General features: G+C 37.5%; 2 protein-coding genes across 2 annotated transcripts; both read left to right on the forward strand.

Moving 5' to 3' along the window:
- Positions 1 to 925: 925 nt before the first annotated feature.
- Positions 926 to 15,674, forward strand: LOC140164202 (mixed lineage kinase domain-like protein). The gene is made up of 9 exons (XM_072187445.1): positions 926 to 1,490; positions 1,771 to 1,842; positions 4,803 to 4,962; positions 5,633 to 5,742; positions 6,328 to 6,566; positions 7,165 to 7,298; positions 9,041 to 9,090; positions 9,695 to 9,844; positions 15,556 to 15,674. Exons 1-9 carry the CDS (start codon positions 926 to 928, stop codon positions 15,672 to 15,674), a joined length of 1,599 nt encoding a protein of 532 aa, XP_072043546.1.
- Positions 15,675 to 30,269: 14,595 nt separating this feature from the next.
- Positions 30,270 to 37,688, forward strand: LOC140164211 (ankyrin repeat and protein kinase domain-containing protein 1-like). Its single transcript, XM_072187453.1, has 7 exons — positions 30,270 to 30,427; positions 31,249 to 31,567; positions 33,140 to 33,291; positions 33,655 to 33,707; positions 34,621 to 34,767; positions 37,025 to 37,107; positions 37,557 to 37,688. Exons 1-7 carry the CDS (start codon positions 30,270 to 30,272, stop codon positions 37,686 to 37,688), a joined length of 1,044 nt encoding a protein of 347 aa, XP_072043554.1.
- The last annotated feature ends 18,130 nt before the right edge of the window (positions 37,689 to 55,818 follow it).

Here is a 55,818-nt window from a genome sequence, read left to right on the forward strand (position 1 = left end):
TAGTCAAAAAAGGGTCTCAATTGCAGCAACTAATACGTCCTTGTCTTCATGTTGGATACGATGATGGACCTTTTTTCTACGCAATCCTTGATTATTATATAGTATTCAGTGTTTCGTACAATTTGTTGTATCAAATCAGATCCTAATCATGACTATTGGCATGCTTTTTTAAAGACAATAATTTACTGCAATCATTGAAGTTTGCAAATTAGACGAGTCAATGTACGTTGGAGGTAGACAAAATTGGAACACCAAATGTCGTTGCTTCCTGGTGACTCGAAACACCCCCATGAACAACCTATCCCGAAATGACAAAAAGGGACATAGTGGAAAAATACAAGGCTCAAATATCAAAATTGGGCGAATATGGATAAAAACAACCCCATATAATCATTGTATTCCTTTCATTTTTAGGATTTAGTAAAAGTATAGTTGGAGATATCTTCGACGTACAGCTTTTGTGTTATAGGAATAAAAGTCAAATGTCAAATGTTTAGAGTGTAAAACAAATTATTCCCTTTGGAACAACATTATTTTAATAGTTTGCTATATCTCAGGAGCATTTATTTTAACCCCTGTGGACAATGCTGGAGACCAAAATTTGACATTTAACCTTTACGCCTATAACTCAGGAACTGTACATCACTTTTCTCTGTATTTGCCCAATTTTGAAATTTGAGCCTTGCATTAGCATATATTTTGAATATTTGCTAATTACCATTTTCCCGTACCTCCTTTTTTTTGGATATGTTGTTTCGGTGAATTAGGGGCAGTTTTCACACCTTTGAAATACACAAAGCGTTTTCTCGATCTCTGTTGTGATAGTTTGGTTCTTCTGCTTTGCCTCTCATCGTATAGGCTATAGACAATACAAAGCCCCATAACTCATCCAGGTGATTCTTCATTTTACAGCAGGTATTAAAAAATGGATATCATTGGATTGTCTCTGGAAATAGTTACTTTAACGAAGAGCGTTGTTGATGGAGTTAAAGAAGTCAAATCTTTCCACAGTAAATGTCAAAGACTGTCGGACAGAATCCAATGTCTTATGCCTGCTCTTGAGGTTCTTTCTCGAATGAAAGAAGAAAGGTCTAAGATAATAGAGTTACAAAAGCAAGATTCGTCCTTGAAATGTCCAGTTTTTAGCACAGCGCTGATGCAGCTCAGGAAGGTTGTGGCAGATACAGAGAGCTTCATACAAAAACTGAAGAAACGAGACTTTCTAAGACAGTTTTTGAGAAGAAATAAGATAACCGATCAGTTCAATGCGTTCAGTGAACGACTGGATGTGCTTCAAAACACCGTTCAGTTTGGCGTCTTGGTGGAAATGAAGAAATTGATGGAGAGACTTACAGTTGATCCACACAATAATCCTATGGAAGATATTGGGAAAGCCTTCGAGAAAAGCAGGAACGTTCTTAAAATAAGAATCGATGTAGACATGGAGGATGAAGCCAAAGATAAACGAGAACTACTGGAGAAAGTCAAAGGTCAGTGTTATCGTAATTATAACTTACAGATAATGTACATTAAGAACAAACACAATACTTCGAACGCACACAAATAATAATATATTCTATTGATATATCAGCTCTGAAAGAAAGAAAATAAAATTCACTCCTTTTCCATTGCAAGGAAGTACCTTTATTCGTGATATAATTCCCTTTGAGCCTGGAAAAATTAAGGCCACGACACAAATACAAGTTCTAAAATCACCATTATTTGGATGATTTCAAATCAACAACGTTTATTTTGATTGACTATTTACAGGACATCAAGACAAACAAATGGAGTTGGAAGATGCGCAGAAAGATTTGCAGGAAGCAGCCAAGTGGCTTCCAGGTATATAGCCTGTCTAAAAATAATTGTGCAAATGGAATGCGCCATCTTTGGCAATTAGAAAATACTGTTGTGACATGATACTTTCATCAACGTAAAGGGAGCAGTCCTAGCTTTTAAATACCGATTGTTTCATTCATATTGGTTTCGGTAATCCAGAGATCTGCTTCACCAAACACAAATGTATGAAAACCCTTTTGTGCCACTTTTAAGAAAATTGACTTGAATGTTGTATCCAAATACAGCCTGTCTCAAAAAAAATTGTGCAAGTAAAAAGCGCCCTCTTTGTCAATTAGAAAATACCGTTGTGACATAATGCTTACATCAACGTCACGGGCGCAGTCTTGGCTCTCGAATGCCGTTTGTTCTGTTCAATTTGCTTGTTCCAATTTTGAGATATGTTATTTAACAACAAAAGGGAAGAGAGCTGTACATGTGAATCAATGATAGCAGATGTTGATGCGTCTAATGTACTCTCCCTTTCGGGGCGCATGCATTAGACGCATCAACATCAGCACGCGTGCATTAGTTTGTCTAATATCTCTCCCAACAAGTAATACGCGTTCATTAACCTATAACATGTATAAGTGCACAATATTTGTTTGTCTTTTAACATGTCTTAAGTGACTAAGAGAACAGTATTTACCATGATAAAATCATTGGCATGCACATGTATTTAATTTTTACAGCAGAATGTGAAATATCTATTTATCTTTTAATCTCTTTTAAAAAAAAAAAGAGAATCATCATTCCTGCATCATGATAAAACAGTAAAAACAGTCAAAAACATTTTGTATTGTGTAATTGATGCATTATTTTGATTTTACGAAGGAACTCTTGATAAACTTGATGCTAACACTGTTACATGTAAAGCCATCTTCCCTAGCAAAAGTGGCACAATTGTGATTTTACCCTTTCGTCTTTAACTAAACATATCTCGAGATTAAAACAAGCAAATTGAACAGAACAAACGGCATTTGAGAGCTAAGACTACGCCCTTGACGTTGATGTAAGCATTATGTCATAACGGTATTGTCTAATTGCCAGAGAGGGCGCTTTTCACTTGCACATTTTTTTTTTAGACAGGCTGTACAGTACAGTTAATAAAAGAACATTCATTTGTAGGATAAGAAATGATTATGTACCAATACTTGCTCAGTAAAATTTCGAACGGCGTCACAGTATTTCGTTGACATGATTCTAATTTTACAACAGAGTCTGCAATATTTGTTTGTTTTTTAACATGTCTTGAGTGACAAAAAAGAACAGTATTTACCATTATAAAATCGTTGACATGTGCATGTACTTAATTTTACAGCAGCATGTGAAATATTTATTTATCTTTTAAACTGTTCAAGTGAAAAAGGAGAATCATTAAACCTGTATCATGATGAAACAGTAAAAACAGTAAAAACAATTTTGTATTGTTGTGTAATCGATGCATTCTTTTGCTTTCACGAAGGAACTCTTGAAAAACTTGATGCGCCCTTGATGTTGATAAAGCATCATCTCACAACAATATTTTCTAATTGCCAAAGAGGGCGCTTTTCACATGTAAAACTACGTAATTTTAAAGAAAAGATGAACACTGATGGCGCTATTTATCTTAAACCATGTTTTCATCTTTACAAGGGGTAGACACTGTCTAATGGCATTAAAACATCATAAAAGGAGTAAGAAAGATTATAAACTTTCCAAAACGGCTTTATATCAGAAATATGTGAAATCTATATCCATATTGTTTCATATCAATACAAACAAATTTGTGACCATAACTTATTCCATGGTTGAGTAATTGTCTTTAAAAGACAAGGAGGTCTTAAACAAAATGTGCCAAATCTGCCATTGTCTGCGCCATTTGCATCGGTAAACATGAATAAAGAATATCACACTGTTTCATTAAAAACGGTTTCAAAGTGCTGCCAGTCTAATGAATCGGTCTTCTGCAGCCGTTGCTTTTCTTGGGCGGCCACTTCTGGGTCTGTCTTTGACATTTCCGGTCTGACGAAACTTTTAGCTTGGAGATCATACTGCGTGAAACTCTAAAAGTTGCCACACTTTGATTCAGAGGTATGCCAGCCTCAAGCTGACCAATAGTTCGAACCTTATCCAGATCTGATAATCGAACCATTGTTGATTAAAATTTTCTTGCAATAACCTCTACGAAGAAGTGACCAGCAAGAGATATTGACTTGCGTTGATCTATTTGAATCCACATGTAAAACAATCCTAGCACTTTTTATTCAACATGATGTACGGCAAACAACTTTTCATTCATTCTTTTATTCACTCGTTCGTTCATTCAAAACACTAAGATGAGCGCAGACAATAGTCAGTTTGGCACATTTTCTTTGAGACCTCTCTGTCTTTCAAAGAAAGTTATTCAGCCGTGGAATAAGATATCGTCACAAATGAAGTGTCATTGTTGACAGGAAAGAACAATGGTTTCACTAATATGAAACAATGTGGAGAAAAACAAAATCAGCCGTTTTTGAAAGTTTCCAAACTCTTTTTGAGGAGTTTATATCATTTTATCATGAAATGTTAAGAATAACTTACATTATTTGGTTAAATTTAATTTAAAATATATGTAAATAGCGCCCTCAATTTGCACACAAATATAAAAAAATACCACAAAAGAGCAGAAAAGGATGAATAAATTGGAAAAGAAACAAAAATCTATGTTAAAAAAGTGTTGGAAATATATTAGTATAATGGTTGTTGCTATTGTCCAGGTCTAGAATTGAACATTATATATACGTTTTGTTAGAAAATTTAATAAATGATCACTTCAAACAACCGTGTTACACGGTCCTTGGATTTTGAAATTGCTAAAACAATATTTTATATCAGTTTCCATACCAAATTTGTATATAATATTTATTTTGTACACATGTGTCTCGTTTCTCCCACATTACATTATCTTATGTATTGCTCTCTGTTCATTTTAAAATTCATATAAGCATCCAAATCAGGTTACAGTGTTGACTCTATAAAGATCATCAAAAGAGAAGATCTGAAGTTTAACCGTGAAGACAAGCTGGGAGAAGGCAGTATGGGTGTGGTTTACAAGTCAACTTTTAATCTTCACAAAGTCGCTGTCAAGAAGTTACAACCTCACAGGTTTGTTTTCTTATCTAGTATATATAAGATAAACACATTCCATGTTAACTAGGAATAAACTCAAGAGAGGTTCATCAGTCATGGTATTTACAGGCTAAATCATATTGAACATGCCAACACCAAGCTGCATTAAATAAGGGCGAGCGTCGGGGGAGAGGGTTGTGTTAGGGTTAAGAAGAGATGACGGCGCTTACCAAAATTATCACGTTTATGATACAAGAATTGAGATTGCTGCTAAGTCTTAACATCATAACCATCAGCAAGAGGAGGCGAGGAGGTTTTGAAGAAGGGACGAGGGAGACTACGATCTAAATCACGTGTATGATACAATACTTGAGACTGCTGCTAACTCTAACATGCATACCAGATGTGTCATTTCTTTACACCAGTCAGCTGCTTCAATAAAAGATCAAGTTTTCTTTTGGTTTTACATTTACTAAGCAAGAAATACATTAAGTGGAACTATTTAATACGTGCGTTCTCTGAAGCTACACGTGGTTCTCCAAATGTACTCCAGATGCTTTGCTCTGTGCTAAGTGGTATTGTTACATTTTTGAAATCTTGATGATTGGCCCAATGAAATGTTCAAAAAACATTGTATGTATATATTTCCCGCTAACATATAATTATGTTCACGATTCTTTTGGGTGTGATTTGATTTTTCCATCAGAGGTGTGAATATTCGAGAAGTTAAAAAAGTACTCAGGAAAGAAGCTGAAAACCTAAAGAAATTTGATTCTAATAATATTGTGCGACTCTGGGGTTTATGTGAGGAGAAAGGTAGGAAAGTCTGCATTCATATTTTATATGCGTCATGATACAAAAAAAGCTGGTCACAACAGGACAGTAATTTAAAAATTCACCAAAAATGCTTGACAATGCTGTACTTGGTAAAATATCACATAAAAGCATCATTATCGCCCACATTTTGTCAACAATATTAATTTTGTGAAACTGGTTAATCAAAATTAATAAAAAACTTTTTTCTAGTGTTTGAAAACTAATAAAAAAGAAATATTTATTGAAGAAATATTTTGAGGGTTCCCCGTTAACATTTGGGTCTGTTTTTTGGAATTTTCTCTTAAACTAAGTATGTTTACCAAAATTTAACGTCACAGATGGATTCGTCAAGTAGTTGCCATTGTTTAAAATAAGTATACGTTACAGTAACAATTTAGAAGTTATTAAGCTACGACCAACCTTAAAGCAAAGAATATCCTTTCTGTTGACATTTACAAGGGTATAATTATAATTATGCGCCATTTTTAAAACGTCCTTTAGTGATCATGTTAAACCTACTACAGTACACTACAGATAATCCTCATGTTCTTATAGTATGAAACATATTAATTTTAATTAAAAAAGGTGCAGAGACGTCCAGCTTAATGATTATCATGGAGTATATGGAACGCGGTACGCTGAAAGAAACACTGAATGCACTACACAAGAAGGAAGGCAGGGACAACATCGACTGGTCTCGTCGTGTTCACATGGCTTTGGGAGGGGCTCTAGGTCTCTATCGAATTCACAGTATGCAACCTCCAATGTTGCACTGTTGTATCGGTAGCAAGAAGTTTTTAGTCGATCGTTCTTACGAAGTGAAAGTAAATAATACAATCAATGGAACTTTCCGGCAATCACGACATGATGCCTTATATGTTAGAAAAATAATTATCAAGCACGAATCACATGGTTTTATTTAAAACAAACGCATATTGAACATAAAAACGAATAAACAGTCGTCTCTCAACACACGATATTCAAAATTCCCGCGCCGAAATTGTTGTGATTGCCGGAGACAATCATCATTTACAACATATCGTTGAATGTACGTTTTTGCTAAGATCTGCTCAATCGAAGATGATAATAATGATGGCGATGATTATAATTATGATTATGTTGACGACGACGATGACGACGATGATGATGATGATGATGATGATGATGGTGATGGTGATGGTGATGGTGATGATTACAATGATGATTACGATGATGGTGATAATGATGATGATGATGATGGTGGTGATGATGATATTGATGACGATGAGGATTATGATGATGATGATGATGATGATGATGATGATGATGATGATGATTACAATGATGATTACGATGATGGTGATAATGATGATGATGAAAGCATCTTCCTATAATCATTGCTGCTAGATAAATATTGATCATATTTCCATTTTGGTTTGTCAGATAGCCGATGTTGGTTTCGCTCATACAAGGACCTCAACTGGAAAGGACTATGAAACACGAACGATTTGTTACTCTGCTCCTGAACATCTTATGAATCCACACATGAAGTATGATGAACACAGCGAGATGTACGCGTAAGTAACATATGTGCACACTTGTCTAGTTATACTCTACAAAATCAAGTAAGGTACTTTGACATTTGATTTGAAAAAAAAGAAGGCAATATACATGCACATACTTGAGAGTTTGCGATTTCGGCATCTATCAATTGTGCTGTTGGGGAATGGATAGACCTTTTCAAACCACATTCGGAAATGAGATCACATGGACCTTGAGCAACCAATCACGTACGAGCACGTCCGATGTCGCGGTCACCTCAAAATATGTAAACATGTAGTCTAGGAGCAAGTGGTTTTGAAAAATGGTTGAGTTCAACACCCATGTCTACCAATATTTGTTACCTTACCCTCTAGATCACTGCTAGATGGGGTAATGGACTCCAATTTTAGGGTACGTTTTACGTTAGAGGTCACGAAAGGTCACATAGGGGTAAAAAATTGAAAATACTTCGGTCTTGTTGAGAGCTTATCTGGTGACAAGGATTAAGAAAATGTATAGTTTATGCCATCTACGACCTATCGTTATCGAGTTGTCCTACAAAAACCTAATTTTTGGGCTAAATGACACAGTTTTTGGTTGTACATGGATCAAAATTTCAACTTACTCTGATTTGGGCAAAAATGGTAGCTGAGTAGAACCGGAAAAAGAAATGTTTTGCCTTTCTACTGTGTTCACTTACTGAGATAGAGTTCAAACAAGGTCAAAGCCCATTGGGTGGCCATAGTTGATGTTTGACTTCCATTCACGTAACAAGGAAAGTGAACAGTTAAGAAGGTAAGTTCTATAACAATAGATCGAAGATAGCACAAACTATACATTTTCTTAATCCTTGTCATCAGACGAGTAATTTGATATATCTCTCAGCAAGATCGAAGCATTTTCAATGATTACCTATGTGTGACCTTTCGTGACCTCTGCTTTTAGACTGCCTCCAGGAATGAGTGCAGCTAGCCTGCGCTGCGCTATAGTTCGACACATATAAAATCAGAATTTTTGTCAGTACGCACGGCACTTTCTAAAGACGCAAGCTAACGACTGTCATATCCGTTCAACACATCTATTCAAGTGCAAGGAACAAAATCTGGCTTCTTTAGAATAAATCAATTACGGGAGATATTCATCATTTTCTACCCCGGTATCCAAAGATTTATCGTCTGAATATCAAATCGTGCATACCACATTCACGTGTATCGATCCCGGGTATTGATTTTAGTATCTCTGCTGTACCATGTAATTATTAGCCAGGCGATGTCGGTGTGCGCTGTTGCTTGAGAAATGTTGATAATAAATTAACATGATATCGTTGAGAAAAATATGAAAAACATTATTTGGGAGATCGATTTATTTATTTATTTATGAAAGTACTGATCCACAACTGCCCGTGCGAAAATTCATCGTGGTTATGATACCTGTTACACATTAGAACTTCTTACTGTTAGCTACTGCACATGGTACTGAAGAGGTTTTTTTTTCTGCGCGCGCGTTTTGGGAAATTATTGCATGCCCAAAAGGTCCAATTAAAACTCGCGCCCAATCAGATATAGGCCATTGAACCTATTGAAAACAATAACATAACGATAGATGTAAAGTTCCACTGACCTAAAAAAGATACATTTTTTAATCAATTGCAATTATAATGTAATTTAACGTTAAGAGATCGCGATTAAGTAAAGAGAAGTGTTTGTCGGAGTGGCTAACTAACACGAAACAAAATCACTTGTCTTCCTAATATTAATTTTATGATTTTATTCCGCAGTTTTGGGGTCGTCATGTGGGAAATAGCTACATGCCAGGAGCCATATACAGGTGAGTAAACACGCGATATTGATACAATGAAATGTCTGCCATTGCAACTACGAGCCGCATAGTCCGGCTGCCAATTAAAAATTCAAATTCAAGCTGGCACTACTTTTTATTACAGTGCAATTCGGGATTGGAACATGCTTCCAAATGGCATCAAAAATATCCCCAATCTTAATCATTTCAAGAGTGCAATTAGGAAACTTTTCAGTAATGGCTAATTTCCAGTGGGGTCTGTTGTCCATTGTGTGCTTTCTTTCTTCTTTTGTTTATACTCTTGCTTTTTTTGCCAAAATCTTTCTTTCAAGGACCCCATTGGAAATAAGCCTGAAACATTGGCTTTATGGGTTATCCCGGAAAAAGAAAAAATGCCACTAGACTAGCATTGTTTATACTGAATTGAAGGAATACGCGTCACTGTTCTAAATGCATTTTGTGAAGAAATACACCAAATTAATAGAATATTGTTTTAGTACATTTTTTTATCTAATACTTAGGCCCATGATTTTGCCAAATTGAAATTGTCATATCTATTTATCCTTTAACAAATGAACGAAAAAGTGATCCCTACAGTGATTTTATAACTGTTAGAGTTTTCATTTATTTGCAGACTACAAAAGCGACAATGAGGTGGCAAAATACCTGGTTGAGAGAGAAGCAGCAGAACAAGTTCCTGATTTACCAAATTTTCCAGCAAAGTTCAAGGTCTTGATCAACAGGTGTCGAGACAACGAAAGGGACATGCGTCCAACGGCAGCAGGTAATTAAGTTAATACTATAGAGGCCCTGCATGCTTTTATCGATTGGCTCGGTTTCGGTTTCCCCGTAGTCATGGCGCAGTGTAGTCCATTCAAGCAAATGTTGTTATCAACCTATGTTATGTGTGTGTGAGACGAACTGTCGCGGTAGATGCAATCATGCTTTTGTTTAATGCATTTGAGTAGTCCACCATATTTACGAGATGATACATCATATGCACAACCTCTATTGTTGTTATCTTTAGGGTTGTGATGTAACCTACTCGTGAATAATGTGTGTAATGCGATATAAATAATAGACTTTTCATTACTAATATCATTTTGTTTATTAACAGCAACGATCTAAAAGTGTTACCTTCCAAAAGAAAGTGATTTTGAAATACACTTCCTCGGGTTGGGTCAAGCAATAAAAAGCGGAGATATACATGAGGCGAATAAGAAACGTAAAAGAAAGAGGGCCGATTAAAATGTAGCGTTATATAACCAATACCTTATTTTAACATTTTAGGCTGATATGCTATGCATAGATAACGTATTTACTCCACCACCACCACCACCACCACCACCACCACCACCACCACCACCACCACCACAACCACCACCACCACCACCACCACCACCACCACCACCATCACCACCACCACCACCACCACCACCACCACCACCACCACCACCACCACCACCACCACCACCACCACCACCACCACCACCAACAGCAACAAAAACATTAACAAAATCACCAACAGCACAACTCAAGCTGTATGAAAGAAACTGGTTTGAAACATATCTCACCAAACGTACCCAATATGTCTCTATTAATAATTCCATTTCTGTGCCCCATGTTATATCATCAGGAGTTCCACAAGGCTCTATCATTGGGCCACTTTTATTTCTTTTATTTATTAACCGCATGCCAAATGATCTAAAACATTCAGTTGTTGACATGTATGCCGACGATACCTTGATTTATGTTTGTCGTAAAGATGTTAAGGAAATAGAGAATAACCTAAATGAAGATTTTAATACACTCTGTAAATGGTTTGATAATAATCTTATGAAAGCAAATGTTTAGAAAACAAAAGTTATGTTACTTGGTACACCTGTTAAAACTAGTAAAATTGATCATGTTAAAGTGTATATGAATAATGTTGAGATTGAAAATGTCACATGTTTTAAATATCTTGGTGTTCAAATTGATGTTAACTTGAAATGGAAAGAGCAGATCAACAATATTTGTCGTAAAGTGTGTACAAGTCTTGCAGTCATGAGAAGAGTTAAGCCGTTTGTCCCAAGAAGTTCACTGATTACTATATACAACACTATGGTTTTACCACATTTTGATTTTGCAATTACTATTTGGAGTACTGTTAACATATTTCTTTTTGTACAAATCCAATAAAAATGAAGATGTTAAACTCATATTTTAGTGACGTTTCACCACTACACTAGTGGTTTCATCAGACTGGCAACTCATCACATCTGACTGCTTCCTTTTATAGGCAACAGGAACCGCTATACCCCATTGATCTCACAATTCACATACTCAAAGAAAGACTTAACGAGGACAAAGATCTCAAAAATAGAACCCTCCTCACTACTGATGACATAATAGAACTGACTAAATTTGGTCTCGCTACGGTTGCGTACTTCAGCTATTCAGGTCAAATTTATCGACAATGTTTCGGCATGGCCATGGGTAGCCCCTCAACCCCCTTGCTTGCAATATCTTCATGGAGTGGCTTGAGCAGAAAGCTATCTCTACAGCCCCGGAAAGCTGTCGCCCACGTCTCTGGAAGAGATACGTCGATGACGTGTTAGAGATCATACGCAAAGGACAAGTTGACAATCTAATTGATCATTTAAACACCATTGATCCTACCGGCAGCGTCACATTTACTTATGAGCAAGAGCAAGATGGTTCTATGCCCTTTCTTGACACCCTGATCACAAGAAAGCCTGGGGGGTCAGTGAAACTACAGTAAGAAAACGCACACTGATCAGTACCTTCAGTTCTCCTCCCACCACCCCTCCATCAAAAATTAGGTGTCGTCAGAACCCTACTTGACAGGAGTGAGGCGTTAGTCACTGAGGAAGTGGACAGACAGAAAGAGGAGTCCAATATCCGCGAAGCGTTATCTGGCTGCGGTTATCCAGATTGGTCAATTAAAAAAGTCAAACAAAATAGAGCCACCCAAAAACAAAGTCTAACTCAAAGATGGCATGGTGGTAGTTCCCTATATGAAGAGCTCTGTTTCAAAAGCCCTTACATCCACTTTTGGCTGAAATTGAGTTATTGACATGACATTATAGTGTGGGTAAAAATACACATGTTGGTGGTAGTTTGACCTTCATACCACTTTCCCTTCCGGAGATATCGTATATTTCCCGTTTGGGAAATCTTAGGAATTTCCGGAAATCTGAACTTAAAATGAATATCGAATTGCTTTGTTTTAATTTTTTTGATGTATAATAGTAGCCTGGAATGTTCTTTACCAATTAAAACCAAAAGGAACTGTTTTTGGGTCACTATGTTTGAAAACAATCATTTTAATAAACAAAAGGTGTAGCTTCGGAAATATCCAAAAAATGCCATTTTCCCGAATTAAAAATTCATAATTAAAAAAGTAAATGAGATATTTCAATTTTTCTTTTTGATTTTGATAGCATTGGTCAAGTTACATAAAGTAGTGCAAACAAATGGGCTCAAATTTGATTGCAAAGGTGGTTACTAGAAAAGGGTAAATTCAATTTGTTGCAAAACCCTTACATCCACAAAATGTGCGATATAAAAGAAATAATAAAAAAAAAATAGGAAGGCTTGAAAATTATACCAAACCTATTCTTTTAGTTTCTATTCATTAACACTTTATCTAAATCCAAATTGAATCAAATCGAACAAGTAATACTTGCACAATTAAAAAAAGCTGTTTTTCTCAAAAAGTCAAAAGTGCATGTAAGGGGCTTTGCAACAAAGCTCTTCATATAGAGGGACTATCTGAGCGAGTTTCAAGAGTTTAAAAAAAACATGGTTTTTCTACTGCTATGAAACCCCACCGTACCATCCGCAGTGTGCTTGTTCACCCGAAGCACAAACTCCTCCCGCAACAAAAAGCAGAGGCGATCTATGAAATCCCCTGCGGGGTCTGTGCTGGCACTTACATCGGAGAAACCGGCCGTCCTTTCGGCGTTCGCCTCAAAGAACACCAAAAAGAGGTGGAGAAATTTGAAACTAAGCCCTACCCCGGGGGAGGCACTCCCTATCTGAAATGGCAGGGATGTGCCTCGGCCATGTTAAAAAGTAGGGGGCATTCAGGTCAAATGTACAATTACAAAAATATGGGGTCATTCAGTACACAACCTAGAAAGATGGGGTCATTCGGTATGAAACTTTGAAAAAAGGATGGTCATTGGGGTAACAAATTGTAAAATGGGAGTCATTGGGCACAGGATTACCAAAAGAGTATCATTAAGTACACATAAATAAGTGCCAAACTGCGAAAAAACAACTTGGCCACCTTTGAAATTTGAGAAATCTCATTATTTCTGGAGGAGATCACAAATACCACCTAAATTTGGGAATTAAAAAGGGAGGTCAATGAGTACATGAATTTTTTTTAAAGGGGGTCATTGGGTAATAGGTAGGACCATGACACAAAAAAGGGAGTCATTGGGTACAAGCCGGTTTGAAAAAGGGGGTCTATCCCGAGGCACATGATGCATATCTGTTATGGAAGTGCCCACCCCGGGAGCCCTACACACGAGCCAGCCGCAAGTTATCAATTACAGACATTCACAATTCAGCTATCACCGATCATGTTGCCTCGACAAACCATTCCATCAATTGGGAGGACTCAAAAGTCATCGATAGAGAAGCTGACAAGACCACCAGATGGTTGAAAGAAGCCATCTGGATTCGCCGAAAAGGAAAAGACACTCTAAACAAGGACGAGGGGGCATACTCACTCAACAACATCTCTGACCAACTCATCACGCCCTCTATAGCGGTTCCTGTTGCCTATAAAAGGAAGCAGTCAGATGTGATGAGTTGCCAGTCTGATGAAACCACTAGTGTAGTGGTGGAACGTCACTAAAATGTGAGTTTAACATCTTCATTTTTATTGGATTTATGCAAAAAGAAATATGTTAGCAGTGAAATCTAACAATCCAAATGACCTTGTTCAAAGACTATTTGGAGTAGCTGCAGTGTAATAAACTTAAATAAGCTTCAAAAACTCCAAAACACGGCAATACGAATTATACTAAGTGTACCATACAGAACTCATATAAACGACATGTTACGTACTTTAGGCTTCATGAATATAAGAGACCGTATTATTTTCTTAACTGGATGTATGATGTTTAAAGTTAAAAATGAAATTGCACCCTTCTACCTCAATGATCTGTTTCGTCCAGTTAATATCATTCATTCTGTTAACACTAGAGGTAGTGTAAATGGCGATCTATATATTCCAAAGTGCAATACAAATTATGGTAAAAGCTCTTTCCAATACAAAGGTAGCGTATTATGGAATGTTATTTCGAAAGATATTCGTCAAGTCAACTCACTAATGCAATTCAAAAAGAAACTCAAAGTATTGTAGCACAACTAATTCTGCAGCTCACGTCATGTCAAATGTTTTTAAATACTTCGTGTAGCTCTTTCAATTATTTTTAATTACAAACACTTGGTTTTCATGCTGTATAATATTTATATAAGGTATTTTAAAGCTGTGTAATATTTATGTAAGCTCAATTTTTTATGGTTTTTAATAATGTATAATCTACGTGCATTTAATGCTTTTATATGTTTGTCTCAGGGCTCTACTGAAAATCAACATTGTAATATTTGTTGAGTAGGTTACCCTGCTTAAATATGGTTAATAAATAAATAAATAAATAGTGGGTGAGCCCGGGGTTGGGCGGTACCACTTGGTGGCAAAGCTGTACTTTTACCATAGATAGTTGACATCATGGGCTACACAAAAAAGCTTGTTAGCTATTGAACCAGAGTAGCTTTGGCGGGATAAGGTCATCGAACTTTTACACATTGTCAAATTTCAAACTTGCTCAAGTTAATAACCATTCCAATGTATTTATCTTGTCACAAGGATTCAGAGAGCATTAAAGTGACAAAAAAGTTATTGTCAAAATGTTCGTTCTGATAAAACAATTCAAATAAGGATAGGATTGCACAATCTAGGATGTTTCGTTATCTGGGTTACACAGCAAAATTAGGTCCATTACCAATGAAGCCTATTTACCGTGACCTATTTTGATGCATGAATGGGTAATCCTATCCTTATTTGAATTGTTTGATGAAACAAACATTTTGACACATCTATGGTCAAAACTGGAGCACTTTGACGTTTTTGACCCCCATGGAGCAAAAAACGTGACCTTTGACCTTTTTGGTAATAACTCAAGAACGTTATGTCCTAGATAGGTCAACTATACATTTTTCTAAATCCTTATGAAAGTTTGAAATTTGACCCTATGTAAAGTTTGATGACCTTTTCTCGACAAAAGTTACTCCGGTTCAATTGCTATCGTGCATTTTGTGTAGCACAAGAGGTTAACTACTTATGACAATAGTGCAGCTTTGTCCCCTCGCCCTAATTGGTGCAAACACCCATATGAGGGGGTAAGGCTCATACACTAGTAAAACACGTACCCTATTATAACTATACATTAATATTCTTATTTTTATCTACAGGCGTCCACGGACCAGGTCCATGTGCCTACAACCTACAGCAACCAACTAAGTTTTACAACATCAGAGAAAGTACGCTTCTCCGGGATGCTTCCATTGCTGTATCGTTTCAAACAATTTAAAGAAAAGCTGAAGGATAATTTGTACTACTTAAGTTTAAATATCTTCTTCTAGAATTCAGAAATTTGTCGACAAGATATGTCGCTTTAATTAAGCATTTACATGAGTAGGTTGTTTCGACTATCCATCGTAGCAACTAGCAAACGAAGTGACGGTACACTAAAAATATTAATTTGTCCAAAAATGTGGTCTTATTTGGCAAATTCAAATTGGCCATTGTGGAGATCGTGGAAGAATTTACGATTACAATGAAACTTCTTTTCGAATGTACACTGCGCACAAAGGGATTTACACTAGATTAAATGCAATTCCTTGAAAAATTAGCAATCAAAAAGACCATTTTATCTGCGCATTTTTATGCATCGCGACTAAATTCCTTCAACTGACACAAAGTAGAGCTTAAAAAAGAAATATTGTTCATTGAAGTTTCCCTTAAGCACGCTAATAATGAGCACAGTTATTGTACGTTCGTATGTAACTACCATATCTTCAATCTTGCTTAAAGCAAGTCCTATGGAATATATTCAATTATATTATATTTGGTACCAGTGTATAGCTATGGATCTCCTCTATCTAGTGATACCAAAAAAGTACAAACATTCCATGGCGTCGAATTGGATTGTTTGATGTGATCATTTATTAATTTTTCTAACAAAACATAATTATAATGTCCAATTCTAGAGCTGATTTGCACCAACAGCTATCACACTTGTTAAAGGAAGGTGACCTGATATATTTGGAAAATCAAATTCTCAAAACTTACGTATAACATAAAATGTCATCCCTTTCAAGCACTCATGCAAAAAGAAAATATAAATGTTTTTTTGTAAATGTGACTAATTCCTAATGGAATTACCGACATTTATACAGTGTGATATTTTTAGTCTACATTTTTATTAATGATAATCATCATGATCATGTAATATATTGATTTCAAGTGAACGGCCCTATTTTTCTCATAAACATATTGAAATTAGAAGTTCCAACTCAGTGTATTTCCCAAGATATCATAAAAAAACTGCCGAATTAGTCAAAACTATGGTATAACATAGTTTTGACTAATTCAGCAGTTTTTTGATGATTTCTTCGGAAATACACCGATTTGGAACGCCAAATTTCAATATGTTTATGAGAAAAATATGAGCTTTCTTCTGATACCAAAATCAGCATTTTGATGAGGTAAAGTGGGGGATGAGATTTTCAATCAGGTTATCTACCTTTAACTGTGTACACATATATTTTGTAGCAATTTTAAACACAAATTTTCGTTTCTATATCAAATTATTCATCTTTTTCTGTTTTTTGTGGTAATTTTAATTCTATAAACTGTACATTAGTGTGCCAATTGAGGGCGCCATTTACAAATATATTTTTAATTTACATTCGGCGAATAATATGAGTTATTCCTTACATTTCATGATAAAAAGTTTTTGGAAAATTCCCTTGTCATTTGTTAGTCTATTTGCAGATGTTCTAATAGCATTTTACAAGTGCCTACACCTTGTAAAGATGCAAACAAGATTGTAGGTAAATAGCGCCATCATTGTTCAACTTTTCTTAAAAATGACTCAGTTTTGTATGCCATCAAACAACGCGTCATAATGTGTTTTCGGCTAGAAATTCCACAAAATATTATATCACTTAAATGAGCGCAGAAGATGGATAAACGATAAGCGTGCGTTTTAGGACGGATAAAGAATCTTAGGGGGTTGGTAAAACCCTTCGTAGTTCTAGGGTTAAAGGTAGAAGTATCCTTCTTTTCAATATGTTGTAATAAAGTCACTATTTTGGAATAATATTGTAAACAATAAATAATGAAAACTTACTGAAAACGTAGAAAGCCAATAAATTATATTGTGGATAATATTGAGACAGAAGAAACATAAAAGCAAATTAAAGTATGAAAAATGTTCTATAAACCGTAATTAAGGATACGCTAGTAAATTGTCTATTTATCCACAACACAGACTAGATTAGATCACTGTCCTTGGACTGTATGATATAATCTGAAAAGGGCAATTTTGTGTTCAAAATGATATTAATAATAAAAAGATTATGACTTGTTTGTCTATTGATAAAGTTCACTGTGTTATGTAAATGTTACCTATGATTACGATTATTGTTTTCATTTTATATTAAGATTCTGTACAAAGGTGAGCGTTGCTCCAATTTGTTAATAATACATTTTCCAAAACACTCTGTGTACGTAAAATGGTTTTCATAGGTAAAGGCATGGGTGTCAATCAAGGGGAGACAGGGGACAAGTGGGGATTTCGGGATGGGGGACACAAAATGAAATGCCCCCCACGTTTCGGTAAATCATACCTTGAGTTTTGGCTAAAATAGTATGAAATTATAAATTTTATCGTGCTCCACGCACTTCTTCCTCTATACATTTAAGAAATAAAGGGTAATGCATGATCCTTTACACGAAAATAATGTGTCCGAGGCAGTAAAACGTAAATAATGGGTGAGGCGCAGCCGAACCCATTATTTAAACGTTTTACTGCCGAGGACACATTATTTGTGTGTAAAGGATAATGCTGCACCTTTTATTTCTATTCTATTACCACAAAATAGTGTGATTTAAAGAGAAAATATCAATTTTTTTTCCCCAAATATTCCAAGTTGTTTACCTCAGGGTGGAGCGCATGTATACGCGTAGCCAAAGCGTATGCACATTCCAATAACACAACCTAACATTCCATTCTCCCCTATAAGCAGGTATGCACATACAATAACACACCCCTGACATTCCATTCTCCCCTACATAAGCAGGTGTGCTGTGCGCTGTGATGATAGAAGAACATAAAGTTCGTTGACCTTGACACTTTATCGCTAATTAATGGTCTGTCACGTGACGCGTTTCAACAAATCACAGTGCGCGATTTTGAATAATGGGTCGTGGGGGTGATAGAATTAAGAAATAAAGGGTAATGCATGATCTTTACACGAAAAAAATAATGTGTCGAGGCAGTAAAACGTAAATAATGGGTGAGGCGCAGCCGAACCCATTATTTAAACGTTTTACTGCCGAGGACACATTATTTGCGTGTAAAGGATAATGCTGCACCCTTTATTTCTATTCTATTACCACAAAATAGTGTGATTTATTGCTAATTAATGGTCTGTCACGTGACGCGTTTCAACAAATCACAGTGCGCGATTTTGAATAATGGGTCGTGGGGGTAATAGAATTAAATATACAAATTCATCTTGATTGGGGGGCTAAAATAATAAAACACATTTTGTGTGAAAAAAAACCCGCGCAGTTGTCCCCATTAACAGCTTTGTCTACCCTGCTGATGTCTTACACCTGATATCTGGTACGACAGTGACCAAGAAAATAGAGGGAATTAGAATGATTAAAGAAAGGGAACAAGACGCAGATACACATCACGAAGCCTTTTGACATAATTTTTTTTATTAAATCAGCAGGGACTAAATATTTCCATCTTAAAGTTTTTTCTTTAACACCCCCAACTCAAAGGGAAAAAAACTTGTTCTTAGTTCTGTTTAAATACGTACACATTTGGAATGAGCCCAATGTGAAGCAAATAGTGCAAAACTGTCCTAGAAATTTCTCCTAGAAATGAACTGTACATTGCTGCAATTGGGCCTTTGTATTGACTATTTTTTACATAATAATAGTGTAAAAAGTGTCCACCAAATGCCTTCATTTGGCGCCCATCTTGTAAACTTTTTATTACTCCTGGCTCTATGGGGGAGTTCGTGGCCATCTCTGTTGTACTCAGTCAACCATGATTTTATTGTTGTACAAGTCAAGGGCTTTCAGAAAAACTTGGGTGATCGATCTGAATTTGCCTAACTTTTTCTGTAGAGGGCACTTTTCAAAATGGCCGCCAAATTAACTATTTTTGACTATATCTTAGCTCCAGAGGCTCATAGAGATATGATTTTGGTATCTATACATATGTTTTCAGGATCAAGGAACCCGAAAAAAATAATAGAATTAGAATATGAATAACTTTTCTATTGAGGGCGCTTTTCAAAATGGCCGCCAAATTGACTACTTTTGACTTTATCTCAGCTCTAGAGGTCATAGAGACCGGACGTTGGTGTCTAAACATATGTTTTTAGGGTCAAGGAACCCTAAAACATTACCATATTAGACTTGGACGCAGTAGTGGTGGACAGCCATCTTGAATTTCAAAATAGCCATCAAACAAACAATAAGGGCACGTTTAAGAGATGATGAAGTTCATTGAAAAGAGAGGATCACCGTTCTCTGCAGAGTGCCCCACAGAGCTCCACAACTTCGTCACCAAGAAGGTGATGATATCAGTAATCAGAAACGATGTACTAAATGCGTCTGAAAAAGAGAAGAACAAATATCAGGCTTTCCACAGTGAAAGGATAATCAAGAAATCTGTAAAACTAAGAGACGCTATTCACAGAGGGCCTCAACAATGGCCTCAATCAAAGACAAACCCAAGAGAACAGTCCAGAAAGTCATCGCAGCCATGAATATGACAAATCCATCGAAGTGGCTAGAGATAGAGGTCTCGGCACTGATGATCTTGACATATGATGTCGTACCCACCCCATTGCTTTTTGGTGATGACGGCTTCATGACCAAACCAGAAAAGAGGCAACTTGTTCGGGAATTAGAGGAAACCCTCAAGCCTGATGACTATTGCTACCGGCGTAAAGATGATTCAGCCTTCCTGATTGATGTCATGGCAGCAATCCGCAGAGTGCCTCTATCAGGACTTACAGGTTCCTCTGATCTACTCTCAAAGTTTGCAGAAACAACCTCTCTGTATCATCACCATGGAAGATGTGATTATATCTTTGATATTTACCATGACGACCCATCGGTGAAAGATACAGAGAAGTTCAGGAGATGCAGCACGACTCCAGTGGTACTGAGCTCAATTGAGCTATCTACACCAATGCCAAAGGACATGTCAACATTCTGGCCGTCAAGCCAAAAAAAAACTGCTGCTTGAAACACTATGCATTCTTGCGTGATAAATGGAAGTGCATAAAGATCCATAATGGAACAGAATATAACATGCAGATCTCCGTATACCCATGCAAGTCCTAGATTGTGTCCGAGCTGGTCACAAAACATGCGTTGTTATATCCAACGATACTGATGTAACATTTGCCCTGTTGTTTTATATGGCTACCTTTCTTCACGAGGGTCTTCAGGAACTGTGGGTAAGAGCAGCGAGAGGCAACACTACCCGTTTTGCCCCTCTCCACATTCTGTATACAAGATTGGGCCCTCAGATGTGCACAGTGCTTTCTGCGCTACATAGCCTCACAGGATGTGACATCACCAGTAAAATAGACACAAAGAAAGCAGCCCTCAAGACCAAACCTATGGTTTACTTGCAAGGATTTGGCACAACAACTCCACTAGGTCCATTTCTATCCAGCAGGCAGTGCAAGTCATAGATGCTGGAAACAAGTCTAGTAATTTCCTGCAAGTCAGAGCACATCAGTTTCATTTCTCAAAGTCAGCTTCACACCAGAGTCTGCCAACAACATCTAAAGGTTTGGAACCTCACATCTACCGTGCATTCTTCAATGCATATTCCACCATGCATGCTCAACGTCCAAACAGCGGATCTAGATCCACTAGACTATGGTTTTCAACATGAGAATGGAAACCTTCTTCCTTCGACATCATGGAGATCATTGGAGTCATGTTGGAGTGTGGTGTGTCATTGCGGCAAATGTGCTCGTTTAACTTGTCCTTGCCGTACAGCAATGGTAAAATGCAGTGTATTCTGCAAGTGTCAGAAGACAGATAGGTGTAGAAATCTCCACAACTGACCTGATAGACAATATATAATTATGAAATATTATTACTGGCTATTATTGAAGATAATCAAGTTCCTTAAAAATCAAATGGTAAATTGGTACGGTTTTCTTTCAATCACAACCTAAGCTTAACTGCCTAATGCCTAATAATGACAGTTTTGGAGGCTCTTGAGAAACTGTCATGTTAATAGTCATGTGAGCTTAGGTCTGATTTGAATAGTATTATACCATTATAAAATGCATTTTAAGCATGGACAAAACCATGTAGATGTTAAACTTAATGAATACAAATGTAAGATATTCTTAATGCTCCCATTGGACACTATAAGGCCTTACAAACAAAAGTATAGCCACCAAAACTATGATTTATTGCTTATAAATAACTAAGTTATAAATAACAATGTTAATTTTTGGCGGCCATTTTGATATTCAAGATGGCTGCCTCAAAGAAGGTGCCAGTGACTAAACAACTGGTCTTATTGGATTCCTTGATAGTAAAAACATAGGTATAGACACCAAAATCATGTATCTGCGCACTCCAGAAACTGAGATATTGTCAAAAGTAATAATTTTGGCGGCCATTTTGAAAAAGGCCCTCTATAGAAAAAGTTAGGCAAATTCAGATTATCACCCAAGTTTTTCTGAAAGCCTTGACTTGTACAACAATAAAATCATGGTTGACTGAGTACAACAGAGATGGCCATGAACTCCCACATAGAGCCTAGAGTATATAACAACTGAGGGGGTTCATACCCCATCAAGACAACCCCCTGCGTCCGTAGATCAACTACGGATTGACGCCCTTGGGTTAAGGCATGCGGGTATTTTGCCTCAAACAAATGAGGCACCATAAAAACATTGTTTGTGAAGTTGGGGGATGTGGATCACGAAATGGCCCTTTAAAAATAAATTTAACAAACACTTTCAAGCTGTTTTTTGCACACAGGTGATCGACCAAGGATCCACCAGCTGACGCATGCGCCCTTCTGTGTCGAAATATAGCCCCTGTTATAGCCCCGTTGGTGACAATTTTTAAATTAGGCCGTATTAAATTAAATTTTGGTTCTCGTCTTCTTCTGCCTCAATTTCTGGAATTTGTCAGGACTTGTCAGAAAAATGTAAGACTTTGAAATTACTTTAGCAAAACTTAATATATATAAATATGTTTATCAAAGAAAAAGGGTCACTTTCAAGTCTTGTTGTGGTACTCTAGGGTTTATCCATCAGAATCTCACATTTGAAAAAGAAAAAGAAAAATGGCCTCCTCCTATTCCTGGAACACTGTCGGAAAAGACCAAAAGATACTAACAAGCTAATTTTACATTCAAGAAAAAAATCACATTCCTCACTCCTCAATTCATGAAAATCCTCCAGTCGAGAACCACAAAAACTATTTTCTGTGGCCTTACGTCATTAGGTAAATATGATGAAATTCGTCCCTGGATTGATTTGAGTCATATATATAAAACATGTTCCGACAAAAACCAAAGCGTAGCACCTCAGCTAGGACGCAGGACTGGATCGCACATGTATCTTGTGATCTCATCATCCGCTGTATTTCTCCTATTATAATCACTCACGCATTGTAACAGCAACTTACGCAGCATTTAAGTAGACATACGACAGACTCATACGACCATACAGGAAAAACGTAAGTTTGTAATGTTTTAACGTCGAAAAAAATAGAGACCTTGCGAAATGAAGTTAGAAACCACAAACTTTAACGTCTAGAGGATTATAGAGGATTATGTATTCAAAACCACTCTGCCATTAAAGCCGCTTGAAGTTAAAGTTAACGCGAGAATCTATAGTGTGCCGTAAATTATGATGAAATACGTCATAATTTAGAACAATAGTTTGCCTATTTCCTCATAGACTACATAATTACCACTTAAGTATTATCCAGTTAATAGACCAATTATTGGAAATCTAATTTGGTTGGGTAAAAAACATGCTACATGTTGCTGAAAATTATTGATTGAATTAGATCAAAATAATTTTTGTTCCAAACGTCACACTTGATATATAATTTTGTGTGTGCTCATGGCGTACACCAAATCAGCTTGCGGAACCAAGTTCTTAGCTTGACTTCAACGCTAAGCGGATTAAGTTCCCGTAAAATGGTCTGGTTTTACTTGAGCCAGCAGTATACGATACTTCTGGAAGAGTAAAGCAGGTACATAACATTTTTATATATAACATGTCATAGGTTGTGCCTGGTAAGAGATGGGGTAGGGTGGAGGAGAGTGAGGGCATTGGAAGTGGACAGGGAGGTGCTTTGCTGGTAGCCAAGGGGGGGGGGGCTCCCCCGTGGGACATCTTGTCTTCCTTCTTGACCCTTCCCTTTTGGATGTTGGTCGCCGTGATATTTTACGCTTTTAGGCCTTTTTCTGCCATTTTAAGCCCATTTTTGTAAAAACGTTTCTCTTTGAGAATCGACCCACGCCCTCCTTACAGAAAAACCCTGACAAAATCACTGGGGAGGGGGAAACAGGAGTGCGAGTGTGTAATTATAGGAGGGTCAAGTTTGAGAGAGCGAGTACAGATAGAGGGAGAAGGAGGGGAAAAATAAGGAGAATGTAGGGAAGGGGAAACAGGAGGGGAAGGGGGAGAGAGATTCAGAAGGAGGGGAAAGAAAGAAATAAAATGTATTTCATTAGGCTTTGCGAAGTAAATTGGAATATGAAATTGACAAAGCTGACGAGCCTTTATTAAATAATATTATATACATAGGCCTATAACTATCGTAAGAATAATAATTGAAACGTATAGGGCCTAGCTAGTTTCAAAATAATATGATAAGGAGATTAACGCTGGGTCCCGACATAATCCATGTTGAGTTCATTCATGTTTACTCAAACGAAGCTCTTAAGGTAGAGTCTTTTGTCTTGAAATGGGACTAATAACCACTTGACTAAACAAAAGAGAGACATTTGGATGTAGTCGGTTACAAGCTCTTACACAGGCCCTTCTTTTGAACGCACATTGATACACATGTCCCGAGTTTAAGCGACAAGACGTTGTTGTTGCAGTAACCAACCATACGTTCGCGTTGGAGTAAGTTTGAGCAAGAAATCCAATCGATATTTCTGAAGTTGCCGTTCCAGTTAAAGTAACTTCAGTTAAAGTCTCTAATAATCTAAATACTTTATAGTTGTATTGTACATGTACAGGGTGGGCCATTAAAAAGTTCACACTTTTTCGATGGCTTATTTCTCAGAAATGAAAACACATATTGAAATAAGTTGAACATATTTGTAAACCTCTATGTCTGGACTGTCATTGCTGAAAAGGGCATTAACATCCATGGTCTAATTACAAAATGGCGACCATTTAAAGCAGAGAAGTCAAAAACCACTTTGCACACACGTAAGACTATAGACAATGATCATGCATATTAAGTTTTTAGGCTTAAGCAAGTTTTAAAAAAGTTTGATGACTATGCATTTACTTGAGTGTCATTGCCGGGGTCATCGGACTCATGCGTGTATGAATTGTTTATTGTTTGAAAATCATTCACCTGTGAAATTGACACAAAAGGCTGATTGGACATGCTCATTTACATAACAAATACACTAGTTTTGGAGGGAACTTCAAATTTAAAATGCCTTGCGTGCGTTCTTGTCATTCATGTTAGAGATACCCGTGTAAGTACTTTGAGGTGATTCTTGCTGTTCAAAATGCGGCAGTTTGCAAAGGAGGAACGAATTTTCATCGAGGAGGAAATTTCAAGAACCGGAAAGGTGCGCTCTGTCCTGAATGCATGGCCGAACCAGTTTCCGAATACCAGACTTCCTAGTCGCCGACACATCTATAATATTAAACAAAAGTTTCACTTACATGGAACTGTTCTCAATCGGAACAAATTTAACAGTGGGAGACCACGAACAGGAAGATCAGCCAATCACATTGCCGATGTTAGAAGGATTTGCAAGCTAACCCAAGATTGAGTACTCGACGGAACAATTGTCCCCATATTCCAAGGACAACGTTCAGACGAATCATCACTCATGATATCGAATGGCACCCTTACAAGATCCTTAAGCGTCATGGACTGCAACCAGGAGATCCAAATCGGCGACTTCAGTTTTGTAACTGGTTAGTTAACAGAGCACGTCGCTTTCTTGATACCGCTGTTGTTGTTGACGAGGCAAACTTTCAAATCGACGGGTCTGTCTCTTCTCAAAACGTACGGATGTATGCACCGAAAGGCAATCCTCCGAGAGACTTTGCTTTTAACGTTCCACATGACAAACGCAAAGTTAGTGTTCTCGCAGCCGTCACAGGAAACAACCGGTTGATAGGACCGATATTCGTTGACCAGAACATAAATGGAAACGTTTACCTCGACATAATCAATGATCAACTAGAGCCTCAACTGGTCCAAATATTTGGACAGCAAGCGAACGGGGCCATCCACAGGGCATGGTTCTTTCAAGACGGAGCGCCAGCCCACCGTCTTATCGCTGTTAGAGACAGATTGCAGGAGTTGTTTCCGCATCGTGTTGTCGGCCTTGGACATCATGTGGAGTGGCCTCCGAGGAGTCCTGATCTGACACCTTTGGACTTCTGGCTTTGGGGTGATGTCAAGGCGTCTGTGTATGCCGAAGGTCCGCCAAGGAATTTGCGGGAGCTGAGGAGACGTATTACAGATGCGTTCACAAGGATCCGACGCACCAGGGTTACTTCAAGAGCAGTTCATAGAGCACGTCGCTTTCTTGATACCGCTGTTGTTGTTGACGAGGCAAACTTTCAAATCGACGGGTCTGTCTCTTCTCAAAACGTACGGATGTATGCACCGAAAGGCAATCCTCCGAGAGACTTTGCTTTTAACGTTCCACATGACAAACGCAAAGTTAGTGTTCTCGCAGCCGTCACAGGAAACAACCGGTTGATAGGACCGATATTCGTTGACCAGAACATAAATGAAGTTCCCTCCAAAACTAGTGTATTTGTTATGTAAATGAGCATGTCCAATCAGCCTTTTGTGTCAATTTCACAGGTGAATGATTTTCAAACAATAAACAATTCATACACGCATGAGTCCGATGACCCCGGCAATGACACTCAAGTAAATGCATAGTCATCAAACTTTTTTAAAACTTGCTTAAGCCTAAAAACTTAATATGCATGATCATTGTCTATAGTCTTACGTGTGTGCAAAGTGGTTTTTGACTTCTCTGCTTTAAATGGTCGCCATTTTGTAATTAGACCATGGATGTTAATGCCCTTTTCAGCAATGACAGTCCAGACATAGAGGTTTACAAATATGTTCAACTTATTTCAATATGTGTTTTCATTTCTGAGAAATAAGCCATCGAAAAAGTGTGAACTTTTTAATGGCCCACCCTGTATTTGTGAGACTATTCGCAAGGTACAAAAATCCTTTTCGTCAAATATTAAGAAAACGTCTAGAAAACAATTTTACCAGTTACGCAATGAATCTGTTTTCAAACTTGATTCGCAGAGCAGTAAACCTTTTTTTCTTCTGAATTTCAACTAAACATATCACCAATTAAATATAAGCCAATGCGACTTTCAGCACATTTTGATTGATTTAACCAGATTCTCAATTTCAGAACGTGTCTACACTTTGAAAACAGCTCCAATTTCAATTGTTATGTGTAGAAGACATCGAAAAGTATTACCATTACGTTTAGAAATATGAATTGCAAACAATGCATTCGAAATATAAGAATAATGTTTCACAAGAAAATAGAAGTATCGGTGAGGTAGATAAAAACGTTAGGCGAATTTTGATAAACCTTTTCAGCAAAGACGTATATTTTTAATGGGATGCTTTATTGTTGATGTAAACCATTAACGAACCCAAGCCGAGGGACCTACAGATAGCCATTATCCCTCTTTTTGGGCGAGATGCGGCAACCTGTTTCTTGACCTACTTTTCACAGTGTTGGTAAAATGTAACTAATGTGAAATTCAAGGTCCAACAATGTTGCTCAAATTTAGTTTAAATGCAGGGTTAACCCTAGAAATAGAAACCGCACGCGTTTATGCCCAAACGACCAAAGCTAATCGTAGATCTATCCTTTGAGAGGATAGTTAGCACTATACCACGCGCAGCTAACGACTCAACCACGTGATTAAATTGACGATTTTGATTGGTCAAATAGCTGCACGTAGCTTTAAATAAGCTGCGCGTAGCTACCTGCACGTTACGACCCCCATGGCTTGCCATACACGCTGGCGATCATCAGGTACTAAATGTCTCTACCGACGTAGCTCTATTATTTTTAGTATTCATACTAGATCACTGTTGATTTAAAGATAAAACACGTCTGGTATCTTCACTGGGAGCTCAGCAGGGAAATATTTTATTTTAATGGGTGGCGGCTTTTTTTAGGTCCTTGTCTATGAGAACGGGTGAAGGAATGTTTTGGAGGTATTGGTCTTACAAAACGACGTTATGTGCTCCGGAGCTTAAAATCAGCAATTTACACTTGAAAGGATATTATAGTCAAATAAAAAGGTCTGAAAGCGCTGGGGAAATCATAATCCGGAGGCTAAAAGAGCAGAAGTGTAAGCGTCATATGAATTAATGGTTATTAATGAAAATTACATAATATTAAAACTAAATTTGCTGTTTGAAGAGACAAAGAAATGGTAAACTTCTAGATGATTCCCATTTGGATATCTCAATCCCGATCTCATGTGTCTGCTAAGTGTTATTGAACTTGACTCAGCTGACATTCGTCTAATCGTAGGTCGTCAGGGTTATCTTTCATTCAGTGATTGTGATCGCTTAATCAAATGACGCGCTGAAAATTAAGAATTGTTGTTTAAACAGACGTTGAGACTCGCACGTAAGCACCAGTCGTATGACTGATATTTACTCTCCAGGTAAATGTCCTTTAGAATATTAACTGCCAACGTTATATTTAACCCCATTTATACAAATATAAAACCTGCCAAGTTCTCATATACAGTGGACTTCGGGTATATATATAAATGCGCATATATAAATGGGCACGTGACATCTACAAGTCGCCATACCGTGTTCAACGATGTAAGGTACCCGGATGTGTACAAATTCCACACGCAAAAGTATAGGCGAAAATGACAGGTTACAAGGAAAATTGGCTTTGCAAAATAGTGGCATTGATTGCAAAGGGCAAAATAATTTGACCCGAAACATAAACTCTTTATTTGGATTTTCCATTACGGAAAAAAAAATTATGACGGAAAAGCTAGATATAGCTGATTTAAAAAGTTATATTTCATTATTTCCGTGCTAAATGGGCGTGGCAATTTGCCATATTGATGACGAAATGTGATTCTTACTGGCATTAAGGTCAGAACTGGGTAGCTGCCGATGATGTTATTTGATAATGTTTGCACGTAGGGAACTTAGGGGGCTGTCATTTTCTTCGGAAGGAAGGGGTCATGGATTGATTTATTTGGGAATCAAGATAAGTATTCCCCCCCCCGTAGTGCCGCCAATGAACATAACTCTGACCCTAATTTGAACTCTAATTATAACGTAAATTGAGGAAACTATAACTTTAGCCCTTTTCGGCATAATGACCCTCTCAAACTAATAGGCTAGATGTCCCCGCCCGACCTCCTCAACTCTAACTTACTCATTCGCTCGCAAATGGACAAAAACAAATTCAAAATGTGTTTTAAGCACCTTTTGTGTCCCCCATGCTAAATCGGTCACCCTTTGACGTACAATTTAGAGTATAAACACGTAGATGACTGTACATGATCTAATCATCCCGGCTGGAAGATGTTGAGGAAGACTCGTATACTATACATCACGCTCATACGTTATATGACAACTTGACGTACAATCACGTATGTGATGCACGGTTTGAGATTTATTCAGCTAGTTAGATCCGTCATACACATTATTGTCATGGTATTATATTGTAATATTGTATACGTCAATTTTGTTCAGTTTGATTCAACCGGCTTATAAAGTTTTACTTTACACGGAAAGGAAAAAAAAAAAAAAAACCAATTAATTTATGAGTGTAAAAGGGGGGAGGGGTGGTTTTGGGGGAAGGGGGGGGGGACAAATAATATTTATAAAATTATAAGTAAGGCGAGAAAGAGAGAAACCCTGTTCTACGGGCGAACGGACCTTTCAAGTAGGGTCGGTCGGTCGGTTGGTATCTTTTAAAATTTTTTTGAATAACCCAAAAATCACAAAAATCTGTAAATAAATTTCAATTTGAGAAAATACAAAAAAAAATTGTCTTGAAATTTCCGAAATTTGGGGTCGGCATTCATTTGTACAGGGAAAATTTGTTTCCCAATTTGTTCAAAATAGAACAGGGTTTTCGTTTTTCGTCGCATAAATAAATAAGTAAATAAATAAATAAATAAATAAATAAATAAATAAATAAATAAATAAATAAATAAATAAATAAATAAACATTAGTTATGTTTGTAGATGGGGGGTGCTGTGCAATAATCATGATCCTTTGATATCCATGATTTATCCTTGCAAATTTATAGCATCGAACCTCCAGCCAATGTTCCTTGCCAGTGCTAGCCACGAAACAAGGTCACAACTGTAGCCACTCCTTCAATGGTCGCCATTTCAGTGATTGACAGTGATGTTATGCAAATATGGCGCTGGCCATCTGGTCACGTGCGCATTTATAAAAGCGCATTTATACAACCGAAGTCTACTGATATAACTTCCATGGTGCGTTCTAGTGTCAATATCCCATACATATAAAACAATACAGTAAATGTAAATTGTGTACAATTGACTCCCAATTAAAAATAACAACAGCAAAAATCTTGTCTGTTACTTTTACAGATTAAACATGGCTTCATCTGGATCTGGACAAGACTTTAGAATATTCAAGTCTGAAGATCTTGAAATCAAAAGGTATCTTGGAGGTGGGGGATTTGGCAGCGTGTCGTTGGCAATTGACAGACAGTTAGGATATGAAGTTGCTGTAAAGGAGCTAAAAGACGTCAGGTATTTAACCTTTGTTTGTATCTTGTACTGTATAGGCCAGTGACGGTTTTCTTGTACACTGACCCTAGGTCCGCACACACCTAAAATTACGGGGTCAAAAGAACCCCAAAAGGGTAATTTTTGACCCCGCAGGTGACTGTAGCTGAATGCCAATTATACACAGACTAAAAAAGAGTCAAATTTGACCCCGGTGACCCCTAATATAGTCAGTTGAAACTAACCCTATGAGTGTTAAAAATCACTAAGGGGTCCCGATTAGAGATGTATGGACTGTTTCATGATATTTTTATTTTTTGTACCGAATTAAAAGCTAAACGGTACACTAATGTGGGTGTGGTCATCCTAACTAGAGAAAACCCAAATCTTGGTCATTCGTGCATTTGGCGCTGACATGGTCGGTTTCGATAATCATCATAATATAAATCAAACACCCGAGGTAGGGCTTTATCCACCAGGGTGCACTATACTATTTACAGATAACAATGTTTTCCGAGTTCGATTCTTTTTCTAGTTATGGTGTATATTATTTTGCTGATATTGCTCTTTGGTGGGTACAAGTTTCGGATGGGAATACAATTATCGACCTTGGGAAATTCCAGTAATTCTAGGCCAAACCTTTGACAAGATATAATCAGGGGCAATCAACATCTTTTTGTGTTACCATGGAACTTCTAGTTAGTAGACACTAGTAACATACTTTATAAGTAGATTATAGATAGGAATTATTACACTGCACTAGCACTTCCAGTGTACAAATGATATTTGATTTTAACATTTTTTTTTTGGTTTATCTGTTTCGTTTTCTGCATCTTTCCAAATAGGGTCAACAAGGAAGTGATCATGAAAGAAGCAAGAAAAATGTGGAAAGTAATTACCTGCCCAAACCTTGTCCACATAATGGGCATCACTGAGAATCCAATAGACAAGTCTATAGGAATTGTGATGGAATTCCTCGAGTATGGTGACTTGGTTCATTTCAACCGGAAGTTCATGATGCATGATGATTGCATGGCAAGGAAGATCAAGATGATCCATGAAATAGCTCTTGGGATGAATTTTCTACACAACCAGAATCCTCACGTGATTCATTCGGACCTGAAACTTGAGAACGTGTTCGTAGGACAAGGATTAATGGTTAAGGTGAGAATTGATATAGTTCTGTGCTATTTTTATATTTGTTTATGCGTACATACACTTCTAGTGCCCGTTTCTATTCATCGTTATGTATTCTTCTCCCGTGCATTATTTTCGCGAACTACCCTTCACAGCCCAAATTATATAAACCTGCACGCTAAACAATGCATTATCTAAAACCTGCACGCTAAACAATAGATTCTAGATAATACGTGCACGCTCAAATACTAGAAATACTACTTTCACATAACCATAAAGTAGAGTTAGGTGGCGCTTTAGACACAGAGATCACATAACCAGGCATAACTATATAATTGTCTGTTCGATATATATACCAACAAAAAAGTACGATTATACATTCTGTGGTGTTAAAATGGTATAGTTACAAACGGTGTTCTATAATAGTGTACAATTACCGAATAAGGTGCAACTCGCTAGACTTGAGTCCAGTCCTCGTTTACGGAGTTTAGGATTAGGGTTTAGGGTTGGGATAGGGCAGTCTTGTAATAAGACTAGTAGAGTTGCACCCTTGCAAATATCATTGTCATAAATTATGATTAATGACCTCAAATAAATCAAACATCAAATGAGAATAATCGAGCTTCTATTAATTAAAAAGGGCCAAAAACAGGTGGATCATAATTATACAAGATGACACCATTGCAAAATATTCAGCATTTTACAAATGAAATACATGTAGGCCTATATCTAAAATAACATAGCCGGACCCGGGAAACACACACTAGCGCATAATATCATGATCATGCTTTATAATACCATAGGCCTTCAAACACATGTGTTTGAAGGCCTATGATAATACTGAACAAATTGTTAAATCCCAATGTCGTGTGTTTTAATATAAGTAGTTCAAATTATAGAGCTATAACGTCCAGTTGATATTCACCGTAGTACTAGTCTGACATCTAAATCGATCGTTTCCAACTGGTTCAGTGCTCTCTGTGTTCGAAACCACGATATTAAATGATCACAACATAAAGTCAAGTCAATTAAACCATGCGTGAATAAGTTACCTAAGTATGACGTATGGCGCAATCGATACCATTGATTACAGGGATTGATTTTCTTTACCAGTTAAATGCTACGTAGCTGGTCAATGTCCTGACGGTGTTTTTAAAATGTAAGATATTTTCCCTAATATTAAAACTAATATAATGAATGCAGCAATTAATATTGCCTATTGTTTTAATAGGCCTACACTCAAAGTGTATGACGGATAATGTACTCGTGCAAATGCATTCGTCAAGATAAGCGCACGCGCCGTGGAGTTATTGCATTTAGCTTTCGAGCCTATCGGCTCTCAAGCTAAATGCAATAACTCCACGGCGCGTGCGATTATCTTGACGAATGCATTGCACTCAGTTCATTATCCTTATCATAACCCAAAGTTAATGCGTCTTGAATCCAATTCTAGGTTCATCCAAGTACATTATATAATTTATATTAATAGCCGTTTTATCATTAAATAATGTCAGATGCCAATATGGCATTCTAATAATATTAAATACTATATTATCATTGTCCAATGTTTATTTTGGTTTGTATCCCATATGTTTGTAGATCGGAGATCTTGGATTAGCGTTGAGTGCTCAAACAATGCAAAACATGGAAAAGATGTCCAAAGTTGGTGCTGCTGGTACCTTTTCTCATATTCCCCCAGAAGGATGGTCAAGCAGTAAAGCTATACCTGACAAATTCTGGGATATCTTTACGTGAGTATTTAGCATATTTCACAAGTTTTTTTAAACTGTTTAATATATTTTTAAAGAAAAAAAAAAAAAAAGTGATTATATACTCGGGAATCAAACCCAGGACCTCAGATTTGCGAGACATGTGCTTGACCACTTGGGTAAGGGGGCCTCAAAAGGACATCAATAAAAAAACTATTACTTACATATTACTACAACTTCTGTTTCTACAACCCAACTACTACAACTAAATGTAATACTATGACAATTTGACTTTCAGTATATAATAGTAGCATATTATGTAAGTAATGAAGCTCCGCATTCTACACAAAATACCTCGACTCAACGAGGAACTACTACCATACTTTATTGCTTTATATTTAACAGATTTGCAATCACAGTATTCGAGCTTGTAAGTGGCAAGAATCCTTGGCCAGTACGTAAGTAAAAATGACCAATGAAACAAGTTCACATATAATGTTGATCAGAATAAATTTCCGCACTTACTCCTGGGGCCCCTTGATCACGCTTTTGGCGCTAGTAAGATTCTGAAGATGCACCCAGGTGCAAATCTTATGACGCGTCGTCAATTAAGCCCATCGTTATAGTTCAAACTCAACACCAGAAAGCCATGTGATTTGATTGAAAGAGTTAAGATGTTTTGATTGGTTTATTAATAAGGACGGATTAACCCTTTGCTGGCCCCTAGGCACGGCAACATGATTGGCTCCATGGCTCTTCGGATCGAAATGTTACACCCCAGCCCCTGGCCCCTAGGCACGGCAACATGATTGGCTCTTCGGATCGAAATGTTACACCCCAGCCCCACTACTGTAACCTAGACGTCAAGTTGCTCTAGTATCCGCAAATGGCTTTAGTGGGATAAATATGCGCAAAGAGCGCAAATATTTGCATTTTTAATAAAATTGGGATAAAATCATGACGATTGTGGCCTAAAACCGAGCCAAAGGAAAATGAGCAGTACAACTAATTCAAACTTCCTCTTCCTTTACTGAAACTGAAACCATTATTTTTTCCGCTTAAAGTTTGACGCCCTTGGCCGTGGCTGCTGGGGCCGGGCCCACTGTCACAGTGTCTTGTGGCCGGTAAATCGCGAATGTTAGCGAAATCGACCCAATGATGTTCTGGGATAGGTTCTTAAGATCCTGCTCTTTTCTATCCACGAAAGTGACTCTGCATTAGGAAAGGAACACTGATCTGTCTATGCTTGAATCTTCCAGAAAACAAACAAAAGAGAAAACATCGCAAAACTATTTGGATAAAGTTTCGTTAATTATCAAAATTACCAGCAGCAGTAGCGGCATCATATGATGTTTTTTGTTTCCAATCCAGATGGTGATAGTGTATTAGTGAGTGTGTGGGTGAGGGAAGGTGAACGTCCAGACGTGGAAAAGATTCCAGCAACAGTCCCAATTGCGATTGTAGAATTGGTCAAGAAATGCTGGGCCCAAAAGCCTTCTGATAGGCCACAGTTTCAGGGTAAGTTACATTTAAAAAAATCTTTAACACCAACATCATACCGTTATGAACACGGCAGAGTGCCGAATACGCAAAATTGCTGTTCTGAGTAAACGGCGTTTGAAAATCTTGGTACCATTCCATTGGTCCTTCTTAAAATTTAGAACCTTCGTGAGCAATCGTTTATAATGTATATTATAGAAGTAAATGTACTCGAATTATTGGCAATATTTGCATGTTCTGAAATAATCAATATATCCCTCAAAACGTGTTTTAACAGCTATTCGGCTTTATGCTGTCTCCAAAATGTCTCTACCACTGCGCAGAGAGAGGTCGAATACGCATTCAACTAAGTGAAAAGCGCTCTTTGTGACAATTAGAAAACACCGTTGTGACATAATACTTACATCATCGTCAAGGGCATGGTCTTAGCTCTCAAATGCCGTTTAGTCTGTTCAATTTGCTTGTTGTAATCTTGAGATATGCTTACTTAACAACGAAAGGGTAAAATCACAATTGTGCCACTTTTACTAGGGAAGCGGGCTGTACATGTAAATCAATGATAGCATCAAGTTTATCAAGAGTTCCTTCGTGAAATCAAAAGAATGCATCAATTACACAACAATACATAATTGTTTTTAATGTTTTATCATGATAAAGGTATAATGGTTCTCTTTTTCCACTTACGACAAATTAAACGATAAATAAATATTTCACATTCTGCTGTAAAATTAAATACATCTGCATGTCAATGATTTTACCATGGTATACTGTTCTCATTTGTCGTTCAAGACATGTTAAAAGACAAACAAATATTGCACACTTATACATGTAGGTTAATGAACTTTGACAAGTTCATGAAATTAGACAAAATAATGCACGCCCGCTGGTGTTGATGCGTCTAATGCGAAGGGGGAGTGCATTAGACGCATCAACATCAGCTATCATTGATTTACATGTTCCAGCCCTATTCCCTAGTAAAAGTGGCACAATTGTGATTTTACCCTATCGTTGTTAACTAAACATATCTCGAGATTAAAAAGAGCAAATTGAACAGAACAAACGGTATTTGAGAGCTAAGACTGTGCCCTTGACGTTGATGTAAGCATTATGTCACAACGGTATTTTCTAATTGCCAAAGAGGGCGCTTTTCACTTGCACAATTTTTTGAGACAGGCTGTATAGCACGCATTCTTGATTTGGGGATTTTGTGTAGAAATTACTGGTTGTCCTAAGACTATGTAGACTTAACTTGCTATATAAGTTATAAATAGTCATCCCTGTAATATTTAGCAAAAACTCGAGGATTTAAAAGCAAAAATAAAAATATTGGCCTATATTTTGCGTATGATTTTCCGGGATTTTTCAATTTCACGGGTGCGCACTCACATTATTAAACCACAGCAATATCATGTGGGGAATATTTGTACTTATTTTGGTATCACTGGATAGAAGATACCTACAGCTATACGTTGGTATCAAATATATTAGTATAGGACATGTAATATAGAAAATTCGGGGTTTCCCGCTATACAATACTATAGATTAACATGATTTGAACATTTAAGTATACGATTCGTCTCTCTGCCGAATTCATTTATCGCACTTAGGCGCGATTCGTCCAAATCAAAATTTCCATAACTACGTCGGTGAGTAAGATTTACCATTAATTTTTAGTGGAAATAAAAGATAACTGAAAACGTAATCATAAGCATACAAAAACTCAATTTGCTCAAAATTCTCGATTCGTCAATCTGCCGAATTCATAACGATACGTGGGGTGTCCTTGAAATACTAGTACTCTACCGTCAGCAACATTGTAAGAAAATGTAAAATCACAATATGTTACTAGAATTTCATTCCAGCGCCTATAATTATCGTCAATCTCGCCGATCGTTATTTAGTGGAGTCGTATTTAGTGGGACGTATAAATAAGACGTATAACTAAAGACAAATAGTTTATACACAAAAGATTCAACGATACGCGAACGATTGGTGAACACGGCGAATAAAACTGGGGTCTAATATGAAACATAAATTTTACTCTAATTAAAGCACTTCAGGCTTTATTCACATGGTATTTCAATTTGAGGGCGTCACTGTGGAGCAAATCACACATTATGGCTTTAATAGGTACGTTTACACTGCAGTAACATGCAATATTAAGCCGCATCATTGACAAGTATCAATTATAATTTTGAAAGGCCAGATCTATAATTATAATAATAATATTATGAGCTTATAAGTGTAATTGACTTTTATTTCAATTCCTGTCCAGATATACTAAGGACCATCATCAGTATTAGCTTGCCCAAACGTGAGCTAATCAAAGCAGATGCAGCAATCATGGGTCGTGTCGGGGTAAGCGCATTTATAATTAGGATCTTTGGTTCTTTGATTCAATCTATGCAGAATGGTATTCATTACTCTCTGTTAATTAAATTAATTGAGATTCAATCTACCTTTGCATGATGTGATGTGCAAAAAATCTTCGAACTATAAAAAAGTTAAGGTTTTGCATTTAAAGAGAACTGATCCACCCTAAGAGTGCTCTATTCTTCATATCCCTTAGATGACTCGGTATAAAAGCAGTAGGCCTATATGTACTGTTTACAAAGTCAAAGATGTACATTAAGCTAATGTGCGCTAAGCTTACATTCATTTGTGTAAAGAGTTATCTTGTGTAAGAGTTACCTTGATGCTGTAAAATATAGGTAATATTTATTCTCCTTATTATATCCCCATCATGGTCATAAATGTATACCAAATAGAAATACCGAATATCATAATGTTTCTTATTTTAATAACAGGAAGCAGGAGATGACAGTAACGACACAACAGTCGACAGTGGTGTGGATAGTGCATGGGGAAGTCTTGAGGTTATGAAAATATCTGGACAGAATGAGGCAGGGACATCCAAGGAAAGTGACTGGGGTAAGTGAAAAAACTCTCAATCATAATTCTCAATAGTCTTGTTTAGACGGGGATAAATCCTCGAGCATCGGGGTACTCTAGAATTGTGATTTTAAAGTCCATTCCAAAGTGCATGTCCACTCTACTAGAAATCCTCAAAGTCAGCCTCAAAGTAACGCAGCTGTTATAAATACGTCAATAGCTTCAGAACCAATAATTGTTTTCATAATATTTTAACATAGATAGAAGGATGATTTATTTACTCGCATTTTGATACCTCATGTGTCAAAATGTCGTTTAATAGTGCTTTTAAAGAAAAACACCCGAATTAAAAAGTTGCAGGTTATGGCGATCAATGGTTATTGCGCAAGCATGAAGCCCTCCATAATCTTCGCACTGACTTCAAATCAATACAACATTCTGCAACTTTTAAATTCGAGTAATTTTCTTTAAAACACTGCCTTGTTGTTAATGTTGAGCGAAATTGGACGAATAGGGTATCAAAATGCGCGTGAATAAATCATTCTTCTGTCTATGTTTGCAATATTGTGAAAACAATTAGGCCCTATTAGTTCTGAAGTTATAGCCGTGTTTATAACAGCTGCGTTACTTTTTGTGCAGTTTTTATGTCGATGTATTGTGTATCACACATTACAAGTGGAATAATGTAGGCCTATTATTATATTGAGGTTATTGCTACAATCATGTAAATGCCAAGGGGTGAAAACGCATTAGGTAGATGTATCATATCATGATATAGAAGTCCCAAGTATTTAAATGAGGTTTAATAAAAGAAACCACCTGAATTGAGTGCCATCTCAAGGATGTCTTCTCTCTGTATAACCTCATTTAAATATTAGGGACTTCTATATGATACATCTACCGGTAATTATCTGCAGTAATGGTTAAATCACATCAGAGTAGTCCGTCGGCAATACGCCCAACCGAGACCAGGGATGTGAGAGAAATATCCCACCGGGCCGGGCAGCGTTCACGCTGGCTTACAATCCCCGGTCTGTTTCTACGCACCCGAGTGGTCGGTGATTCAAAACCTTCTTTCTTTCGAACTTCCTGCTTTCCTTGCCCTTTGTGCAATATAAGCAGAGGGTCCGTGACAATCAACTACCCTCTTCGGCAGCGCGCCCAAGTACTCAGGACAAAATTTGCTTCATACGCGGTTTGACGGTCTGAGTCTTCCATCCCTAATACAACATTTAAGTAACGATAGAGATTATTTGTGTGGTTGTTAATCACTCGGATAATTATTTTTAACGACCCAACCCTACAGGGTGTATCAAAATGTTCAGACTCAACAGTGTTGGTGTTTATTGTCAAGCTTGCTTCTTCAATATGCAATAGCCTCGTATTATGCCTGTGATTTATAGTTTTATTCATAACTTTCATCTAAAAATAAGGCAGCTCCTATGTTGAATTTTTTTTGTGGTAGTCTTGTCCATCATCACTGGAAACTGATGGGTACCAATAATTTTGATACACCCTGTAAAATGCATTGGTTGACTTAGCCATTTATTCCGCTGCCACTGAGATACGTTAGAACCAGAATCTTAATTCTTTTGACGTGTTTTATTTTGCATGTTGCTTTCGTATAAATATATCATCACACCCGCTGTAGTTTTAATAACATGATGGGCACAAAAGCCTATAATATATAATTTCGCTTCAACAAGGGTGTAATACGTGGCGCATAGCTCCTCTCAGCATACTCCGCGATACCACACCGCGAGCACGCGATATCGCACCGCGGGTACGCGATATCGCACCGCGCGAACGCGATATCATACCACGCGAACGCGATAGCGCGCGGACGGACGGACGGACACTCTGTAATTAGTATTAAGATTATATTATATTATATTATATTATTTTAATTTTATGCTCTGTTGCCATGCGTCACAAAGTATCTTTCTTTCTTTCTTTCTTTCTTTCTTTCTTTCTTTCTTTCTTTCTTTCTTTCTTTCTTTCTTTCTTTCTTTCTTTCTTTCTTTCTTTCTAAAATGTTGTCTTAAATAGTAAATATTATTGATGTTTACTATATATCTATCATGTTTCAATATCACATACAAACAACTTGTCCAACTACCATGTTTACTGGTTATAACAAAGATTACGGGTGTAAAATGATGCATCCGCGTTGGCATACGCTCTAGCAGGCCTGCTCTCTACTTAAAAAGTGGTCTAGTCCCCTGAAGGTTTTGTGTGTGTGTCATAAATAGTAGGCCTATTTTGCATTATTTGCGTATAGTGTAATGTAGGTTTACTGCCAATACACATTAAATCAGTAATAATAAACACATATTTCCAGTACACAAATAATTTATTCCATTAATAATGAGAAATTATGTGGATGGGGTTAGTTGCATGTAATGTCTGCAGGCTCACATGTAATATCTACAGGCTCACATGTAATATCAGCAGACTCGCATGTAATATCTGCAGGCTCACATGTAATATCTTCAGACTCGCATGTAATATCTGCAGGCTCACATGTAATATCTACAGACTCGCATGTAATATCTGCAGGCTCACATGTAATATCTACAGGCTCACATGTAATATCTGCAGGCTCACATGTAATATCAGCAGACTCACATGTAATATCTGCAGGCTCACATGTAATATCTACAGACTCACATGTAATGTCTGCAGGCTCACATGTAATATCAGCAGACTCACATGTAATATCTGCAGGCTCACATGTAATATCTGCAGGCTCACATGTAATATCTGCAGACTCGCATGTAATATCTGCAGGCTCACATGTAATATCTGCAGGCTCACATGTAATATCAGCAGACTCACATGTAATATCTACAGGCTCACATGTAATATCTGCAGACTCGCATGTAATATCTGCAGGCTCACATGTAATATCTGCAGGCTCACATGTAATATCTGCAGACTCGCATGTAATATCTGCAGGCTCACATGTAATATCTACAGACTCGCATGTAATATCTGCAGGCTCACATGTAATATCTACAGGCTCACATGTAATATCTGCAGGCTCACATGTAATATCAGCAGACTCACATGTAATATCTGCAGGCTCACATGTAATATCTACAGACTCACATGTAATGTCTGCAGGCTCACATGTAATATCAGCAGACTCACATGTAATATCTACAGGCTCACATGTAATATCTGCAGGCTCACATGTAATATCTGCAGACTCGCATGTAATATCTGCAGGCTCACATGTAATATCTGCAGGCTCACATGTAATATCTGCAGACTCGCATGTAATATCTGCAGGCTCACATGTAATATCTACAGACTCGCATGTAATATCTGCAGGCTCACATGTAATATCTACAGGCTCACATGTAATATCTGCAGGCTCACATGTAATATCAGCAGACTCACATGTAATATCTGCAGGCTCACATGTAATATCTACAGACTCACATGTAATGTCTGCAGGCTCACATGTAATATCAGCAGACTCACATGTAATATCTACAGGCTCACATGTAATATCTGCAGGCTCACATGTAATATCTGCAGACTCGCATGTAATATCTGCAGGCTCACATGTAATATCTGCAGGCTCACATGTAATATCAGCAGACTCACATGTAATATCTACAGGCTCACATGTAATATCTGCAGGCTCACATGTAATATCAGCAGACTCACATGTAATATCTGCAGACTCACAGTCACAATCGATGAAATAACATACATGCACAAAAGATATAATACAATAGTAAACTAATAAAGAAATAATTCAAATTAAACTCAATTCTCATTATTAGTCACATGTACTTGTAGGGTTTCTGCATATCGGTAGCATCACAAAATAAATGAAATAAATAAAAAAGTTTAAATAAACAAATTTAATAAAATAAACAAAATAAATGAATGAATAAATAAAAACAAATAGTAGTAAACAAATAAAATAAGTAAATGAGAATAATCAATATTCAACTAATGTCCATCATTGCTATGACCCATATAACATACGATAATGACTAATCACATGACTGTGTTTTGTTTCTATATATCACTAATAGGATCTCAACATTCAAAAGACTGGAAACTGGTGCAGACGTTTGGACAAGAAGGAGACAAGGACGGTGAATTCAGACGGGCAGCTGATATTGCTGTGTGTAAGAATGGCGATATGGTTGTAACTGATTATGGAACCTCAATCAACAGGGCATACATGTTTAACAGTAATGGTACATATAAGTTTACATTCCAATCCCATCCAACCAATCCCAATGGCAAACTCCTATACCCAATTCGTGTCGCAGTCACACCAGGTGGAGATGTTGTTATCTCCGATGTATCAAACCTAGTAAAAATCTTTTCTGTCAGTGGAGAGTATTTAAAAAGTCTCTCCACTGTTACAGCAGAGTGCAATAATAGTACTAAGTATGAGACTATGGGTGTAGCAATATCTCCATCTGGTGTGGTTTACATAGGTGATACTAACATGAAGGTAATTACAGTACATGATATGGACAGACAGCAACCTATAAACAAGTTGTCTGTCGATATCAAACCATGTTTTATATCATCAGACCCAGATAATAATATCTGGGTGTCTGATTGGGACACAAGGCAAGTGATAAGATACAGTGATAGAGGTGTTGAGTTATGTCGTATCAAGTCATTTATTGTTGATAACGAAGCAGGTCAACCCAAGAGTGCCGTATATGGTAAAGGGTTAGTTTATATTGTATTGATGAAGGTAGATGAGGAGGATGGTAAGGGCTACCTGGATACTGGTCACATACACCAATACACTATGGATGGGCGATTCCAAAGGTGCATAATTAAAGGGATGTATGCACCACTTGGTATTGCCATGTCAAATGGAAAAATGTATGTAGCGAATACAAAATCTGTGTTGGTGTATGAGCAACAATAAATAGCCTGATTACCTCATATAACGTGCTTTATTCTCATTTTTGTCCAACAATCAGCATGTATACATGATCACTGTGATGATTTGCATAATATCTTATGCACACTCATCATCATTTCAGACCTGGCTTATTTTGTCACTTTCTGATTCCAGGAAAATTGTGTAAATTATCTGAATGTGATTGTTATGTGAAATACATGCTTAAGGGGCTGTGCAATAAATACTAGTATGAGCCGGGGGGGGTAAATTCTAAACGGCGCAAAAAACCTTCCTTGTTATCACCTTGAAATAATGACAATTTTTATGTATTTCATTAATTATTTTGATCATTTACAATTTGTTTTGTATCAAAAACGATATAGGCCTATTTACATTTCATATCATTTCGTTATGAATTCGGCAGATGGCCGAATCCGGATTCGACTTTTGGTAAATTCATTTTATGCATGCATTACTTTTGAATTTGAGAACAAGGGATCAATACTTTTCCTATAGAGGGCAGCATATCGACTTTTTAACGGTTATCGTCGTTGACCGTACTGCGATGCACCGTTAGCTAACCCTGTATACCGCCCTCTTTTGAATACTTACTATGCTGTTATCATCTGATCTCCGTCAAAAAATTGATATGCTGCCCTCTATTATGTACAGCGTTGATCCCTTGTTCTCAAATTCAAAAGTAATGCATGCGTAAAATGAATTTACCAAAAGCCGAATCTGGATTCGGCCGTCTGCCGAATTCATGACGATTTGTATAGGGCCTACATGCGCATTTCATTGATTACCGTATGTGAAATATCAGGGTTATCCTAGGTAACATTTGCTGAGGGGGGGGGTGTTCGTTTTGTTTTAATTTGCTTGCCAATCAGACACTCATATATTATTATCTCTTATTTATGTCATTATGTGTGTATGTATATTATTATTATCTCTTATTTATGTCATATTATGTGTATATGTAAATTATTATCTCATATTTATGCCATATTATGTATATATATTATTATGTCTTATTTGTGTTACATTATGTGTCATCGAAGCTATTGAAGAAAGTAAAAAAGTGTACTATAAAAGTCTACTATAATAATGAGCATATTTGATTTTGTTAAAATCAAGGGGTAGTGGGACTCTGGCCTTGAAATGCAATCGAATGACAATCTAGACTAAAGTATTGCCCGGGGTTAATGATCTATTGCAACAGGCATGGCAATCCAGGTGTTTGAAAGAGGGGGGGAGCCCCCTGCTCACCTGGATCCGCCCTTGGCAGCAGGTCAATAATTCTGAGAGTGTTCATTATATTTCGGCTGCGTTTTGAGGTTTGCAACTTACGCAGTAAATATTATAAATGTAAAAGTTATATTGTTTATCACGAATCCAATTTCACGCATTCCTACACCTCAATGACAGCCATAGCAGGGTCCCCCCTTAGCTCTATCCCACCTAAAATGTGAAACGATATGGCCTTGGTGAGGATATTAAACTGCATTCCGTCACCCGTGTTACACGTAGACAAAAGAATGATGAAAGTGTAAAGCACAATACAATTCAGCATAGATTTTTAAGCGGATTTAATCCACCCAATTCAGCAGTAACAACGCCAGTTTGGTGCAGACGGGACCCAGTAATGGTCGACTGAATTCTGACCATCACTTGGCTCATTGGATTCGTCTATATTTTGAGTTGCTTGATTATCGGTATGTTCAATTTATTGGACGTAGAACATTCATTCTTTTATAGGCATACTAAATGATTAAAATATTGGTATTTTGATTATGTGCATAAAAGAAACTGTTTGTATCCGTAGCATTTAATAAGTAAGCTGTTTATATATGTATCATTGTTGATAAAATCTGGTAATAAAAAATAAGGTGTATAATTATAGGAAACAAATAAAAAGTTCAAATACGTCCTATTAACTCAAGTCCTTCCGTTAGGGGTGGGGTCAGAAAGTCCGATTACGTTTATAAGAAACTGTTCGGTTGGAATTGTCAACGTTTCGTACGTTTCAGAGAGGGAGGGATGGGATCAATATCCTAACGAAAGTTTATAAGACGTCATCGAACTTTTGGTTTGTTCCCTAATCAATGTTAACAGTAGGCCTACATTGATATGTCCTTCGATCGCTGTGAATGATAGTATCATAAAGTAGGATACATGCATAAGAGATTCGACACGTGATTATGTAAATATAAACAAAACTAAGTGCTAATTGATGATTTATTTTATTTATTTATTTATTCGTTCTTTCTTTCTTCATTTCATTCTTTTCTTTTCTTCATTTCGTTCGTTCTTTATTCTTTCCTTGCTTTTGTTCTTTCTTTCTTTGTTTCTTTCTGTGCTTCTGTGTATTCTCAGAAATGTAAATGTATTCTTAGAAAATAAAAGCAGTGAATACTCCTCTCTGGAAAATTCATAGCGTGTTGATTTTGTTATTTGTTTGCGGAGTTGATTTAGTGTATGTATAAAGCCTACACACATTCGTCCCACACACACCCCATACACGTATAAACGCGGGCACCCCTCGCACACCTACCCATCTGCCTCTTTTATAAGAGACAATTAAAAAAAACCTGATCCCCGGAATCTGATCCTTCCAATTGAGACAGTATGCGTTCTACTGTTTCAAAGCTGTAAACAATTCAGTTATGATAGATGTTGGAAATAAACAAAAACTAGACCGCGTCTGATGATTCTGTCAATCAAACTTCAGTACGGCCCGTGATTGGTTAGCATGGTTAGTGTGGCGTAACTAGGGCGGTGCTAGGGCGGTACCTGGGCATTTGATTGACGGGATTGTCAGACGTGACCTAGTTTCTTTATTTCTGGTTTTTATTATATACATGCCATGGCATACATAAAAACACCCTGATCCGCAGAAATGTTACACACACAACCCACAATAAACACTCCCGCGCGAAATGTTGGACAAATAAGGCCTACCATTAATTTTGGTTACTAGAAGTTGAATATCGGTCTTAAAATGTTCTTTCAATTGATCTAGTGCTGAAATTCGCGCAAGGCGCGCGAAATTTTGATTTTCAATCGCTTGGAGGGGCGCAGAATCGATGCTGAATTGGTCAATTTGGCGCCCCCTAAGAGTGGCACACGGCACATTGCCTCCTGTTCTACTGTTTCAAAGTTGTAAAAATCAGTTATGATAGACGTTGGAAATAAATAAAAACTAGATCGCGTCTGATGATTCTACCAATCAAACTCCAGCAGGGCCCGTGACTGGCGATTTTGTCTGCATCGGCATGTTTGTCTACATTATCAGCAGTGATGTATCGTTCGAGTCCGGACTTTTTGTTGGACTCGGACTCGGACTTGGCTCGGACTCGGACACAAAAAGACTCGGCTCGGCTCGGACTCGGACACAAAAGGACTCGGACTCGAAGCCGAGTCCGGTCCGAGTCCAGTCAATTTATAAATCCTTGTAAAATGTGAAATGCTTATCTAAAATGTCAAAATAGATCTCAAATTCAAGTTGTTATTTATTTCAAAACATCAATTGGATCTGAAATTTGATCCAAAATTGGTAGACTTTTAATTAATTGTCAATTTTCCAAATAATTGGAGCCTTTCATGCACATCCACACATCCCTGGCACACACCAGATTATCCATTAGCTTAATATAATTATTATCAGGCCCACACTGGTGGTATGAGGCGGCCGTGGCAAATTTATTAAGACCGACTCAAATAGAGCGCAGCGAGCGTAGCGACTAGCGCATGGGGTCCAGGGGTCCGCGTAAGGGCCCCTGGTAGGGTCCAGGGGGCGAAGCCCCAGGACAACTAAGGGTTTTAGCTATTCTAGGGGGTCAGGAAGCCCGGATTTGACAACGATTTCTGAAGCCAAATTCGATTTGTACAGACTTGAAATATTCTTTATCCATTGTCACTCACTTGCAATAATCAAGATTAAACCAACATTTATTCAATTTATAAGTAGTGTGCATGTTTTATGTTTTGACTCATTTGCACACATATAGAATTAGGCCTACATCTTTGCAGAACTGTGTTATCATATCGCGAGTATATTCAATCATTAAAAGGCAAATGCTAAAAATTGTTTAGGCCTACTGGGTAAAGGTTAATAGCAACTTTTTTAAACTATTGCGATTTGGTAGTTCACAGCATCTAGCGAATGGTAGTGAGCTTTGGCAAAAATTGCATTGATCATTTCATAGCGAGCGTGATAACTCCACAGTGGCGTAGATTTGTTTTTGACATTGGGGTTGGAAAAATATTCTTGAAATAGCACCTTTTGGCGACATTGTAAGTTTATTGTACAAATGCGCGTGAAGCGCACAGACATTTTTGGCATATTGAAGCTAAACTGGTGATGATGCAGTGGAATAAATTCTTTTTAGGCTAAAATGGCCAAATATGAGATTGATTTGGTCAGAAACTCACATAGGCCTACAGGTGTCAGCATGGGGGCTTGTATGGACCATCCCCCTTTTAAAATATTAGGGGGGGATTTATCCCCCATCCCCCCGGGATCTACGCCTATGAGTTGAAACATCAAAAGGGAAAGAAATTGGTTTGAGTATTGAACTGAGTAACGTGGCTGTAAGTATTATGTAATGTAATCCCTGCATTACAAGGAGCACCCCAGCCCAGAGGTTTTCGAATGATGGTCTAGCCGTGCTAGTTTTGATAGCTGATGGTGGTCCAAAGGGCCAAAGGCCTGGAGGGGGGGCACTCACTAAAAATGAGTGAAGCGATGTGCGTGCAGTGCAGCCACCACCCACCTTAACCCCCATTTTGCTGCTCCCTCTCACTCAATGACCACTTTTTTATTTTTTATTTTACTGAATTACTGAACTCCGAGTCCTCACTCAATGACCCCTATTGTTTCTTTTCCTGTCACAAAAAGACCTCCCTTTGTAAAGAATTTTTGACAAATTTCTGGTAGTCTTTCACCGTTGTTTCTCCAAAAAATCCCATTTTGACGACTTTTGAAAAACAATTATCAAAAATTTCGTCGTCCGTATTCCATAGTGGCGTATAGTGGGCGCCGCGAATAAACAACTTTTCGAGAAAATCGGGTTTGAAGAAATGCCAATTTAAAATGGAGTTGTGTGAATCAGACATTCATTATATTTTGTAAATGATGTGAAATTTCTTTAGTAAACTAAATAGATTTTATTGTTATATATTTTTCAAAAGAAATAAATACATACTATTGCTGGCAAACTGAAAATAAAACTATACGTCACTATGGAAAACGAACAAAACGCAATACCCTAACCTAACGTTAACCGTACGCCACCTCGGTCGCCGTGTAATCCCTATGGCGTTACTTTTCGTCGTTCGTATTCCATAGTGGCGTATAGGTCCGATACGTGTACGCCACTATGACATACTATGATATTTCATAATTGTAAAATGTGTATAAAAAGTGGCGTATGGTCGATACGCCACTATGGAATACGAAAAATGTCACTTTGTAACTATACGCCACATTTAATTAATTAATTACTAATTAATTAGCTAATTATGACTATTGAGACTTAGAAAAAATGAAAGAGAACATCATTAAAAACATATGTGCCAATTTTCAAAAAATGACCAAAAATCACTATACGCCACTATGGAATACAGCCGACGATTTGTCAACTTTTATATTTTGACCCAAATTTTGTCCCAGCCTAACTGAAAGAACCCCCTTTTGAGGCCTCCTTACTGAATGACCCCCTTGGTTATATGGCGTCGAAGCTCTCACCAAAAGACCCCTATCATGCCTATAGCATATAGTTTCAAACTGGTGTCCCATTTCCGCACCCCGGGTTCCGCACATCCCCGTCACTTCGAAAGTCGAGTGCCTGTAGGCCTATCACTAGTATCAGCCCCTATTCTACAGGCCTTAGGCCCTATCACTATGCAGACAAACAGCGGGCACACTGTGTAGGCCCTTATATTACTCATCCCCTCAATGATCCCCCTCCTTTCTTCTCTTTTCCTTTCTTTCTCCTATGTCTGCCTATATACAAAATGCTCATATCGGCCCTAGCCTGCATTCCGCAGCCGCAATGAAATACCAATATTCCATTGACAGCCAGCCTAATATTTTGCTGTTGGCTTAAAATTTAAAATTTTTACTGTATCGCATCTAGAGTATTGGCCTTTTGCTGTGTATACGGTCTAGAGAGGCGATTCAAAAGGTGACCGGCCTATAATAGCTTAGTGTTAGGGCATATACCTTAAGCCCTAGGGCCTATATCTTAGGCCTTACGCCTTCGGCTCTCGGACCTATGCCTCGGGCCCTAGGGCCTATATATGTCTTAAGATACTCCTTCCCCATTCTCTCCCCTTTTCTTCTATTTTCCCTTTCTTTCTCCTCTTTTTCCTTTTCTCTCTTTATCTTTTTCCCCCCTTCTCCTTTCTTTTCCTTTTCTTTCTCTTTCTCTCCTTTTTGAGCAACCGGCCCTGAGCGGCCCAGAACCAAGCGGCCCATGTGGCGATCGCCACAACGCCACAGTGGCCAGTCCGCCCCTGATTATTATCATTAATTATGTACATCAGGATAATTATAAGCTATTATATCCAAGATTTATTAATACTTTGCCTAGTATAAGTTCTTCTCAGTGTTTACAGGTGTGGTAAAAGAACTCTCTATTCATGTGACTCAGACCATGCTCAGATTGTACATGTGCATGGCGGAAAGTGTTCACTGCTCACACCAGTCACATTATAGTTCTTCATGTGTGCACTTTATTAGGGTGGGGAATATTAAAATGATGAACAAAAGCTATGAACATGATAACTTGAAATTCACCTCAAAAGACAATTTCTTGAAATGTTTTTCCAGTTTGCTGCTTATTTTCTGTATCAGTCAGAGTGTGAACATGGTGAATGCAACATGTAGTATTGTAATACATGTATGGCATAAAGTGTGTACATCAGGCTGGAGGCTGTCACAATGTAAGCTAATGTAGGTAACACTGTATGTAGCATACACATTTTGTGTAGCCAGGGCCATATTTACCTTTATCATGGCCCTGGGCCAGGCTAAAATTTAGGGCACTTGCTATCTGGCTCAATGTGCTACTTCCCACCCATCCCCATCCCTTGTAATGTAACATAGATTTGCTTCGATTATGATAGGATTCACAGTGCAGTGGGATTCATGAGTGGGAAGTGAGAGTAGATCTACTCTGACTCTATACTTTCCTGTAGACTAATTCCAATCAGCCGTATACACTTCGCATGTACTGTGTATGCTTCGTAGTGACGACTGATTATCTTACAGCCAATATCATGACGGACTTCTGAAAACTATTAAATGCGACTTCAGTTGTGCGCCGTAGCGCGACTGACTAGCGGCGCTCGCGTACCGCGTCGCTGTACCGCGCCGCTGTGACAAGATCGCGCTCTGAACTTCTAAAAACAACAAACTCGGTCAAAAGGTCAATTTGGACACAACTGCGCACGCTCTATGCCACAGGAATCCTGTTGCAAAATCCGTCACTTTTTTTCCACGTAGTTTTCTCAGTCGTCAATCCAGACGGTTGACGACTGAGGGCAGCAGTCTAACTTTCCTGCATGCATTTAGCCATGTACTGTATCATCGTATGGGTCCCGGGCCATGAGTACGGGTCCGGGTCCATGAGTACGGGTACGGGTCCGAAGCCATGAGTACGGGTACGGGTCCGAGTCCCAGTCCATGAGTACGGGTACGGGTCCGAAGTCAAAATAAGGCATGAGTACGGGTACGGAGCCATGGGTACGGGTACATAAATTGGGACTTGAGTACGGGTACGGGTACTACAAGTCTGCACTACTCATTGCACATTGTGTGTGACAATTTTGAAAAGATGTTTAGAATTAAAGAATTTCTGTTAGTATTATTATTATTATGATGATGATGATGACAACGATGATGATGATGATGATGATGATAATGATGATGATGTAATTTTTCTATTTGTATTTGAATACATTGCAATTCATTTACATGCTGCACACAGCCTAGTGACACTTCTCTAGTCCCTTGGTGCAAGTTCCCTGTGAGTTTACATATACATGTAGTGTGCCACACACATACAAAATACCCTCACATGACTGCTGTCTGATACAGGTGGTCTGATACATGTAGTTTCTACCTTCAGGAGTTACCATGGTTACCTGTTCATGGGTACATGTATGGGTTTTTGAAGGGGTGTGTGTACAGTTGGTTGGTTGGGTTGAATCTTTGAAATGTTAACTTTGTGGATGGTGTGGGGTGGGGTTTGGTAGGGTGGGTGGTTGTGTATAGGGAGAGTGGTGTGTGGTGTAGTGTAGTGAGTGTCCTTTGGCCAATTACCTTCTTTTTCTACAATTTTATCATCATTATGCAGAAACTTTGAAATATTTTTTTTTTTTCAGCAAATTTGAATTGTAAATTTTCAAATTAGAAACAAAATATAAAATTTTGCTCCATTTTTTGAAAATAATGACCCATTTTTTCAAAATGTTATACCGAATGGCCTCTTTCTTTCACAATTTTATACCCAATTATCCCTTTTTCATTTTGTTATACCAAATGACCCATTTTTATACAAATAGGCTCCTACTAAGCAATGCCAGTAGGCAGATACCAGTGTCACATTAAAGTGTCACATCCCCCCACCACCTCCGGGCATGGACTTCGCCGAGTCCGGACTCGAGCCGGACTCGAGTCCGGACTTGGGTTTTATTTTTGTTGGACTCGGACTTGGCTCGGACTCGGCACCCCCGGACTTGGACTCGAGTCCGGACTCGGACACTAAAGGACTCGGACTTGGCTCGGACTCGGATACAAATGGACTCGGCTCGGCTCGGACTCGGACAAGCTGGACTCGGGTACAAGTCTGATTATCAGCATGTTTTATTGTACACACAGGTTTTGGAATGCCACTGTCACTTCTTTCAACATACTCTTTGAGCATAATTATGTGGCATAACTGCCTGCTCTTGTGTCTACCTGGAGTCTTGATAATACTTCACCCACTTTTGACTCTACTTCACATGGGCCATGATATCTGGCTTATAATGGGTTTCCTGGAATTGGAAACATTACTAGAACTTTCTCACCTGGTTTGAACACTCTTTCTCTGGCATGTTGATCATACCATTGTTTCATTTTGGCCTGACCCTCTTTCAAGTTTTCTTTGGCGATATCAGTTGCTTTGATAAGCCTATGCTTAAAATTGGAGACATAATCCAATAAATTGATATCTGATTTCTCATTGAGCCACTTTTCTTTTAACGAATTTAAGGGCCCGCGCACTGTGTGTCCAATAAGGAGGTTGATTTTAATTTTTTTTAGATATTTGATTTGAAACAAATGGAGACTTGCCATAACATCAACTACCATGCAAAGAAAAAAAATTCTACCATCAAGCATTTTAATTTTCAAAAATAAGCCTGTCGAATTCGGTAGCTTTGCACCACATTTACTATGGGAAGTTTGTATGTGATATTAAGTTCCTACGTTTTTGGTATCAATATATTACATGTGAAAATTGTTTCATTCCACTGATGTGAAAAATAACCATTATGTATCAGATCCCAGAAAATTTTCAAATTTAACCCCTTATCACACCTGGGAGTGCTGTATTTTTGTAGGCCTACTCTTCAACCCCAAAGTATGCTTCTTTCTTGCTCATTATGTTTAATGTTATCCATACAAGATATAAGAGTCATTCTAATATCAAGAATAACATCATAGTTCTCAATTTCAATGACCCCACTTCATTTTAACTTCTGCTTAGATTCCAAGGTCATCATACTGTTGAGTGTAAGATCCCTTAAAGCCATAATGTACGATCTTATAATATGAAATTGGTTAATTTTTTTCAAACCTGATTTTTTTGCATATTTGTAATGTTTTCACATGTCCCAACTTGCACCTAAATGGAATCAGCCAAATTTGTTGTCTTTGTAGGTCAACAGAGCATATTATCATAATTCAAAAAATTATGATAATATGTCCTCCCATAGAACTGCATGTTAAATGGCCAAAATAACCAGTGGGGTTTCTTTCACTTTACCTTGTTATTTCAACTTAAAATGGACAGCAACCCTTCCCGGCAGTTATTACTAATATTATTTCAACATTTTGAATAAATAATAAAAATAACAATTCCTTTAAAAAGGAACAGGGCGAGCAAATGAGGAAGTGGCAAGATAAAGGTGTAGTTATTTTATTGTTTGAACTGTTTCTATAATTCGCATCGATCATGATCTTGCAATGAGACTGTACAGTGTATGGACAGTGTAGCCTATTTGTCTAATCATTTTGACTATTTAATTCTGACCATTGTGATTAAAATAGGCTTTCAGATTGATGAACCAATATGACTCGAAATTGCTCATTAATATTCAATAACATTTTTATTTAATAGAATACTGGTTTCAAACTTGGTCAAAGTGTTCCTAATGACTTCCAGATAATTAATTAGTTAGCTGCTCTACTTTGCATAATTAATTTTTCTATTTAAAAGCTGACAGGGTAGTATTTGCACTTATTGAGAACATTTCATTAGTTTCCGCTGAATGTTATATGCTATAATAATGCGCATAATTATGCCCCCATCATCATGATTAATGTTTACATGATAGGCCTACGTCTGTTTTACATATCAATGTCGTTCCGCGGTTATTCGTTAAAACGAAAATAATTGCACCTAGGCCTAGATAAAAACATTTCTTCTTTATCGATGAATGAAGAAATGAAAAAAATTATTGAAGAAATTAAAAAAAAAAACCAATCTTATCAGAGATGTGACGGCCATACTATGAATTCAAAAGTTCAAAACATTACATGATGTTCCGAAAGTCATAACAGAAGAAGATCAAAAGAAGGTTGATTAATACGGTTGTGGTAATGGCCCAGAACGGTTCCGAATGTCATCACAAAAGATGCCCCCATCCCATTCCAAAAGAAGGTGCTAAAAGTCATCACAAAAGAAGGTTGATGTTTCCAGTTTTTTCATCTGTTTTACAAAAATACTGGCACATACCTTAAAGGTCCACCATCGTTGGCCTGGTCAACTGGCAGGTTTATGCAGGAACTAAATACCAACAATTACTAAATGTTTATACTAGGATTTGGGCAAGTAACCTTGTCTTTACATATCACTATGTTCTTTTAGATGGTCAGGACTTTGGCGAGTTGGACAAATTTATTATCATGGATTATGCAATGCTATAAAATGCTAAGCTTTTGTAACATTTTATGAATAAATCCAGATGTGCTGGTACCTCTTTAAAATCTTCTGAAAGTCACAAACGGTTTTGTCTCAGCCATTTATTACTTTCTAGAATATGCCTCAAATACCACCTTAAGATCCATACATCATAAACTTTATTTATTGTCATGCATTGCATGCAGTAGGCCTATTTAACTAATCTACTGCTAGCAACATTTGGCATTTATTGAACATTGACTTCAACGTATACAGCTGTATACCACCACACCAGGTTCAACCAAGTTGCAGATAAAGGGCAACCAGTTATTGACTTTTCTCCTGCTAGCAACATTTGGCATTTATTGAACATTGACTTCAACGTATACAGCTGTATACCACCACACCATGCAGGTTCAACCAAGTTAGCAGATAAATGGCAAACAGTTATTGAATTTTCTCCTGGTAAATTGGTCAATAAGCAAAAATTCTTGGTCTGAGCAATCCGACAGCCTCGTGAAAAATTAATTGACGGTGTAGTTATAGTATCATTAACAGATTCTATACGCTATAGCATAACAACAAGCACATACAGGCAAGTATTTTGCCAGTATCAATAAAACTATAATGAGGCTATTAATGTAGCCCAACTGTACGTATACAATCTGGCAATACCGCTAAATCTTAAAGAAATGAAAAATATCTGTTGCAATTTTCGGATTTGCATAAAAGTAATTCTAGTTCATCCAAGTTGTAAAACAATTATTTCTTTTAATACAAACACATTCCTTGGTAAGACAACTTTATAGCGCTGTTTGAATATCAACATGAAGTAGTAATGACAAATTTAAATGTACACTATCGCCTCTGAGGTTTCCTGATTACATACACAGCACGATTATTTTATTTTTATTCTGCAACGCTGTGAGGAAATAAGTAAGCCAAAACCCACAGGCTGATAAGTTCTGACCAATGGGTGGCTTCAGTATTAATTGGTGTGATCTTCTTTAAGCGCTTCTTTGCTGGTTCTTCACTTCTGATAGACAAGACTTTCTTGAGTGCAGTTTCTCTCACTTCTAAATCATCAGACTTCACCATGGAGTACAGTACATTCTCAGGAAGCAATGCAAATGCATTGTACTTGAGGTTCAGTACAAAATGCATTGTACTTGAAATCCATGAAAACCATAGATTGGATCTCTTCAGACTACAGCTTGATCCTCTGGATCATGTTGAAAATGTACAGTTGCTGGTTATGGAACTTGGTGTCCCTTTTGATCTTAAACCAACTTACTGCATAAACTGCTTTAATATTTCTCAAGGGTATGACTTCAGGAAAGCGGGTTGACGCGCACATAATTGTCAGAAGGTATTGATTACCTGACTTAGTCTTTGGTAGGGGGCCTACACAATCAATAATAACCCTACTAAATGGTTCATCAAAGGCTGGAATTGACTTTAATGGAGCAGGAGGTATTTTCTGATTTGGCTTCCCTACTACTTGGCATATGTGACATGTTTTGCAATACTCAGAAACATCTTTTCTGAGAGTGGGCCACCAGAAATGTCTCAGAATTCTTTCATGAGTTTTCTTAACACCCAAATGCCCTGCCATGGGACTATCATGTGCTATGTTAATAACTTCATTGTGGTAGACCTTTGGTACCACAATTTGATGCACTACCTTCCACTCTTCATCGGCAGGTGCATCAAGGTTCGCCATTTTCTCATTAGTACATCATCTTGTTTGTAAAAACAGACAGAATTTTGTTCTACTTCTTCTAGGGTCAATGCCCATTGATGATTTCTTTGAGTTCTGGGTCATTTTGTTGCTCTAGAATTAGTTTGTCATGACTTAATGGGTCTCTCAATGTTTCCCCGATTTGTTCATGCGCTCAGAGGCTGTGTCATTTTTAGAGGTAGTTTTATCCTAAGGAGAAGGAAGTTTATCTTCTTTCTCATTCAACTTTGACACAAATGTGTCTTCCAAATTGTAGCCTAAGTCATCAATTTGGTTGTCCTCAATTGTTTCTAATGAGGCTTTCTTACTCATTGCCCGTATAACGGCACATGCAGGAAATATCTCCTTTTCCTCATTATTATCATCCT

This window comes from Amphiura filiformis, chromosome 11 (assembly GCF_039555335.1).
Source record: "Amphiura filiformis chromosome 11, Afil_fr2py, whole genome shotgun sequence".
NCBI classification, from domain to species: Eukaryota; Metazoa; Echinodermata; class Ophiuroidea; order Amphilepidida; family Amphiuridae; genus Amphiura; species Amphiura filiformis.

What these genes read in the sequence shown, in the direction of transcription:
- LOC140164202 (XM_072187445.1), top strand. Translation starts at nt 926, where the DNA reads ATGGATATCATTGGATTGTCTCTGGAAATAGTTACTTTAACGAAGAGC. An exon ending in AAGAAGTTACAACCTCACAG is followed by an intron (nt 4,963 to 5,632) that starts GTTTGTTTTCTT and finishes TTTTTCCATCAG; the next exon opens with AGGTGTGAATATTCGAGAAG. An exon ending in ATGCCAGGAGCCATATACAG is followed by an intron (nt 9,091 to 9,694) that starts GTGAGTAAACAC and finishes ATTTATTTGCAG; the next exon opens with ACTACAAAAGCGACAATGAG.
- LOC140164211 (XM_072187453.1), top strand. Translation starts at nt 30,270, where the DNA reads ATGGCTTCATCTGGATCTGGACAAGACTTTAGAATATTCAAGTCTGAA. An exon ending in CAAGAATCCTTGGCCAGTAC is followed by an intron (nt 33,708 to 34,620) that starts GTAAGTAAAAAT and finishes TTTCCAATCCAG; the next exon opens with ATGGTGATAGTGTATTAGTG. An exon ending in TGATAGGCCACAGTTTCAGG is followed by an intron (nt 34,768 to 37,024) that starts GTAAGTTACATT and finishes ATTCCTGTCCAG; the next exon opens with ATATACTAAGGACCATCATC.